Genomic DNA, 51,661 nt, shown 5'->3' with positions numbered 1-51,661 from the left:
TTGTTTTTTTGGACCGGTCTGTAATCACCTACCTATGTTGTACATTCTAAAGCCTGCACTGCTGGAACATATTTGTTTTAAATTCCTCTTTTATGCATTTGTTCATTCATCTTAAAAATAATCTTTTCATAAGATTCTTCGCAGTTCTGTGAAAACTAAGCACACCCTTACAGCTTCCACAGGAATTAAAAAGGTCAGTGGGAGCCAGGTGTTGCTAATCAAAACCACTTGATTAACTTATCATCAGCAAATGTTAGCAGCCCTATAAAAACAGACATTTTGGCAGGGTGCTGGCCTGGTGTGTTTGTTAGCACACCTAAATACCACAATCTTCCCAGGAGTGGACGTCCCAGCAAATACACTCCAGTGTCAGACGGTGCATTTCTCAGAGAAATTGCAAAAAAGCCAAAAGCTACATCTAAGACTCTACAGGCCTCAGCATGTTAAATGTTAAAGTTCATGACATCACAAATATTAAAAGACTGAACAAGTAAGGCTTGTTTGGAAGGAGTTCAAGGAGAAAATCTCCTTTGAAAGAGCCTTTAAGAACTCTTCTGAAAACAACAGGGTAGCAGGGCTTAGGTTTGCAAAGTTGCATCTGAACAAACTTCAAGACTTCTGGAACAGTTCCCATTGGAGACATCAAGACCAAAGTCGAGATGTGTGCCCATAATGCTCAGTGCTACATTTGAAGAAAACCATTCACAGAATAAGGACACAAACATCTTCTATCAACTATAAAGCATGGTGGTGGAGGGGCGATGATTTGGGCTTGTTTTGCAGCCACAGAATGTGGACACCATCAGCCATTAAGTGAAACATAAACTTGTCTTTATACCAAAGTATTCCAGAATCATATGTGAGGCCATCTGTCTGGCAGGTAAAGCTTGGCCCAAACTGGGAAGGAAAATGATCACAACTACAGCAGTAAAAGGAAAAATGACTTGACTACAGGCCTAGTCAAAGTCTACGTATCAACACAACTGTAATGCTGTGGTTGGACCATAACAGAGCTGTGGATAAATGAATGTTTGCAAAAAAAATTGAAGCAATGTTGTAAAGGGTAGTTTCCTAAAATTCTTCCACAAAGATATGAGAGACTGATAAAGCCAAACAAAAACCAATTACTTAAATTTATTGCTGCTAAAGGCAGTTCTGCAAGCTACTGAATCATGGGATGTACTTAGTTTTCCAGGTTAAGGTGGTTTGGATATGTGCAGAGGAGGGTTAGTGGATATACTGAGCAAATTATACTGAATATGGAGCTGCCAGGCACGAGGAAAAGAGGAAGACCACAGAGATGATTTATGGATGTAGTGATGGAGCACATACAGAGTGTTGGTGTGGCAGAAGAAGGATAAAATGAGATGGTGGCAGATGATATGCTGTGGTGACCTCTAAAAGCAGCAACCAAAATAGAGAGTGTAGAGTAAAAAATATATTTTTTACATACCTGTATACAGTTTCTTGCAGGTTATTCTCATTTTTTGTTTTCTCAGTAATAACAAGTTACCCTATTCCACAAAAGCCTCTCAAAGATAATCATTGTGCCTATAAAGGCCATGATTTCCATGCTGTGAACCATGGGTTTATATGAAAGCATTTAATTATTTGATTTCTTTAGCATTTGGTGGCTGTGTGGGAATATTTTTTGGCTTTGGATGATAGCGAGACTAAAGAATTATATCAAAACAACAAGTCAATTTGATGTTTTTGTTCTGTGTTTCTCTGTTCTTTTTCCACTTTCAGTATTTTATCCAATGTGCAGCTGTTTGGGTATTTATAGCCTCTGAAGTTTCCTTTCACTTGGGTCAGCGCAGTTCTCACAGGATCATTAGGGTCCAAAATAGTTCCTTCATAATAAAAATTACTTTCCCCCAATACAGCTGAATACAGGCTGTTGAGCTGAAGAGAATAATTTAACCTAATGGTTGTCTACCAGCTGTCACTACTTGATTCATTCATCCTTTTATTACAGAGGCTAATTGAACCCATGACTTGCACGCTACAAAAATAGAGCTCTAAAAACTCAGTTTATTGTCACTACAGTTTAATCCTCCATCAGTCCTTCTTAGCCTTTCAAAGCAGTCAAAGATAATAAAAAACGTATCATATCATTTGTAACAAACTATATCAAAGTGCCCCAGGTAGTTACGCTTTAAACAATAGAATAGATTAGAGTACAATAGAATAGTGCTTAACACAAAGCAGCACAGCAGAACTGGAGATTTAAGCCAAAACAGAAACCTGAGGGAACAGAGCAGTGATGAGGGATGGCTACCAGAGACACCCAGCAAGTCACATGGGTGTGTACAAGGCAACGCTAGTGCACTGGGGCCTTATGGAACACACATGGTTACACACACAGACACACATACAAGCAATGCTCAGTATGTATATGTATGTGCAGACCCAAGAACAATACGCTATAAGCACAGGTTTGTTTCAGAACACACTAAACACATAACTTCCTGATTATTGTCATGCATCTCTTCTTTGTTTCTATGTTTCTTTGCATTTCTTTTTGTCTATTGTTCTTCCTCAAGTAAATTCCAGAGATCCATCACATTCCATGTTTCCATCACAGGAGACAGCTCCATGGCCGTGCTGCTCTCCAGAAGTCCACCGCTCTGTCCAACACCCTCGTCTCACTCCAGAATCCTGTCATGGTCTATAATTTAGCTCTCTCCAGAACACTTTACTTTCCCTGTGACTGTCACTTCCCATACATCATCGTCATTCAGCTCATTTGTCGGGGGTCTAGGAAAAAGGGCTCTGGGTGACTGAGCCGATGTGTCATCAAAATCCTGTCTCAATTTTTCTTCATTGTTCCCACCAATTCTAACACATACACGGGCACACATCGGACCTGTGTTTGAATGGTGAAAGGCAGGTGGGCCTAAATGGAGTGAGAGGCTGAGGAGAGAAAGGGAGAAAGTGACAGAAGCAACAGAGAGAGTGTGAGTGAGGGGAGAGAGCATGAGAGAAAGAGGAAGAATGAGAAGAAAAGGGAGAATAAAACAACAGGCAAAGTGGGAGAGAAAAAGAGAGGGGAGAAATCCTCCGGAGTGCTTTTTTGCTCCAACGGGACAAAAGGTTACAGCATGACGGGGGTAGGTGTCAGGTGATGTGTGACAAGTCCAAATTAAAGATGACATAATGGCGGGGGCCCGGATGGGGTCCAAACTGGGGGCCGACTGAGAATGAGGGTGGGGGCAGATTGTGGCAACCAAGTGTAGCTGGGCCATGCTGGGCTGGGCTGGGCTGAGCCTGGGCAGCAGGGGGCTACCCTGCAGGCTACTCCATATGGATTGTGTTAGCCTAGCGAATGCTAATGAAATGCAGGCTGACGTCAGGCAGACACCCACCCATTGTTTTGCTGCTTAATTTGTTATAATATTTGTCTTACAAATGATGATTTTTTCCAGGACAAAGGCAGAATAAGACAATAATGAAAAGAAGGTGTGCAAAGGGTATTAGAGTAAGAGCTTAAAGGGGGCTTTAGCATTCACATTACAGTTTGGGAAAAGCTTGGGGTCTTAGCATAAGTGCTAACACAAGAAGGGCTAGGGCCTTAGCTGTCTAAGTGGGAGGTATAGTGACCGGAGGACTAGTATGGGTGGGTGCACTGGAAAGGGTGGGACTGCTGTAAGACTATGTGTTAATTGCATATGGAAGTTTTTAGCATAAACAAACATTTCTGCATTACTCACAACAATTAGTTTCTGGAATGCATCATTCATGCCTGCTTCAGCAGCTCCCTGCCTGTTTTATGCATCCTCATTTACACTCCTACCTTAAGTGTTCTTTTTTATAATTTGCACTCTCCTCCTCTCCTTTCTTGCCCATTCACTCTCTTTCCAACATACAGAGAAGTATTCCTAAAACAGACTCAATGGAGGAAGTTTAAGAATGTTTTTTTTTTTATCACTATTATTAATATTATTCCAAAAGCAGTTCTGCTGTAATTGCCCGCCACCTGGGCATCTGGAAGAAGTCACAGATAGCCAGAGTGAAGGCAATGCAGACAGGGAGGAAGGAACTGTGGATGGAAAGAATGAAAGAAATGACAAAACAAAGATGAACAAATGGAGACTGCGGAAAGACCAGAAAAGGAGAGAGATTAATGGTAAAAGAGGGCAGATGATGGAAAGTGTGTGCTATGCCCCCTCGCTCTTTCTTTTTCTCTCCGACTCTGACATGTCAATTTGAAGGTGCTTTATTGGCATGAGTAATGATGGGAGGTGTTGCCAGGGTAATTACATAGCACATTAAAGGGTTTCATAAACATTACAGTTCCTCCTCTGCCCAGTGGCAAGGCTAAAGAGGCAGGGAAAGGGAAAAAACAGAATGGGAGAAACGGACCCACTGAGCAGGAGCTGAAGCAGAACAAAGGAGAGCAGAGCAGAGGAGAAGGGAAGAGTAAAGGGCACTTACTGAAAACAAGGGGGAGGAAGAGAAAAGGGAGGAGTGTGGAAGACATGAACAGAAAAAGATGACAGGAGTGAAGGTTACCATGCTCATGGATTCCATCACTGAGCATCTGAACATGAAACGGGAAGAAAAAAAACAGCCACGCCACATCAGCGTCCAACACAAACCACAGCTGCAATTCACATCACAGTGAATGGGAAGCAGGAGAACTCTCTTACACACATTTCAGCCATGGAACGTACAACTTTATGCATACCCCTGTTGACACAGTCTTTTCATATAACCAGTAACCATTCACACTATAGCCACAAACCCCACGTGCTCAGCTGTGCACAGGCTGTCACTGAGGGTCATGGCACACTCCCTCAACCAAACACACACAACCACAAGGACCATAATTAAACAAACATCCACCCAGTCGCAGAGCATTGCATATTTATGTAAAACATCATTGGTCAAAAGCAATTAACTTGTACATCCTCGCAGAGCACACAAAACAGCCTCAGCTGTGTCACAGAGTGCAATGCCACTCCTGTCGTACATCTCTACATCTCGCTGTTTGATTTTTAGTAGTTTATCTTGTAGTTTTGTAGCATATATTGCTATTTTGGACATCAATGTCAGTTTAAATGTTCAGCTGTTCCTTGTTGTTGATGAAATTCATTTCAGCCTCCAGTTTAATTCTATTGGGATGGTCGAACGTTTTTGAATAGTTGGCCTCTGGTATGAGTTTCTGTCATGAGTTCCTTATGTTATTGATATATGATCCAGGTGCATAAAGATGGTGCCTTCCAAGTTTGATGTCTTTATGTATTTGTTTTGTTTTGTTTTGGTTTTTTATGTTTTTTTTTCACATACCACTTCATCAGTGCAAAATATCCAAACTTCAACAAGTGGTCTTGCCAGATGGCACAGAGGCAAAGATGAGACAGTCCCGCTGCTGGATTTGATATGTTTCTGGATATACTGTAGAGGCAGCGTTATGCTCTTTGTTAATCAAGGTACAGATGTTTTGTATTATTATGTACTTTGTCAGACCTCACTCAGAATAATGACAATAAACCACTAAATAACTTACATAATTAAAATTGTACTGCTGACCAGAATACAGGTGTTGTCTGAGAAACTCGACTACCTGAGCACAATTCACTCTGTAGGACTAGGACTTGGCCTAACACTGACAAGATAGATTGCGTGAATAATTACCCTGACATGAGTCCAAAGCAGCATCAAACCCTCCAACTTGAAAGTGTCAAAGTAAAGTTATTCCAGTGCCTCAGCTGGGCTATGTATAGAGACAACAGCTGCAATGGATTCCGAGATGGAGCAGAGTAAACGTTCATATTCACTGGATTAATCTTCCTAAGCAAGAGAAGGGAGCAGGCTGTGCACCACCAACATCGCTGCTAATAAAAACAATATTTTGCTCTTCTCTTCATCTCAGCCATGGCTCGCTATTGCTCTCCACTAATTAATTCCTGCTCTTGCTTAGTTGCAGCTGTCGATTCTCTCATCTTGCAGATGCAGACAAGTGGCGAACAGGTTCTCATTTCAAAGCCAGGCACACTGTACACATTCCTTGACTTTGCATGGGCCCCCTGTCATCAAAGGGCCTTTATTAAGTGTCTCATACATTTACACATTGGGGAACAGTTTAAACTTGGCCCATGATTAACAGAGTAGGGATATCTATACCAGAAACCAATGTTAGGCTGACATCTCAACATCTGATGTGAAGTTTAGGGTCCATGTCTGCAGGTATTAATCAAAGCCACAAGTCTTCTTCTCCCTTTGGAGGTCCCACATACACACAGACCTGATCCCTCTTCACATGCTAACATATACAGCCCATATCTTATAGACAAAGTTAATTGGACACAATCCACTGCACTTGACACATCTGAAATTTCCAAGTCTGCACAGTATGTCATCAGAATGATGGATTGCATTTATACTGTTCAAAGTTTTCAAAATGTCTAGCGCTTTGGAATAAACAGCAGGGGGACGATATTGCATGCCTGCCAACTTGTCTTTGCCTATATCTAAACCAAACTATTTGACTCCCTCTCCACACCTCCACACACGTATGCACAACTGCAATAATGAGTCAACAACTGGCCTGCGGCTCAGAACCCTCTGAGCTCTGCATTAGGTTGTACTCCAGTCACCCATAACATTGAATCCTGCATGATGACCTTGGGGTCAGGGCAGAATGCCCTCATATAATGAGAGTGCTGTTTGGGGATTTGTTGGACTGTGATAGAGAAAGGGCGAGCGCACGCAATGCACCCTGGGTCTTTGTCTGGGTGCTGACGGTATTGACGAGCGCTGATCGATGTTAATTGCTTGACAGAATGACCATATTGACCAGGCTCCCTGGAAGAAGCCTGCAGGCCCAGTCAAAGAGAAAGAGAAAAATACGAAGAGAGAGCTGGGCCCAGACCTACAGCAGCTACAGGGCCCCAGACTCACACCAACACAAACACACACGGGTCTCATTCACTTTAATGAGTCATGAGAGGAGCACAAAGGCATAACGTCCATCAATGCCAAGTCTATTCAACACAACAGAGGGTATATGCAAAAAATATCTGGTGTCCTGGTGAGTGCTGCTTTGGTTCTGTTTATGCACATGGGAGCGCAGGCACATGTACATGTATGAATAATGTGTGTGACAAAACTGGGCTGCAAAGTAAGATGGTTTTGGGGCTATTGGGAAATGGGAAGGGTACATCCATGTATCTGAGGATGTTTGTGCATACAAGTTTGTGTGTCTTAGTTAAGGATCAATAAGCAGGAGCTGCAGAGGCAAAGACATGGGCAATCAATATGCTGGCTGCAAACAGAGGGAGGGACAGAGCGAGCAGATAAAAAAAAAAAAAACAGCCAGAGAGATTAAAGACAGATAGGACAGGCAGAAAATGAATGGGCAAAGAAAGGTGACAGAAGGAGAGAAGAGCAAAGAAAAGGTCTGGTTGGCTTCATGTGACGTTTTCTTGAACTTTGTTATTTTAAAGGTTGTCAATGTAGTTTGGGGTTTTTTTTCAGCAGCATGCAGAGGTAACATACATGGATGTAACTGCTTATTGTGAAGACTGGCCTTATTTTTTTTATATTTTTAAAGTGCCTAACATACAGGAAGTTCCTAACAATATCAACATAGATTTAAGCCTATTGCGTGAAACACAATGTAAATAAAAGTGAAATTAAGACGATGCAAAGTTCTGGGGGACACCAAAGTGCTGATTTTGAGTAATGACTAAAATTGTCCTTTTATGTCAACATTTCTGATGTCAGAAGAGAGGGACAGGTCCAAAGTTTGGGAACATACAGACATACAGAGCTCCATCTCCCTTGGTCCCTGGCGTGAAAGGAAAACATGAAATCGTCCCAGTGAAAAGTATCAAACCTGAAAAACCTGGGGAACATACCCCAGATTTTCCTTCTACTGCCTTTTAGTTGTCTTTTGTTTTTCTCTTTGCACCCAGTTAGTACTGATGACCTAAGATACATTATTGCTCGTTTCCAATAGATCATTTGTGTAGAATAAATTTCATTTCACAATGAGAGCCTTTGGAAAAATCTGTTACTACAAAATACAAATCTCCTTCTACTGTTAAGCCAAAAGGCCTACTACGCTTAGGCTTTTTTTATACTGTAAATGAATAGATCTGAGCTACTCTGCCTGTTTTTTCTTACTTCAAGATGTGCTATAGTTCCTGCTCTGAACCCTTCCATCTGGGCTTAAGAGTACCAGACAGGCCCATACCTCATCACCAAAATGTGGTTCAAATCCCTCTTCACAACATTTACACTCGTGTCCCTTGCAGCATTGTGGTGAGTGGTGAAAAAGAGCCCAGACACAGGTGCAAAGACAGAGAGAGCCAGTAGTAGGAAAGAAGGCCAGAGGCTTGTCTATGGAGCATGACTGGAAAGGCATTCAACCACAGTCAACCCCTACCCAGCCCAGCTCAACTCTGTCCAGTTGCAGAAGTCTCTGCATGTGTGTGTGATTTGAAAGTAGCCTACAATGTTGAAAAGAATAAGCCTGCACTTGGAGCCAAGATAAGTGTCCCTGATGTATAAAGCCAACACCCACCAACCTCTGTTACACACACACAGATACAGACACACACAAGGATAAATTTACTCTGTCTCTCTATTATTTAACTGTGTGTGTGTGTGTGTGTGTGTGTGTGTGTGTGTGTGTGTGTGTGTGTGTGTGTGTGTGTGTGTGTGTGTGTGTGTGTGTGTGTGTGAAAGGTATGGCAGGAGTGTTGTGTTGGCTTGGCTGACCGTCTGCGGTTGTGCGGCGGTGAGAGGGAGTTTTGGGAGCGCAGAGCGGGCGTTGCTGCCGAAATCCCTGAGAAATGTTCGTTTTGGATCCGTGTCCGTGCTTACATACCGCCCTCCCGACTGTCTCTCATTCTCCGTTTCATTTTTCCTTCTTAAGGTTTAACTTAAAAGTTATGAAATTGAGAGTCAAAATACATCACTTAAAAGTGCGGCGACTCTGAAGGGTGTGTGAACGCGTGCGCGTGTTTGAGCGAGAATAATAGAGAGAGACAGAGAGACAGAGAGAGAGATATGGAGCTCTGCCCTCTCCACCTTACAACCTTTATCCAAAATCCGGGGCCACTGAGGCTACGGAGGTGATGTTATCTTTTGGAGAGATGACGGAGGGCAAGAAGTCTGCTTTGGTGATCAGAGATTTGTTCACCTGGCTAAGGCAGGTGTTTGTGTTGTGAGATTTCTTTTAAATGCACTTTTTTATTTTACATTCTCTTTGGCCAAAAATACTTTCACAAGCCCATTTGTTCTGAAAGGGACTTTTTTTTTTTTGAAAAGCGAATTACTCCCGGTACTGTGACATCATTCTAATTGTTTCCAATGCATTTTAGATTAGATAGAACTTTATTAATCCCTCGGGTGGGTTCCTCTGGGAAATTCGATTTCCAAAAAAGCACAGCACCGACAGAAGTTACAGAGTTAACAGAAGTTACAGAGTTAAGCTTGATTTAGCTTGATTCAAGAATTGCCACAAACAAATATTAGCTGTAACTGGACAGACAAAGTACAGAGGAAAAGTGCCCGATTCGATAAAATCATTGAAACAAAACGGTTTGTATTGTAAACAACTGAAATTATCTCACCTCATTACCAGATGTTTTCACATGGAACGGAGCACTTGTTAAAATGGATATTTGTGTAGTGTAAGTTTTGGTCGGCAGGGCAGAGCGACCAACTAATCCCATTTTGATCCAATAAGTAAGTGTGTGTGTGTGTGTGTGTGTGTGTGTGTGTGTGTGTGTGTGTGTGTGTGTGTGTGTGTGTGTGTGTGTGTGTGTGTGTGAAGGAGAGCAAGAAAGAGAGAGAGAGGCAGAGAGAGAGAGCGAGAGGGGTGGGAGGGAGGATTGATCCGCGTCTGTTAAAATCTTGTTCTGGTTTTTCTTGGAGTGAGGTCTGTGCCTGCCGACGCGCCTCTCCTGTGCAGCCCCCCTCAAGAAGAGCTTCTCTTTTTTTAAGAAAAGAAACCTTGGAATTTTTTGAAAGGGAGAAGAATCTACATAATACCAGTGAAGTGGATAAAAGCGCACGGCTGGATTCTTTTTGCGTTCCCTCCTTCGTTTCCTCCTCTGGTGCCTGAATGAAACAGGGAAACAGAAACAGATATATGGGAAAGAGGAGGTGTGCAGGTTTTGCACTGGGAGTCGATCTGTCAGTGAGATTTTGCGTAAACATGTTTCCTGCTAGCTCGCGTTAACTTTTAGTCCTTCTCAAACTGGTGAACTCGACTCCGTTCCTCTTCCACCGCGGAGTTGTTTTTTCTCGGAACGAAGAGACTTTGGTGTTTTCCCCCCTTCAGAGAAACTGCTTAAACTTTCTGCGTTTGAAAAAAATAAATAAATAAAAAGATCGGATTGCATTTTCCCCCTTCAAACATTTTGGAGGTGATGTCATCGTGCTGTGTTTTGGCAGGTATTGTGTCGAGAGGGCGCAGGGAGGACTACTGCAGCCAGGCGGTAACCAGCGGCTGAGGAAAGCGGGGAAGTCCGGAAAATCAGGTGCAAAGTGCGGCTGTCATTTCCTCGCCGTGTCGCGGGTGGCTGAGTCCGCCACCCAGTCACAGCTGTTCCCATCATCTCCAGCCACCCCTCCCTTCCTCATCTTTCTTTCCCCTTTATTTCCCCCTCCGATTCTCATTCAGCACTCTCCATATACCCCTCTGAGCTGGACCGCTCCGGGACCTTATCACCCACTTTGTCATACGCTGTTGGTCGGTGTCACCTGAGCCACAGACCAGTTGAGTCAGCGTGGGGACGCAGACATGACCGTGCCCGCCTTGCATTACCCTGGGCCCGCAGAGCAACCTTCTCCAGGTCGCAGTTTCGTCCACCAGCACGCCCAGGTACCCCACCTCCAACAGCAACTGACCCTGCTCTACTGGGACTAAACCTGCCTCCTGCTCCCGTCTGCGGCGTGGCAAACAACCCGTCTCATCCCAGCAACCACATAACTCATTTTGGTGTCCGGGAGCCTGCTGTTACGCTTAAACGTTACGCATTGGATTACACAAAAGATTACGCACGCGCCGCATCTGTTCACTCGGCCAAGCATCACTCTGAGGGTCAACAGGGTCGACTGGAATTGGCTATCTTTAAGGCGTGAGCGCGCTTTCACCTGTTCCTCTCCTTGTCGGGTACGCGCAGCGAGCGTTTAAAATTCTAACTCTTTGCTCCTCCGCCCATCCGTTCCTTCCCCGGTCTGGACAGCTGTTAGAGGTTGCCCGGCGGTCACAGTGGCACAGTTCACCCAGCTTCAGACCCCAACTTGCCCGTGCCCGCACATTTACTTACGCCGGGGCAACCGGGGCACAACGCCGCCGATGCCAACAGGAGTGTCCGCTCACTCTTTGACTCTGCACAACGTCCACCGGTTTCAAAACACAGAGGGGGACTCTGAGCCACTCTGTCGGACTGGCTCAAACCGAGCGAGGAGACTGTCTCTGGGACAAGTTCCATAGTGGAGGGGGGAAGCAATGTGGTCCCTTCTTTCCACGCTGACCGTCTTGTAAGTCACTTCTATCACTTTATCATCAAATATTATTGCTTCACTCCTCAGGTTCTATTGTGTTTCAGTTGTTTAAACTAGTTTCTGGGTAGGCGAGAAGACGATGGAGAGAAAGGTTGCAGAATCTAGCGATTACATCACTCCTAATCAGTCCCCATAGAAAACATGCCATAGAGCCCTGTTTTGATTGGCTGACAGTTCAGGGTCACTGGGTCAGAGTCAGGGCCGTGTAACTCATAAAACCTGCCATAAACATCTCCATCACCATCTGCATTTACTTCAGGGATGGCCAGGCTGGCTTAGAAAAGACCATTTTTCATCTCCAAGAAAATGTTTTTTCCTATTGAAAATATTTCAGAAGTCAAATAACACAAGCTTTATCTAGTGTGATAGGAAAATGATAAAGTGCCAAGAGCAAATCTAAGGGAGGAGGATATGGGCTCAAGGGGCTCGAGTTTGCCCATTGGAGGTGTGTCTTGTTAAAAGCCAGGGGTTTATTTTTCTTTCTTTGTGTCGGCGGTGTTCTCCCAGATGGCAGTCATCTCCAGATACTTCTCATTCCTCACACAACCTGGACAGGGTGTGTGCTCCTGCTGCTGCTGGTGTCTTCCTGACTTTCCTTCTCTTTGTGTGTCTCCCTCACCCTCTCTCCACCTACCCATCTAACTGCATACATCTGTCTTGCTTTCTTCCCTATAATGCTTTTTCCATAGATACTTGCTCAGTTAAAAAAAAAAGAAAAAAGAAAAAAGTATGAATTAATAACTGATGAATGATGACGCCCCTGGCAGTGTCTGAAGATGAGCAGACTCACTGTTTAGTCTGCTGGTTTTAGTTTAGGTCTCCCTGAGCCAATCATCTCTCCACTCATCTCTGCCTCACCTATCATTTTTACAACAGCTCCATTTATTCATCTACATACTGTTTAACCAACTTCATCATAATTCTTCAGCCAGTGAGAAAAACCAAGGGCCTTTAGCCACAACAACCTGTTACTGCTCTTCTGCTAAAGCCACAGAACAATGTCTAGGCCCTCTGGTTTTCTCACAAATGTTGCGCTGTAAGCCCTGTTACTGCCAATACCACTCACACACCCACTCGCTGAACCAGTATTCTTAAGGCCTGCCGCAGAACATCTGAAACTCTTTGCACTGTGCTGAAGCCCACTGCTCCAGCGTTGGCCTACCACGTTAACCACTGCTACACACAGCTGAAACCGCTGCTCTGTGCTAAGTCCCACCAGGTCGACCACTCTCACTCCACACCGGTGCCCAGTCCTCGATACTGAGGCCTGCTCGTCTAACCACAGACTCCATATGGTAGATCTGCTGGGACGCACATTTATGATGTCAGATCATTGCTTGCTTTGGCCACTGGCCAAGGTGTACCGGGCTTTCCCTCTCTCCATACCTCCTTCTGTCTTTACTCTCCCCAACTTTTACTCTCTCCTATTCTCATCCCTCCCCCACTCCTGGCTGATCCTGTCTCCCTCTTTCCTCTCTGCTTCTTTTTCTCTCTGTGGCTGGCATAATATGGAGTGTCTGTGGTTTTTGTGGGAGCGGGAGAATCCAGTGCTGAGGCACTTTTCCTACAGTGTCCTCGGCAGCAGTGCAGCCGTGGTGTTTTAACAGCTGAGAGTCCTCACAATGCACAGGCGCTCAGGTTTTTTCGCCTGCGCAGGCAAAATGTGAGGGCCAATGCTCTACTGCATTTCCCAGGATGTCTGCATCTATTAGAACGATTCAGAAGCCAACGCAAGGCAACGCTGAGAAAGAAGGAAAAGAGAAAGAAAACAAAAGGGTTGTGATGACGTTTTGTTTATACATGTGTGTGTGACAGGAGGCAGTAGCGTGTTACCATGGGCATGAACCGAACACCTCTTCTCTTTCCTGTTATTTATCTTTTTCTCTACTTCTCACATCAGTCTACACTGTGGTTAAACGTGTCTCTCAATTTTGAGATGCATAACCTTGTGTTGTGTTGGGTTTTTTTTTCCAGCGTGTCTCCTCCACCTCACATCTGCGCATTTGCCTGTTCTTTCTGATTTTATCTCCCACCTCTTTTATTCTCTGTCAGCCTTCTTTGACTTTGTCTCTCTTTCTCTTTTCTCAGTTCACCTTCCTCCCTTCCTCCCTTCCTCTGTCGTTGTACACTTCTCTCATCTCCTTGCTCTCTTCCTCTCTCAGCAGATTGTATTCCTTTTGCTTTAGCCCAGCTGTCAGCTGCCTGCTTCTCCTGTACACACACATGCACACATCTGCACATCTGTGTGCATGCCCATGACAGTGTGGAGGAGTCGCCTCGCTAACTCTAAACATAAAGGAAGATAGGAGGCAGGCATGGATAGGAATAGGTAGAGTTCGCAGAGAAACCATGAAGTTTGAAGAGAGATAGGGAGGAGAGAAAAAGAGTGGAGCAGAAAGAGAGAAGAGGCACACAGAGAGATAGCATAAGATGAGGTGGGGAAAGACAAAATTCGTAGAATTGCTTTTCAGCCCACACACTGGGTTCTGAACTTCATCAAATCTTCAGCCACTAATTTAGAACAGTTCAAGAACTGCCAAAGTAGGCTTTGCGCAACACAATCACTCCCTTACTGAGGCTGTAAATAACATTCAATATATCCAAGGTCAAGGTCCAGGCTTCAATTAAGCAATGTGATGAAGTGAGAAAAATTATAATTGTAACTGTAACTAAGTGTTTAAATCTAAACATTATTTAAATGTTTAGCTAGAGAGCGATAACAAATAAGAAATAACACGCAAAAGTATACTTTTACGTGTGCGGTATTTATTATTTCTGCCTGCTGCATCACCACCAGTCAATTCCTTCATAAATTATCTTTCCACGTGTTTCAGTAGCTCTTGCTCTCGTCTATTCATTTCTAAATTTAACCACAGTCCACAGCTCTTAAAAGCCACATCACAGTAGAATGTACACCTGTAGTCCAACTCAGCTGTCTACATATGCAGAGCAGCCAAATATGCCAGCCCGCTCCCTTAGATGTCCGAACCAAAACATGTTCTAGCTGTCTTGGCATGTTTGCCATTTTTTGCTATGCTCCAATCAGGTCATTTGCAGGCCAGATTTTGGTGTAGCAAAAGTCATAGACGGGTCAGAAATTGGGTTCGGGCAGAAGGCTGGTAGCGTTACAATAAACACTGCTCTGGGTGTTGTCTGTCTGCTGATCCTTGGACATCTGCCTGTCTTTATGTCAAGTTGCTGTGCCAGCAGCACACCCAGAACTGTGAGTAATGACCCAATAAGGAAATGAGATGTTGAACAGAAAGAACGGCAGAGAAGAAAGAGATGGAAATGATGGTGTCATGCTTAACTCTTCCAGCATTCAGTGTTGCTTACATTCTTCTAAGCTCATCTGTTTTATATTATTTCAGATGTATCCAGATGTTGCTGGTGATGTGCAATCCATTACAGGTGAGAAACAGCAGGCATGACAAAGAGTGATTGTGCGGCATGAAGTTGTATATTGATCTTTACTCATGGGTGGGTGTGGGTGTTCCAGCAGGTACTTGGTATGGATGGAGTCAACTTCAGTGTGCATGTGGAGAACCAGACACAGGTGCGAGACACTATGAGTCGGCGACACCACAGAGTATACCAGCTCTACAGCCGAACCAGCGGCAAGCACGTCCAGGTGCTGGGACGCAAAATCAGTGCCCGGGGTGAAGATGGAGACAAATATGGTAATACACACACACAAACATGTGGGTACGGTGCAAAGTGGACAAGTTTAAATGTTATGTGTGTATGCACGCTGAGAAAGATGCTTACTCGCACCAAAGTGCACACTCACACTATCTAACAGCTGCAAGTACAAAGACTTAAAGGTTGACCAAGTGCATGCATGAATGGAGACAGAATGCAACTGTGCAGCCACACTCACAAAAGCACACACACATCTCCCCAGGCTTTGGCAGAGGGGCAGTGGAGCTTGTCTTGGGAGTACAAAGACCTCATCGACTGGCTGCTGACTCAATGATTCACTAGAGAGGAAAAGAAAGTTAGAGAGAGAGAGAATGAAAGAGAGAGAGAATGAAAGAGAGAGAGAATGAAAGAGAGAGAGAGAAGTTGGTGTGTGAAATAAAGTGTGAGTTAGATGGAGAAGCCTGCCAGGTAGAGTGACTGGCTGAGTGTTAGAAACTCATCTCCTTCATCGATCCCTCCATTGATTTTGCATCCTCACTGTTATCTCCTCTGGATTTAAAACAGCAGGAACCCCCCCCACCCACCCCCCTTCTCCCATCCATCCTCTAACACTGTCCCTGTCCATCCCCCACTTCCTCCTCTGTCTGTAATGATGGCTAACCCATTCTTAACCCCCCTGAATCAATGGGAAGAAGAAAGCCAAGCCATAAAAGTGGAGTTCACATTTCTGCATGTGGCTCAGCAGCACATCCTTTGCATTGATAAGGGTGCCAGGTCACAAACACACCACGTCAAGCTAGGAACTAGACTCCAGATGCAAGAGATAGGGAGGATTTCTTTTTTGGACAAATACTACCTGAAAGACAGCAAATCCACCTAAATCCGACCAACTGTGGCAACAAGGCATTAGACATGGGAACCAAGTGCAGAGAGCGAAGATATAAAGCAAGTGCACGAAAGTCTAAAACATTAAGTGAAAGAACAGAAGGGAGATGAGAAGAGAGTTGGGGGAAGAGAGGCGAAGGGGGCAAGAGGGAGGGAGGTATTGATTTCTCTTGACCCCTTTGTTGACTAAGGTCATGTAGGAACCATTTTAGGGATTTTATTTTTAAATAGGCACAAACGCTCTGTAAAGATGTGTAGTTAGTGAAGCGCTGTTGCCTGGAAGGATGAAGGATAAACACACATGCACCTGCACACACTCAGAGGCAGAAGCGTACATGCACACATCTTAAAACAACAATATCACAGACATTCAGTCTGAGTGTTTTCCCGCTCCTCTCTGCTCACGGTGCTCCATCTAGTCTTGGCTCTTATCTTTTTTACAAGGCCCATTTCTGGTCAGCGGCCTCACATCCATGTGTGTGACCAGGCTTATCTGACAACCATCTGTCCAACCAGAGACATTTACATCTGTCTGTGATTTATCAGTGTGTTTAATAGCAACTATGAATCCTACAACTGTGATTCAGTATGAATGCCTTATCTGCTTTAAAGGGCTGGTTTAGATTTAACAGCAGTCAGTAATCTACGGTGCTCAAGAAAAGGTCTGTCAGTGTCAGTTTGAATGTTGTTCTTGGCTAGGCCGATATGCAAAACTAAACAAGCCCTAAATTTAGGACGCCGTTAACTTTCTGTCTTGTTATTTGTGGGGTGAAAGTCTTTAAATCTTGACTATATACAAGTACATAATGTGTCCACACTACCTATGGCTCTAATGTCTGTATGTCCCTTTGTATGTCCCTTCACAAGCCCAGCTCGTAGTGGAGGCTGATACCTTTGGTAGCCAGGTGAGAATCCGTGGCAAAGAAACCAATTTCTACCTGTGCATGAACCGCCGTGGGAAGCTGGTAGGAAAGGTGAGACTTCTTCTTTTAGACACATGTTAATCCAGAATATCTTCTTACTTCTTTCTGACCAGCCTTTTTTTCTCTCTCTCTCCCTCTGTGTGTGTGTGTGTGTGTGTGTGTATACCTGTGGTTTTTCTGCTCTCTCAGAAGGCCAGTAATCGAAGTGCAGACTGTGTCTTTGTGGAAAAGGTCCTAGAAAACCACTACACAGCTCTAATGTCAGCACGCTACACGGGCTGGTATGTTGGCTTTACTAAAAAAGGGCGTCCTCGCCGTGGTCCGCAGACGCTTCCCAACCAGCAGGATGTACACTTCATGAAACGCTTCCCACCGGGAGAGCAGCCTGACCTCACCACTCCATTTCGCTTCACCACCGTCAGCAAGCGGGGCAAGAGGGTGCGCGCTACTGGGCCCCGCTAGTTGTGGCTAACTCTAGCACCCACTGTCTTGTCATCCAAAGCCTTGACCTGAGCCTGCCAATAGCTAACCCTTTCATTCCTTCTGTCACACATGACTGAACACTTCCCTTTGTTGGGAAAAACATTGACCAGAATATTAATGAATCATTCATGGGGTTTAGCTCTACACCTGATTTGCCACTACAGCCTCTCTAGTTAATAATCATTCCTCTCAGTTTAAGTTCCCCTTACTGGACCAACGAGACCAATAATTGGTCCAATGCTGGAAGCTCTTTGGACCTGGTGTGCTTCCCTTCATTTTCTAGATACACTGACAGTGAACCTGAAGGGCAGCCAGAGTCCCTGGGGTCTACAAAGGCCTTTAGTTCACAACCACAAAAACCACAAGGCCTTTGTGTCTCCTGTTCTGTACCAGCTGGACAATGTCAAGTATGGGATTACAACTGGACCATGCAAAACGGACAAGGGTGAGAAAGACTGACTGAACAAGAGAGTGGGTGCTTAGCCTGCAGATAAAGGGAAAGAACGATGGAGAAGACATGAAAATGGTGGAATGGACAAAAGGGATATAGTGATCTGCTCAGATCAAATGGACCAGTAATGGACTGTTGACATGTGTCGCACTTATTTGTCTCACTGCTAAATTAGTGCCATCCTGTGAGGCTATTGGATGAATGGCAGGGTGAATGAGGGAATGTTCGAATGAGTGGCTTACTGAATAATTGCATGTTTGCAAGAAGTCAATGAGAAAATGTATGTTAGAGTGTGTGTGTCAGAGTGAGCGAGTGCAACAACCATGAGTGAAGCTGGATCACGGGGGACTCTGGAAAGGGACCATGTAGTCCCTGCATGAACCTGTGACAACTCACCGCAGGGACTGAAGCTTTAGGAACTGGAATGTATAAGAATAAAAATACACACACAAAAAAAAACAAACAAGCTGCACCAAAAACAGCCAGCAAAATCACAGCAAAACCAAACTAACAACCTGACCAAAGACAACTGGAAGACAACCTTCTTCATGAATCCTCCCCCCCAACAGGACATGACATCCTCAGCCTTTAGGCACAGAGGATGATGAGTGCCGGGGCCGAGCCCGCCGGGGAGGGTGCCTTTTCTTTTAGCATCGCTATGGAAACGACCCAGGGGATGATGCTCCTGTGCGATACCGTGGATACAGAGTGCTGCTACCAGGACATTCAGTGGAACAAACCAAAGTCTCATGCATAAACACAGGAGAAAAAAATATTAAAGGGAACAATTTATTGAAAGTTCTATATATATATTATATATATAAAAGAAGACAGAAACCCTAAATAAGCAATCTTACTATGATGGTTACTATAATTATTATGATAAAATTATTTCATTTATTTATTTCAGCTCTGTGTGCAGCAGTCTTTCTCGACTCAGTAAACCTTACAGAAACATTTTCTTTGTCTCCCGTCCTCATTCAACTTCTTCACCTGCCCCGTTCTGTTTAAAGGGCCACTTTCACAGACACACCTCATCTGACCTTCTAGTGATTAATACGTTGTTCGAAAACCTATCACTTGGCAGCCTTTTTGTTTTAATTTAAAAATTAAATATCTAAGTAATTTATTTGGCCAAATATTAAAAGTTTTGTAAGTTCTAGCTACTGTAATACAATGGGTCGATAGCTTTCTGTGTTTTATATCATTTAGAACTTGTTTTTTCAGGTTCAGGCTCACCTCTACGTAGATTTGGTCTGCATTAAGGGTCCTCACATACAGATATTCTGAACAAGCAGACAAAAGATAAGCTAAATACAACACACTGAGAAAGATAAATTATAATAGAACTTATGCAGCATCATGTAGGATTGCAAAATTGTGACTTCTGAGTGGTAGCTGCTGGAATAAAGCTGTTTTTTGTTGTTCTACGCTTTGGCATTAGAAGCCTTTCTACAAGAGGAAGAGAAACTCACTATGCAAACTGGTTAAGTAACACCAGTACCTAGCTAACCGCTGTAACAGTCTAGGCCATATCTACAGATATCTGGGTTCAACTGTGGGTCACCAATCAGCCTCTGAGACAATTTAACAATTTGAGTAAGAGCTCTGTTCTTTACAGATGAATACACACACACACACACACACACACACAAAATAACAGATTCATCACTGTTGGGTTTTCGGACTGATTGAAAAAACGAAATCTCAAGACATCACCTTTGATTGAAAAGCTTTCGAAGGCATTAGGTTTGAGTTCCATAAGCTATGATCAGGTCAATCCTTATGCTTGTTTTTTATGTAAGATGCCCTGCTTTTTGCAACCCTCAAGGGATTTGTGTGTCCTACCAGAATCAAACCAGCTATCTTTAATTTATTAGGCAAATGTGTAAACCACTAGTAAACGCAGGTTTAATCTCTTTTTTATGTTTGTGGGAGAATTCGTGATCTAATGCTGTAAATCTGAGACAAGCAGGGTTTGCAGTATTTAACTTAATATTTTAAGCATGCAGGAGATAAATATCACAGTAACAGTATCGAGTATTTTGATATAAACTTATAACTTACAACAACCAATTTTGCCCATTTGTATGAGGCTTACTTTTTGCATTTATAACAAGATACTGGCTGCAAATTAAAATTTGTTGATAGCACATTATTTTATTCATTTTTTTTGTTAAACTGTTAAAAAGTTTTGAAACGGTTTCTGAGCAAATACCACAGGAATGCTGAGTAATGGCAAAAACCTGCCTCTTTTTCACCAGCCAGGTTTGGGAGGTACTGTGAAGTTGAAATGGAAGTTGAAATACAGCAACAAAAATACATCGTCCAAACTAGAAGTTCTTTTACCAGCAGATGTCTAACAGAGTCAAGGTGCAGGGGACCTCGGCAGAACAGGTTCTCAAGTTTTCATAGTCAGTATGGGCTGAATTAGTCACTGTAGCTCAGACATTAAAATGCATGGAAAATACATCTCTAAGATTTACCAGCCTAACACAGGAACCATTTGAAAATACTTAAAAAAATACTGAGCATTAGTTGCTGTGCAAAAACCAGCAGTCACTTCCCCGCTGTAAAGCTTTGCAGTCAATTTCCATCATGGAGGATCAGACAACAAGCAGTAGTGAGATACAGTTTAATAGTTGCTTCTTTGCTCATCTTATCCCCCATCCCTCCCCTTCCTTCCCTATCCTAGCAGGAGGTCAGTGAAAAGATGTCACTGCCAAATGACCCAATCATGTCTGCAGACACAAACAGCTGACTCAGGGGGGGGGGGGGGGGGGGGAGGGTTGTACCAGAGGATTCCTGTTGCAAAGCAGCAGGAATCTGTAGGGGGGGGTTGTACAAGGAGGAGACAGTGAGGTGGGAGGGATAGGATAAAGACAAGTGAGTAGGGGGTGGTGGCGGTGGGGCGAGCTGTTCATTTTTGGAACGTTGCTCCAGTTCCACTCGGGAATGATGGAAATATTCCGCATAGCCAAACCCGGAGTGGAAGGTGTATGGTAATCATGTCGAGGAAGGAATGCCAAATATGTGCGTGAGAACGGAGCTGTGACCTGAGAGCTGCAGGAATTATGGGCCAAAATCCCACAGACCCAGAGGAAGCACACACACCCATATCCAACACATACACACATCATATATTAATGGTGCTCCACCAAGCACAAATCCATCCCACATAACTTATTCCCAGAATTTGAAACATTCTACTATACTGAACTAAACCCAGAAATGAAGAAAACCAACCCCCTCAGCAGGCCACCTCCCCTCCTTCTCTTCCTCCTAGAGAAAACACACTGCACAATAACAAATGTATTATAGATCTCAAATACACTACCCAGAGCTTTGCTAGAAGTCCTCCACTGTAAGCTTTTTAAAGTATACATCCCTCCTTCACAGTTAGTGTTTACAACAGTGGGCATGTGATCTGCTGTAACAGGTTGTTTAGACTCCAAACCTTGCTACCCAACAGTCACAGAGGCACAGACTCATAAACAGATCGGCCTGTAGGAGAAAGCTGAGTTTATACCCCCACCTGGTGGCTGCATTCAATACTTGAACAGTAGCAACAGGGAATACAACCTCACTAGCATGCATTCCTTTTTAGTTGACTATTGAGGCCAAGATGCAAACTGGCTTCCGTTAAATTCAAACTCTCAGCCACTGGCACTCATTTTCTGAACGTCTTCATTAATCGGAGACTGAAATTGATGATCACTAGCAGGGAGAATTGATAATTTCCCCATGGATTTTATGTTAAACATTTTTGTACTCAAATTTTGTGCAGTACCTAATGTACATGTTCCGAACGAGGTGTGCGCTTATAATGCGTGCCATCCTTTTTAATTTTTTAAAATAATAGGAAAAAACCCCCAAAAAACACCATTTCTATTTAGAAAACGCAATAGGGTAAAAGATAAGTACCTATCAAAGGGCTATGTTCCATGTTGACAGACGGCATTTACATGCAGCATTCTTTCAGATTTGCGTGTACTCCAAACAATGTGTCTGCAAGCAATCTGATAGAATACATTAAGTGTCATTGTGTGTAAGGGTATTTTCGGTCCAACGGTTTTCTTGTAGGTAACAACAGCTACTTCCTTCCCATCTAGCCTGCTTACAATATACTTCAGATAAAGGCCTAATGAACTTTCAGTCAGATGGAGAGGCAGTGCAACACACACATACACCACACGTACCATCCACACAGACGAGAACAGATAGACAACTAGACACTCATCCATGTTACAGTTGGCTCAACACTCCACCACTGTCAAGTACTTTATTCACAATAAGGTCATTTTCTTCTTTAAAAAATCATTTTTAATATACAACACAATTTTTGACAAGACAACTCCGTTTACAGCTAAATTTGAGCTCTTGAATTCCAGCTTCTCTCATAACCAAAGCAAGCACGATGATGATGATGATGTAAGGAGAGAAAGATGGTGTGAAAGGGACAGATGGACAAGAGGTCAAGATTAGAAGAAAGAATGAGGAAGAAGACAGAGAAAGAGCAAGAGGGTGGGAAGAAAGGACTACGCTTAGTATGATTTTTTCTTTGTACTAAGAACCAAAAATACTCAAATAAAATTAGAAAATAACAGTAATAAAAAAACGAAAAGAGTTTAAGAAAAAAAAAAAAAAAAAAGAGCAGAGGTGTACCAGGATGCTGTATCCAAGGCACCCTCACATGCATGTCTGTGACGCTTCTGCTCCGTTCTGCCATTTCACAAGTCCACATACACACACACACTCTTGCAAACTTTGAGTGTGTATGTGCGCGCACCCCCATATTCCAAACGAGTGTGCATCTCTGGAGGTTGGGGAGAGGGAGCGTAGGAAGGGTGGGGTGGGTGGAGAGAAAGAGAGAGACAGGGAGACATAAGAGAGAGTGAAAGGGAGGAAGGGATGCAATCCCAAACACTTCTCCCTCCATCCCTCCTTCACTCCCTCCAGCTCCCATCCTTCCCTTCTTTCCTAGAGCTGAGTAAAGAGTCTCTGTCTCCCGCATCACAGCTCCGGTCATCCTCTGTCCAACTGTGCCACTGTGCGTGTACATATGTGTGTCTGTGTGTGCGCGCGCGCGTGTGTCTATGTAATATATATTTATAAATATATATCTATAAGCGATTCCATATCAGTGGAAACCAGTTTTGGCTGGGACTGAAAACTGAGGAGAAGCAGCTGCTTTAAGTTTGTATCAAGGGGACAAAAAAAAAAAAAAAAAAAAAAAAAGGGGGGGGGGGGGGGCTTGTGACTTATATAGGGTCTAAGTTAATACTGTCATTAGTGTACTTTACAAAACATAAATTAGTAGTAGAAGGTGAGCTTCTTGGGAGCGCTGCATTGGTTTTGTAGTAGGGAATCCTCAACAGTGTTGACCTGTGTGTGTGTGTGTATATATATATATGTCGCTTTACTGGGCAGGCAATGGGCACAAGCTTAGAGTCTGTCAGAACTGGCAGAGAGGAGGAGGTGGTGGGGTCTGAGTGGGAGATGGACAGAGAGATGACAAGGAGGAACGAGAAGAGATGGGCTCCTTTCCATGACGGATGCACCGATCAACCAATCAGCCCTGGGTTCCTCCAAGAAAGGGTACGGTTGATGGTGACACCTGGGAGAGAAAGCCAGAGTGTCACACAGGTGGGTCTGCACCACAAGGGTAAACACAGAATGCTGGATTTTTATAGAAAGGTTTTACAGTGCCAGGTGTCGCTAGGTACCTGCTATCTAGAAATATACGTGTAGGTACGCGAAGGAGACCGTCCCTCTGACTGGCCGTTGGTTGAGACGTTCAGGAAGTCCCATATCAGAATGGTGTCGTCGTGAGAACTGCTGATGATCTGAAACTCATCAAACTGCAGACGGAACACGCGACCAGAGTGCTCCTGAAAACACAACAAATTAGGAAATAATTTTTACATAATTAGCACACAGAGCTAGATTATTAAAAGAACTACTGTTCTCCATAAATTAAAGAGGCCCGACTAGAAGTTCAAGCAATGGGTTTTCCACCAGAGTCACACAGTTAATTTGTAATGAATCATCCATGCCCAGTGCTCCACACACACACACACACACACAATAAAGAGCAATAAGATTTAGTGGAGAGTATTTTCAAGAGCATTCATAATGTTTTTTGTTTGTTTTAGGTGAATGTACAAACTAATATCTGGATGGTGACTACGTTGAATATCAACAAATACGCACATTAAATGTAGTGACATTTACTGGTAGTTAAAATTATCCAAATTAAAAATTTCCTTGTATTTTTAGTATAAAAAAGGCAAACATCTACATTTTTCCCCTCCCCCAGAGGTGCTGCACTCACATCATTAGTCAGACACTTGGGGATGCTAAATCGCTGTTACTCACCACTAGAGTGCGCAGACATAATGTGCTGGCTGGGGCTCGTGGGTCCAGGGCTGCCTGCAGGTCCCATACCTTAATTTTGCTGCACGGTACATCAAAATGTCACAAAACAAACCCAAAACAAAAGTCTGTGCACAAAACGGTGTATTTACATGACTTACCCGTCGTAGGCGCCGCTGACAATCCTTTTGTTGTCAAAGCGAATGCAGCGCACCAACTCCTCGTGACCTTCCAACACTCGTAAGCATGCCCCGCACTCTATGTCCCATAACCTGCAGAAAGAGAAGCCTTTGTAAACAAACACCAAGATCCAGACCCTGCAGTTTTTACACAGCAATCATTCCAAACACTGACAAGTCAAACTGGGACTTTTAAACTTTCAGCTCACTTGTTGAGAGAAAAAGAAATTGCTAATGCTTGTAAATAAAGTGTTCATGTTAAATTCAGCTAAAATATTACAACCTTTGAAACTGACAGACTTCAAACAGACAACTAACAGTTGTGCATAACTCCTTATGTTTAAGTCAGTCACGAAGCCACAATCTAGTTGCCAAATAAAGTGACTGCTAAGACCAAAGACTCAATATTTATCCATTTGCCCTAACGTGTTTGCTGATTGTGTATTATGCTGATGCAATCACAATTCCTTTCGCTGTGCCTTCACATAAAAATCTCACCTGTGAAAACTGCAAGTTAAGAAATAGAAATGCAACACATTATTGACATTGAGCTTTGGAACCAAATTCTACTGTACATCAAAAATCCATCAAAATAACAGAACAAAGCTTCAAAGATTTCTCAACTGCAATCAGTTTGTAGTACTGCAGGGATTCAAATAAGACACAGCGACTAGGACTGAGCTGTTAGGTGACAGATTGCAGGTAAGAGTCAGGTGATTGGGGGCACATCTCCAAGAGGTACCTAAGATTTCCACTTATGTACACCACAAAAATAATAATGCTGATGGCTGCTCACAGAATGACGCCACACCTAAGTATTTAACAAATATGTCTGTTGCCAAAACTGAGCATAAACAAGCCAACTCTGGGATCTTCATTACACTGGCTGCCCTCTACACTCATGCTGTCATTTGATGGTGAATACAAATAAAAGAAGATGTAAACATAACTGAACAAACATATCAGACATTCTTTTTTGCATACTCAATCATAAACTCAGCTACTGTAATCTTGCCCCATCAGGAGACTGAACACGTTAGCCAGACATTTAATTTATGTAAGAGGTGTTTAATGGTGAAACATTGACAGGTATTCTACATAATCCCAAATTACTTTGCTTCTTTGCTTGCCTGTATTACTTAGCATGACTTTATCTGCTAACAAAGGCCGTGGTTTTAACTGACTACCGGATTTTAAATTAGAGGACATATGTTTGCTAGTTTAGCCATGAATTTCACACACACACACACATACCGAATTGTGTTGTCAGATGAGCCACTAACCACCAAACGATCTCTGTATTGTAGACAGGCAATTCCCCGCTTGTGACCATTTAGAGTACGAACAAACTCACAGGTGCTGGTGCTCCATACCTACACAGGGGGACAACACAAAGTTTACAATATTTAAGGAAAATTTTAGTTGGAGGGTTTTTAATCATGTACATCTGTTCTACTGATAAATAAAACTAAAAAACTCTGACATCAAATTAATCCAAATTTTATCAGATGGATAATATTTCTGTAAAAGAAAAAGAAAGATGAAATGATTTGTAAAGGAACATTTCTCTAACTGTCGTCACCTTAATAGTGCGGTCCCCTGAGGCAGACACAATGTATTTGTCGTCAAAGTCAACCACATTGACGGCAGCCCGATGTCCCACCAGGACGCGGCGTAGACTGATGTCAGTAGGCGAGGCCATATCCCAGACTGCAATTGAACGGTCCTTGGAGCAGGTGACCATCAACCCATTTGCAAAACGCAGATGAAGAACTGCCTCATTGTGGTGGATCAGTGTGTTCAGCACCTCACCCGTCGTTACCTCCCACACCCTGTAGAGTGGAGGGAGACGTCAGCAGGGTCGAATGTTAAAGGCAAAGGTGACAGAAAGAGGAAGAAAACAGAACATGGCAAGAAGGAAAAACAGACATGTCAAGGGACGGGGTGTAAAAACAAAGAAAGAAGAAATGACACAGTGGAAAATGATTGAAGGAAAGAAAAATGAGATGGGGGCAACAGGAAGAGAGGTCAAAAAGGAGATGGAAAGGACATGGAAGAAAAACAAAGGAAAATGAAAAACAATAGAGACACACGAGATTTTAGGTTTTTTTTCTAGATTTGTAATAGAGAGTATTTCACACTTCAGACATGTACATACAGTGAGCTGTACTAAGGCGCCAAGAGTCAAACGCACAACACTCTGGAAAAGCTGACAACCAATCCCACAAACAAAGTGCCTGTCAAACTGTTGCTAAGGAAGTGAAGTCACATTTTCCTTGGATACTGCCCAGTGAGTACGCCTGAAGTGTGAAGTAATAAGAGAAATAATGTTGCGCTTCTGTGTGCAGTAGCCAAGCAAGTGTCAACCTATACACAACAAGCCAAGACGTTCAATATCTGCAATGAAATGCATCCAACTATCTCCAATAAAAACAGTAAAACGAATTTATTTTGATAGGATATATGCTAAAGTTTTTATATTCAATTTCTTAGATGCACAACACCAGCTGTAGTCATGACCGGCTGTGAAACAAGCACACATTAGGATTCCTCAATACATGCAGAAAGTATTTTGAGCATTCTAAGCTTTTACAAGACGGATGGGATGCTGTTAGAAAAGCACATTTACCAAACATATTACTAAATGATGTCAAATTAACATAAAAAAAAGAAAAAATACATAAGACTACTAAAAATCTCCAGGAGCTCTCATTTTCTCTTGCAGTCCAAAGACATGCAAGTTATGTTAGCTGGGAATATTAACCTGGCTGTAAGTGTGGACATGAGACAAGGATTTCAAGCTCATAGCATAAACTGCTGCTGTGTAGATGGGAGAACAGTGTAAAGGATTCTGAGTGGTTGCTTTTTCTTTCTAATCCAATTGGAGCTCTTTGCTGGAAAAAAGTCCAGGTTCTAGGTCATGTTCTTACGCTGAATTTTATGTTTTACTTTGGATGCATCAGTAACCAATCTAAGAGATCTAAAAGAAAATGCAGAGAAAAAACAAAACAAAAACAAACAAACAAAAAAAAAAAAAAAACAAAACAAACCCTGTACCACATAGGATCTATCGCACATGTGTCAAAGTCAAGGCCCACGGGCCACATCTGGCCTGGCGTACATTTATATCCGGCCCGCGAGATTATTTTATATAGATGTACTATGTACCATGTTATGCATGGCCCGGCGATATGAGGCACTAATAATATACAAACTACAGATCCCATAATGCAGCGCTGCAGCCTCCTTGCTGAACGCTAGGCTAACTGGGAACATTCCCGCGTCAATCAAGTCCAACTTCTGTTACTGCGAAGCTAGCCGCTCACAATGGTGGAGAGAAAAGTTGATTCTGAAAGCAGAGCCTTTCAGCACCAGTGGGTGACTGAATATGTGTTTACAGACATTGCTGGTAAACCCATGTGTCTTATTAGTGGAACTAATGTGGCTGTAATTAAGGAATTTAATTTAAGACTGCACTACGAGACAAAACGTCAGGATAAGCTGAAAAACCTAAATGCAGAAACTACAGAAAGTAGAAGAGCTAAAGAAGAATCTGACATTTCAGCAGACATTTTTCACCAGAGCAAAATCGCAAAGTGAAGCTGTTGTGAAAGCAAGTTTTATTGTAGCAGATGAGCCAAATCAGCCTGCATGATGAAGGTGTGTGACGTCTTGTGTCCAGACAAAACGCAGATTTTGGCAAATGTGAGCCCGAGGAGAAATACAATTGCTGATCGGGTTTGTGAGATGGCCACTGATTTAACTCATTCACTGCCATTGACGTCTATAGACGTCAATTACGTTTTTCAATGGGAGGGGCTAGAATACAACCTCGGGCAGCTTGTCAGTGAAAACTGAAGCCCACCAGCAGTAAAAGTAGACCTGCAAGGAGGTGCAGGGTTTGCGCACGTAAGGGATTGCGCAGTGAGACAAAAATGTGGTGCAAGTCTTGTTGTGTGCCCTTGCATCCCGGAAAGTGTTATAATGATTACCACACAAAAGTGAATTATTCATTGTGAATAAATGTTTCACTATGTACATTTTATTTTTCCATATATTTGTAAATAAATTGTTTTGATAAAACAAAACCTTTCTCAGTGTTATTTCTGTTTTATAGAAGTGAAAAACTATTTTATATGTTAGAGGTGTCACAAAGCAAGAAATATTAGTGTCAAAGGCACTTTTCTGCTTGAAATGTATTTTTCACAAAAAGCTCGTTTTCTCCCTTTTTTTGGTCAAAACAGGCATTTTTGGTGGAACCCACCTCTCCTCTACAGCTGATTACTAAAGAATGGAAAATGGTAGAAACAAGCTTTTTTTTTTTGGATGAAAGAAGAGAGTCTGTTCTTCATTTTGGTAGGTTCAGCGTTTATATGATCATAACACACAGTTTTCTGTGGCTCTTCATAAATGAGTAAAAATGCTCAAAAACCCTGGCAGTGGGGAGTTACCTGATTTGAAAATGGCTGGCAGTGAATGAGTTAAGAACACAGTTGTGTGAAAGAAGCAAAAACTTCATTGCATACTCTCTTGCTATGGATGAGAGTATAGACATGCATTGCACAGCTGACCATCTTCATCCATGGAGAGGAAATATTGAACATTAAATCGATGCACGGGACAACGACAGGAGAAGCCTTTTTTTTTTTTTTTTTTTTTTTAACGTATATCAAAGTGTAACCGACATGAAACTGCCCTGGGACAAACTTGTTGGACTTACAACAGATGGAGCGCCGGTGTTGTGCGGTGAAAAAAAGCGGACTAGTCGGCAGGATGCGAGTAAAGATGTAAGAGGAGAAATGTACTGGTGAGTTAACAGCATATCACTGCATCATACACCAGGAAACGTTGTGTGGTAAAGTCCTAAAAATGGAGCATGTAATGATCACCGTAACACAATCGTGGGATGTGTGGGAAATAGATTCAGAGTTTGCCGACATTCCTTATCATACAGAGGTCCGTTGGCTGAGTTGGGGAAAAGTTCTCAATAGAGTTTTTGAGCTCAGCAAGGAAATCTGTCAGTTCATGGACATGGCATGTATGATGCAGTGAAGGCATTTCAAGTGAAGCTGTCACAAATGCACTAGTGCAACCTGCCTCACTTTCCCTGTTGCAAAGTAATGTTGAACCAAGTCAGCGCACTTTGCTGAACTGCACCTGTGCAGATTCAGATGGAGCTGCAGTGTAATGATACACTCAAGGCAAAGTACGACAATGAATGGCCCGCACAGTTTATTAGTTCCATTCCTGAAGCAATGTCCCAGCTCCGTCTACATGCGGCTCCAACCTTGTGTATGCTTTCATTTATTTTTTCTGGGGTTTCTGGCAGCATGTTCATATTTCTAACTTGCATAATTTTGACAGGATATATTTTTATGAAGAGCAAAATATTTAAAGTTAAAGTTCATTTTTTTAAGTTTATTTAATCTGGAATAATATTCCTGTCTGTTTTTATTCATATTTATTTTTAAAATACATTGTTTTAGTGTGTTCAATAAATCTTTATCTTGTTTGGCCAGCGACCTAAAGTGTGCCTTGAGTTTTGGCCCCCTGTGCAATTGAGTTTGACAGCCCTGTCCTATGGCTTTAAACCAACTTCCAATTATCTACATAGATATCCATGCCATGGGATTGTAAAAAAAGAAAAAAGAAAAAAGAAAAAAAAAGGTTTATAAAAAAAAGAAGAAGGTTATTTTCAGATATTTGCCTGCCTTTTGAGACCGTTTTTAAAATGTTAAAGTTATGAGTGTTGAAACTGAAACTGTAGCACAAGCAGAAGTAAATATAGAGATACGATGTATTCATACTGAGTGGTATCCTCTGCTTTATTCAGACTTCCACAACTTTCTCTTCTGTAACTTGAACCATTTGTTCAGCTTGCTGACATAGCTTTGACCTACTCCAAAAAACACCCTGTGTTATTTCTGGAAAAAGATGCGCTGTACCTGACAGTTGAGTCAGAAGACCCGGTCACAATGACTCTCTCATCATACTGGAGACACAATACTGAGCCTGTGTGACCGGTCAGTATCTTCAGACACTCCAGAGTCTGTTTATCCCAGATCTAAAAGGAGCACAAAAAAAAAAACAAAAAAACAAAACAAAAAAAAAAAAATGGAAGATATGAGTGAAGCACAGGAAGATTTAGACAAAGAAAGAATTTTTTTTTTTTTTTTTAAAAGAATGCAGATTTGGGTCATGCTAAGAATGGCCCAGTCTCACAGCAGCATTCATGCCCCATTTCCCTACTGCTGCACTGATGTGCATAAGAGCCATTCAGCTGTTCCCTTGCTGTGCGTCAGCCTCCTACATAACAATAAGATGACAAATCTGCTCTTCTCCTCCCCTATCCACCCCTTCTCTTCATCCTCATCTTCTTGCAGGCCCCTCACAGGCAGACAGATAAGTGGAACACACAGCATGCCTGGAGTTGAGACTTTCTTTCCTATAATTCACTTGTTCTCTGTCTCACTCTGCTGGTCCAGACCAACACCACACACAGTAAGATGGTAAGCCATAAAGAGAAAAAACACAAGAATAATATGTTTTATTTATAACCAAGTCTCGGTTACCTTGATTGAATTGTCCCTAAGGCCACTGATGATCTTGTCGTCATCGTACTGGAGACAATAAACCCCTTTACTGTTTTCTGAGCGACACTGAATCCTCTGCAAGTTGTGTCTGCCACATCGCCAATTAGCCTCAATAGTCTAGATGGAAAGAGAAACAAAGAGGTCTGTAACAGATGCAACATCTACCACGCTACAAAATGGTTTCAGCATTATTGTGATGATAATTTAACACGAAAACAATAAATCATCTTTTCATTTATTACTCATAATCAAGAAGTATTTGTACAAGTGTAGCAAAATGTGAACGTGAAAATAAAACTTTAGACATTAATCATTCGAGGATAATTACATTCACATTGCTCTTTGCTGAATCCAAAATAATAATCCATGTAAAGCTCAGTAACTAATTGTTATTTTCAAACTTATACAGTTATGCCTATAAATGGTTTGCTTACTTAAGTCCATTTTTTTAAAATCATGATGACAAATAATATCTGGTGCAATAATACAAACTGATAAAAAAAAAAAAAAAAAAAAAAAAAAAAAATCGAAGGTCATAAAAATAATGAGAATGTAATCACGTTAGGCGTTATGACTTACCTCTATATCTTGAATGATCTTGGGATAGAGGGAGTGATAGTAGGAGTTGGGTGGGATTTCTGAGGTGCGGTTCTTGAACAGATATTTCTCCCTGGGGGGGAAGAGAGAGAGAGAATGACACTCTCCTTTGTGCACTGGGAATTTCTGCATGTGAAGCACACACTAAAGCCCAACCAAGGATAACCTTTCCACTTTATCCTCAGGCTTTCCTGTATGTAAAATTAACCTTTTACATTTTTTTTACCCATATTTTAAACAGATTTCTTTCAATACACATTACAATATCATTTTCATTTTCTTATTAACCTGCATCTGGGAGTGCCTGCATTCGGTCTTACCACTGGTGTCTCTCGGACAGGCCTTTCCAGAGCGGATCAGTTCGGACCATGCGTTCAATGAGCTTCTTCCACAGCATACCCTCAGAGATGACCCTCTGCCACTCCTTACATACCAGCTCTGCTGCACACAGCGAGCGTGCATCCAGGAAAGACAGGATGTTCTCCGCTATGTGATCCAAGCCTTGGGCTAGACAGAGGGGGAAAAGAGATGACCAAGTGCAAGCAGTGACATTACCTCACCTCGTTAGTTTATCTGTCCCCAGAGCTCATTTATTCTGAATTGTTCAAAGACAATCAATAAATCAAGTTGCGTTTATTCCTTTAAAATGCTTCTAAAAGGTTAAAAAGGGTTTTATGTTTCTGTTTACCTTTTAAAATAAAAAAAATAAAATTTATACACACATATATACACACAGTTGGGTGGTCAAAGACTTTTTGACCACCCAACTTTGTTGAGCTACGATGCCGTTAGGGAAGATGCACGTCATGCAAAACCTGTGGGTAACAAACATCCACCAATCTCTGTTGGTACCTGGCAGCGCAGTAATGAAATCCCTCTGCAGCATTGGTTTGAGGTAGGAATTGATGTGGCCGTGCTGGTAGTGGCACATACGGGAAATCAGGCGCTCAACAAACTCCACCTGCTCGGCCTCCGACCACTGGTCAAACAGGGCGATGCAATGCTCCTTCTCCTTCTCATAGTTCCCCTCTGACGGGCGTTTACGAGATCCCACAACAGGACCGTTACTAAGCTGTAAATATCAGGAGCACATGAAGATTAAATGTCTAGTTGTGTTAGACTGAGAAGATGTTGATAAATAGTCACATAATGCAAATCCAGTCAGTTAAATCTTTCAGGCTCCTGCTGTGACACAGGAAATCATTTCAACTGTATACCAAACTTTGAGCAGCAGCTCATTTTTGTATGAAGAGAAAATGCTGACTGGGAGTGTCACCTGTGGATTGGTGAACTTACTTGAAGTTCTTCAGTGCATAGTTTCCCAGCTAACACCATGGCATTAAAAAAAATTTGAACTCAAATGTAGTTTTTCAAGTAATGCAATCTAATGTTACTAAATGATTTTATTTTTCCCGTCTAGAAAGCTTTCTAAATAAAAATAAATACATTGAGGCAAAAAAGGTGGGGGAGACACCGAAGCTCAAAGTTGCTGTGCTTATTGAAGCCCATGTATAGGCGTGAATGAAGGGGATTAATGCTGCCCAAAGTTCAAAATAAATTTTTACTGCCACGCAATAAAGCTCCAGACACACAGTAGAGAGAAAGAGAGAGAGACTGATTAGTGGTGTTTTCATTTGAACTGCAGCAAGAGACAACAAAACCTTTCATGTAAATATCAAAGGTTACTGTATTTTAAGAATCCAAAAAGGTCCAAATCGTAATAGTTTTAAAGTCAGCTGAAGCTTTAACAAAAGTTAAAACAATTCTTAAATAATAAACCATACCAATGTTGTATGTACATTTGAAATAGTGTAATAAAGCACACCTTGAGAACTGTATTCTTCTTTGGCGACAGATCGTCCACAAGGTTCTGTGACTCCATCCCTGATGTGTTCTGTGGATAAAGAACAAAACAAAGACGTGCCCCAGGTTAGTGTTTCATTCTCACTCAGTCTGTGTTTAAAGGCACTTTCAGAGCTGGGACAGCAGTGTGGATAGCGTTTGGCGCAAGAATGCAACAAACACAGCCAAGGAGGGGGTAACCATCAAGTTTCTGAGACGTGCCCGCACAAACAGCCTTGCGCGCACGCACACACGCACGCGCACACACGCACACAAAGTGAGGAAAGAAAAGAAAATAAGAAAAGAGAAAAAGCGCTGCAACAAAGAATCTATCCTCTTGCTTGTCTGTGATGTGGGTCAAATAGTCTGGACAGGAAATTAAAAGGCAAAATCTTGGGTATGTCACTGGCACTCAGCTCAGGTATAACTGTAATAAAAGAGATATTGGTCTTTGAGAAACAAATGATAGAAAGAAAATAAGATTAAGCTATTTCTAGCATCCTTTGTAAATTGACTGCAAACATGCTATAGAAACTTTAATACTAACATTGTTATCCACAGCTCATGTACTGACATGTTCTGTACATTCAACTAAAACTATTAGACTCCTTAGAGTATGTATATTTGTTTGGAAGCCAAAGGCAGACAGCAATTGTTATTCCTAATTAGACCCATCCAGCAAAAATCTCAGACCAACTGTACTCTTGGGGGCTCCTGGTTTATCATTTAGAGTTGTTAAAAATACGAACTGCTGATGTTATGAGGCTTGTTTCTACTCTGTAAGATTAACAGTTTAATAAAAAAATTTAAAAAAAAAAAAAAAAAAAAAAGCATATTCCTGAGCTAACAGGCCTTCACAACAAACTGTACACTCAGCAAAAATAAAAAAGCAAAAACCATCTAAATCATATCTACATTTGAAACACACCAATTCATCGATGTAATTTATAGGTTTACTGCTATACTTAATGTTTACATTTTTGTATCCCCAGGTTCCCAAACAGGAAGAGGTGTACCTCAGAGAGGGTCAGAGCTATTGTATACATGTGTGGGTGATGAATGACCCATAGGTATCATCTGAAAACAGTAATGTCAGGGGGGTAAAACAAATCTACAGTGTGTACCTGTTGGTCCATACATTATAAAAGCCCATCTGTTAAAGCTTTTTTCAGGAGCTGAAAAGTTTTCTTTGCAGTATAAACAAGCTCTATCCTGAAAGCTGCTTGCACGGTCATGTAGACACTGTTGTTTATTTTACTTTTTTTATACTTCAAGTGTGAGCTGTTGCAAGTTTGCTCAGTGCAGATAACCATCTTTTGGTGATGCTGCTACAGGAAGAGCTTGAGCAAAATCAACAGAACTGAGTGGCTGCAATCAGTACAACCACACAAACAAAAAGATCCAAATACCAAGACTTTGTACTTGGATTTTTTTCAAGTTCCAAGTCAAATGGGATAAGAAGCCATAATGGTCTTCTCAATTACCAAAGCAGACAGGATAAGAAGCGATGGTGGTCTTACTAGTGTTAATGATCATGCATAGAAGAAAAGAAAAAGCAAAAAGAAATAAAATTCACACACACAAAAAAGACATCAGGTTTAGCTAGGCAGGCAAGCAAGCAAACATGTAGCCTCTCAGAGCTTGAAGGAGGACCCCCACCTCGTCCCTCACACCTCCAGGTAGAAGGAGAGAAAACAATACTCCTCAGTGCATGGTTATTCTCTGGTACCCTTGCATCCCTTCTCTTACCATACCAAAGTACTGAGGAAATAGTTTACTATTCAAACTTGGCATATCCAGATTATTTAATTTTTTTGGTTAAACAAGACAAAGCACTGGCAACTTTATCGTTTTCACTGTTCTGTTTCAAAAGATCTGAAAGTAGTATGTTATACTTTGTATAAATAAAATTACTTTTAAGCAGAGTGTTTGAGGAGGCACCAAAGAAGAACCCAAGAGCAGAGTGCTTCGAACAGGGAGGACAGGACAACGGAAGGTGAGGAGGTAGGAGGGTGAGGGGGTGAGTGGGTGCTGTGTGCACCAAGGTGGTATGAGGAGTTGTGTGGGGTGGGCAAAGAAAAAGTAAAGGGTGAGGAGATGGCAAGGGAGGAGGGGAAAGGAGGAGGAGCAGCAGAATTAAGAGGAGAGAGGCAGAACCTGGTTGTGAGCCCGGGTGGAGGGGATGCTCTGCAGGCACCTGAGTGCACACAAACTCTCAGCCACCGAGGAGCAGCCCAGCCAGAGAGAGCGAGGCACAGAGCACTGTGTGAAAGAGAGAGAGGAAGGGAGGAGGAGAACGAAGTGGACAGGGTGAGGGAGGAAGAGAAAGGGAAGAGCAAGAGAGACGTGGGAAGTAAAGGAGGGGGGGGGGGATGTTGGGAAGTGGAAACCAAAAAGGGTGAGTGAATAGATGGATCAATGAATGGATAGATGGATGGAAGTGGTGGGGAGTGAGAAGCAGGACAAGTGAAGTGTAAATGTGTGTAACGGGACAAAAAGAATGGATAAATAAATACGGTTTGGTTTGAAATTCAGAGGACGTGAGCGTGTAACCATCAAAGGTGGAGAGAGAGGAGGAAGAGAGGTGGGGGATAGTGAGGGGGAAAAACCAGTATTAGAGCTACACACATTGGCACGGTGAGCGCAGGAACACACACCCCGTCACACACAGATACAGACTGATAAACATACACACGGAAGCATTATTAGACATGAACTGGGTGGGGATAGGTAGAGGAGAGGGAGGGGCAATGGTATTAATCGTCAATTAATGTCACTCTCGCTTTGACATGAGCCCCACCCACTGTTCTGCCATCCCCACTCTCATGAGAGGTTAGTGAATAACACTGGGACAAATAAATAAATTAAATTAAACACATGAACACAACCCAGACAAAATTCTCAATTTTCTGTGTAGGTAAACAATTTATGCTCCACTTTGTCTTATTCTTTAGTGTAATTTAATGACTTTAGTCACATGTTAAGCTTTTTTTTCCTTGGTCAAGAAAATTATGACCAAGCGTTGAATTGAAAACCATGGGCTGAATAGATGATAAATAGCTTTTATCACTAGACACATATTCTAAGGCTGTTCAAGCACTTAAATTCAGTTTTAAGTTTTACCATTTACTTCAACTAAAAGGCCAAATTACTACACAAATCATACAAAAAGGTCACTTTATCTACCCACATTGCAATTTAAACCTCCAATTTTTCCAGATAAACTTTTAAGCCCCTTTGTGATGTATGGTGAGATTACCAATTTAAGACAACTTGCTCTTAATTACTGAGGAATGATTTAGGTCATTGATAGATGTTGTACCAAAAAGTGATTATTTGTCAAAGGAAAAAAAAAATATTGCGGATTCTCAAACTGTTGTGAATGGCGTGTTAAAATATAGTTTATCATTCATGAAATATTTTTGACATCAATTTTGTGATTTTTATCCCTCCTTTAAAAAGTCTAATTGAGATTAACAGCATGTTTTTAAGACATCTGGATAAGAAAGCAACAGATATTACAACAAACAACATACCAGCTCTAGAAATGTTTTAAGTGGAAAAAAAGAACTGGCTTGACTATATTTAGAAAGAAGAGCAGGTACAATACTGTAGAGTTATATACTTACAATACACATAATTTCTTTATTTTATAATAGCCCCTTCGTAAATCTTATTGATTACATTTAGCAAGTATATTAGACATAAAAACGAATGCAAACATCTGGGGAATCACTATTTGGCAGACAGCGGCTATAGACACCTGTAATGCTTAAGCAAATGACTCTTTAGTACAAGTACATATTAGGTGCTCTTTTACGAAACTTTTTTTCCAATTTAACAGGACTACATCTTATTATCTACTACGGAATATAAGACATTATTTACTAGGCCCGGCTTTCAACCTTTAATTTGTACAGTACCACTGTATTTCTTGCACAAACCGATAGATCTTCCAAACACGTGTAAACTGAAATTCTTTTAAAGGTCAGTTTCGCTGACATAACAAATCAGATCCTCGTATTAATTGACGTCTTCCTTACGACCACTTTGACCCCACAGAGTAAATGTTAGCGGCTGGTAGGCTACAGTTAGCCTAGCTGGCTAGTTTATCGAGGCAGAAAATCAATATACAATAAACCCAATAGTTTTTGGCAAAATTTAATTGACTAAAAATGAAAATAATACCGTCGTCTTAATTTATGTTTGTGGCTACAAAAATAGTTTTTCTAGACATAGTCAGCAGTTTGTTTTTAAATGTAGAAGTTGGTGTCAAGCAGCGTATTTAGCAAGCTTGCTATTAAGCTAATTGCTAATGCTCGCTAGTGGAGGTAACGCTGTGTGAATGAAAAAGCAATACACTTCCTTCTACGCACTTTAAAAAAATATAAACACACAAGCAACGCATTGTTATGATTTTATCTATGTTCACATAAAGTATAAAAATGTGACTGACACATCATTTATCGAGTAAGTCGTCTTACCCTAAAACTACATGATATAACATCGCGTTGCCCGTAAATTTACGTACTTCACGACATTCTAGTCAGTGTTAGCATGGCGGCTAGCTAAGAATCAGGCAGGGCCCAGTTAAAGTGGCGCAGCGTCACCGCAGTAAACGCTACCCCAAGAATTCTCGTCTGCCTTCGACCGACGATTGCACATCAACCTCTTAATTTTTCCCATTATGTACAAACTGTACCCAAACCAACACAGGTTTTAAATTTATCAGAGAGAGATGTCTAAGACTTGTTAATCAATCCAACCAGTATGCGGAGCATTCGTAGCAAAATGTATCGATAATTTCAGGCCCTCCCTCTGATTTCTGGTTCCCCCTCCTTTTTCCTCCACCTCTCCCGACAAGTCGCTTCAGCCCGTTCCTGGCGTCGAATCGAGCCTCGGCGATTTCCTCAATAAAACACTGACAGCGATCAATTCGGTTGTTCATAATGCCGTATAGAAAAAGATCTTACCACCAGTTCCACCGTTTTGTCCTCCATCTCCTGCTCCATGTTGACGATCCCCCCCGAAACTCGCTATGAAAATGGAAACCCAGCCCTGCGTCGGCGGCCCGCAAATTCAGAGACGTCATCCACTTCGCTCAGCCACACAGCTTTGGTAGGGCAGTGTCAAAAAGGTGGGTGGGGGATGGTAACGCCCATGGACTTTAATAACACGCCGATTGGATAGATTTTGGCTAAGTGGGCGTGGTTTCACCTCTTTGCCTTTTATTGATTGGCCTGCCGTGCTACCAAGGCTTCCCCGGTGACTCCCCCAAACAAAAAGGCAAACTGATGAAGATGCTGTTGCTATCCTGAAGAGGAATACACCAAGGCAAAATCAATCATCCGCATAGCTTTTCTCTGAGATGCTGCAGGATGTTGGCTATTTTAAATATGTGGCATGACAGAAACAGATACTTTATGACGCTTAATTTAAAGTTCTCAAATACACACTTTAGCAAACTCAGGATTATGCATGGGTAAAACAAATTCAACGAAGTAGTGACAGATAATCAAAACTGGTAACAAGAACAACTAACAACCAGAAACCAGTTCAATAGATGAATTAACATTGCAGCTTAAAACCTGAAACTCCATCAATACAGACGCAGGAAAGCCTGGTCCAGATTTTTTGTTTCGTCTTTTAAGCCGAGCAATCCAGACAAGGCAATAAACCAGGATCTTTGGGATAACTTCACCTTAGCTGAACTGTTGTTGCTTTCCTGCGAATCCCTGCGAAGTGTATGGGTTTGAATTACTCACATCCCCAACCCTCCGGTCTATTACGCCATCATTGGTTTAATACCATAATAAGCAGGTCAGTTTGTTTGCCTTCTCAGCAACTGGAGCCAGAAAACTCATCATTCACCAGTGTAGGTTTACTTCCTCAGCTTGCTATATTTATAATCTAAGGCATGATTTACCAAGGTCATTCTCTACAAATCTTAAGGGAACACGTCTTCACGAATTCTGCTCTTTGCATTATGAATGAGAACCTGGTCATTTGCTCTTACCTTTGCTCCCCTATTCGACACGCAAATGTCAAAACCAACTTTCTAGACCAACACATCCTATAAAAACTGTCGGCAGGAATGCAATGACAAATTGAGATTTTTAATTAATTTAGATTTATAAAAGTGGTCAGATAAATGTACAAATGCAATCCAATGTGTACACGGGATATTTCATTTAAGGGAAGTTCATTTAAAGAGATGACTGCATGTAAAGGCCAAGATTTATAATGAATAGCTGTATTAAAGATGTGATTTTACTGCCTTTTGAAATTTAAAATGTAGAAAATTTCAACATTATGTGGCAAGTCTGACGATTGAATAAGATGACTAAACTGTCTAAAAGTCATGCACGCGTCACTCACAAAACATATCAATTTTGTTGTCAGGAAAAGGTCAGCCTTTTAAGTAAATGAGATGGCACAGGAGTGAGACCACAGCAGATGAGGAGGTAGCAATGGTTTTCAGCAGTTGAAATTTAATACTTTGTCCCCCTTTCTCTACAGAAACCCAGGTAAAAAAAATCCCCCACTCTCATAAAATACAACAGCAGCAGTTACCAGTAAAAAAATGAAATGCAAAAAAGAAAAAGAAAAAAGAGAGAGAGAAAGCATAGAAGGAAGGGAGAGGGGATAGGGACATGACGATGCATTAAAGGAAAATATATTTTCTGTATGTCAGGAGTGAATCCAAAGTTCATCTTAGGACCGGGGACAGCGGCAACGAGGAATCTGGGAACTTGCTGTTGTGTTCATTCAAAATCGAGGGGAGGAAGAAAAAAAAAAAAAAAAAAAAAAAAAGAACAAAAATGAGTCAAGTCCAATCCAACTAGGGGAAGGAACCAGCACTCTAAGGCAGGGATTTATTCAGGAAGGGCTTTCTCCCTCTCTGGATGAAAGAAAATCTCACTCCTCTTCGGCCTGTGTGATGCATTTTGTTGTGTAAGTATGTGCAAGTTTGTGTATGCAACAGGTGAACTGGAAGGTGTGTCTGTCATATATATAGGTCAACACAGTTGCACCTCTCGCTTGCTGCAAGAGAGGTGGCATTTTCATTTCCTTATTTCTTCATTCATTTTTTTCCTCCCAATATCAGTCCAAGACTACCTAGTAGTCATCCAAATCAAAGAACTCATCGTCCTCTCCTTGGTACTCCATGCCCTGGAAATCCACCCTGTACCGCAAGATACCTGAGGAATACAAAAGATGAGAGATTAAGTAGTGTGATATGATGGCAACTTGTTTTGGCTAAACAGTGGCAGGGGAAAACATGAATTCTGAAAGTATTAGACTTTAGTATTAGAAGTGCCAAGGGGGTCATTTTAGGGTTATCAAACAAACAAAACTCTGAAGACAAAAAAGATTTCATGACTAACTAAAAATGGATTCACTCATCATTTAGGAGTGTGTGGAATAAAAAGATATACTTACCACATGTCACTTTGACCCCACAGAAATTAATGTAAAATCCACTCACCCTGCCCAGTTGCCTAGCAACATGTATCATTTACACTCATTTTGATATGAAGACTGCATAAGCCAGAGCTGGCTAGATAACATTGATAAATATACAGGGGACTGTAGTTGGATAGAAGACGAGGAATGTCTGCCAGGCTGAACAGGTCATGGATGGGATATGGAGCCGGAGAAGTGTGGAATGTGGAGAACCAGACGGGTTGCTGAACTGAGCAGAGAACCCTGAGTGTGGCGATCTACTCAGGCCTAATAAAAAGCAAAGTCCAAAGCAGAATACCTAAAATGAATGAGTCCAAGGCCTGCTGAGCTACAAACTGAGGTGGAACAGTGTGGATGATGGATAAGACAGGTGTAGGTGCATTGCGATAAAACTTCACAATAATTAATGAAATTGTGTTTGTTTTATTTCAGCCAACTGTGACGTCAGTCAAATTCAAATAGTTTCACAATAGTGCTCTTTTCCTAATAAATGCTTTTGTTTTAGCATAACGACCATAACCTGTTACGCAAAATTCCTTCAACTTGTCCATAACAGTTTTCTTCTATAATAATTCAATTATTTAGATGTGTTGGGTATTATAGTTTTGTACCATTTGTTTATTACTGAATTCTAAAATATATTTTGTTTATTACCTATAATTAAATAACCTAAATCATTTGCATAACTAATAAAACCCCTAATAGTTAAATGCTTCCTTTGTCTAAAATTACTTCTAATTTAAAATATTAGGTGAAAATTAACAATTTAACTACTACTTCTTCAAAAAAAAAAAACAACAGTGCTTTTAGGGGTCCTGGAATGATGGTGTTTCTATTGTGAAAAGCACAAAGTCCTGAAATCCTTTTAGGATCCTCATTAAAATGTATTACACCACTAAACCAATTTAAATTGCCACAAGTATCTCTACTTTTTATACAACTAACAATTCAACAGTGCCTCTGCCCCAATTCTCCTATTTTACATGGTGAAGCCCTCTATAATACAAATTTCTACTGTACAACAATGTCTATATGAGGCCTTACCTGTACCAAGATGAAGCATGAATCAGAATAAGCAGAAGAGGAACTGTTTATCTTCTCTACTGCTACTATCTTCAAGTGCATAATACATGAATTATACTCGAGTACAATTACTAGATCATCATAACAACCCAATGACGAAATCATCACTGAACCACATATATCAAATATATTCCTAACTTCATTTTGATCAAACATTCAACTGTTATTAAACAACAGTGTGCTCACCCCCAATGCCTCCAAAGCCCTTGACAAACTGGGACCCCTCCTGACTCTTGTCTGTTACTATCTCCAACGTGGCTCCAAATTTCTTGTAGTTGTTCGCAAACCACTCCAGTAGTGGCATGCTCTCGATCAGCTCATGTTCCTGCCCCGTCTAGAAACGCAACCAGCGTTAGTAAGGTATAACATCACAGGCAATGGGTCCAACTTAACTCCCAGAGATCAGTTCCTCTTCCGCAGCACTTACCTCCTTGTCCGTGAAGTGAGACTTGTCTTTCTCCTGCTCTGGCGTTAGGTACAAAGTCTTCTCATCTGAAGAACAAAGAAGAAACTTTTGAATTGTAGGATCACAATTAGAATTCATTTACTGCTTTTTGTCTCAGCTACTGCAGATAACACTGTAGTTGTTTGTTTACCATTCTCTGCTCCATTGCTCTCTGCCCCATGCACACGAAGAACATAACGCATGGTGTCTAAGTTCTCATAGACTATGAGAATCTCCACAGCTCCCATTTCAAGGGCTTTCAGTGTATCCTCTACACCAAAGCAGTATTTCCCTGTATCCTGACTGATCTCATCAAAGTACCGCCCTGTAAATACAGAAGAATCATCAGGAAAAAGTTTGAAGATTTTACCTTTAACAAAAAAAAGAAAACCACACACACACACACTCACCTATGAGCTTCTTTTCTTGGATGAACTTCACATTCGACAGGACCTCTGCTGAAAGCTCAATAGCCTGGTTGAAACCATTCTCTCCTCCATAGGAGATGTCCACTAGCTTCAGAACCTTTGCCTGTAACCTCTGTAGAAATCAAAGAGTTGTTAGTAACGTTTACAGACAAAGTAGGAACCAAACAAAGTTGCTGACAAGATAAAGAAAATAGAGAAAGCTACCACAATAAATATGCTGACAATAATGATAGACTATGCTGCTGGTTATATTCCCCAAAGCCTTGGAAAATCCCTCAAACTCATTAACTGCTAACCAAAGCTTGCAGTGAAGTGTGGGATATGCAGATTTTCATATCTGTCTCTTTCTTTGTTTGTGCAACCACATTCCATTATTGGTTGTAAAGACATAAGAGTTAGCTATATCAGTGGCTTACTGGCAAATTAAAGAAGGCACTTTCCATTTACAGTATGGCTGCACACATCATGTGCCAAGTTTAAAATAAACTTGCTATGTCACTATTTCATCACTACTACCAAATACCAGTGTTTATTTCTTACAATAGTAGATAGTTATTAAATATACCTATTTATACAACTCAGAGAAAACACTTAAAAGATCACCAGCCTTCTTTTGGACATCTATTCACTGCAGTGAGAAATTTGTGGGAAAAAAAAGTTGTTTCATTACATCATACTTACTGGATCAAACATGTCAGACTGGCTGAGTTCAGTCTTGAAATCAGCAGAGCCAGCCAAGACCATTCCTGCCACATTAACTTTGTCATTGGACACAAAGAGCTGGACAGCTGTCTCAGCTACTTTTCTCACATAGTTGTGTCTCTTCTCCATTCTCAGTCGAGCAAAACGCAGAGCAGACTGTCCTCCTCTGCCTGAAAGAGCAAAGCAAAGATTAAAAAAAACCCAACAACAAATAAACAAAAACAAAACAAACAACGTAAAATGTATTTTCTAAACATTCCAGTTCAGTACCGTGCTTCTTGGGTAGGTCCACAGTGAACTTGTGCAGCACCTCCCTGGTGTTGCCCTGCAGTGTGCCAAAGAGTGCCCCACTACCGTCGATCACAATAAAGCCAAACTTACTGTCATCAGACAGCAGGGCTGTCAATGCCTGTGTTGGGACATTAGTGAGGGAAGAACGGATCATAAGAATGCGGAAGACAGAAAGAATAATAAAAAGACCAAGGCGATGTTTACATACCACAGAGTTTCTCTAAAAAAATATTTTGCATGTGCATCAAAATACTAAGGAAATTCTCTCACCTCGGTGTGGAACTTGTTGTCACAGAGGTACAGGGAGGTGTTGATTGGTTTAAAAGGCTCAAAGTCAATATTGACTTTCTTCTCCTTGCCTTCCTCTGTCACAATTGTGCCACAATACACAACCAAGCCATTGGGTGGCACTGGGAAGGGAAGAAAAAAGCCAGAGACCATGAATATTCAAAGGAGGACTGGAGCTGAATGTTTTGAAAGTAAATACATCCTATGTTTTAAGTTGTCTCTTTTTTCAAAAACCCCCTTGGAACAATTATAGCTGAAAATATTACAATAATACAATGATATGCCAATATGAATTTCTTTTGTTGCCCCCAAGAACCACTACCATTTCCCAAAAGAAAATAGGCATTCTTTTACATGCATACCCTTGTTGTAGAGTTTTAGTCTTTGCTGTACAGAGGTGATGGCCCCGAGAACAGAGAGCCTGTTGACGCGACTCTTAATGTTGGAAGCAGTGCCAAACTCATCAGCCAACATCTTGGCCACTCTTGATATCTGGTCCTTTGGAGGGATGATCAGAGAGATCATGCTGGTGCCATTACTATAGAGAAAGTGAGGATGTAATGTTAGTGCATATAACAGCATTTGTACACAGCCAAGAAGCCATAGAAGTGATGGAATAGACTGAATAACTGACAATTATGCCACTCCTAGGTATGCCATAGTGAAACTGGCATCTAATATCAAGGCCATATAATAATCAACTTTGATTATGCCAAACCAGTTGAGCCATGTTTATTACCAGTTGATTACCTCCAAGATAGCGTAATTGTTTGCTCTAATTTAGTTTTGTAAATACACAACGCTTCTTGGCAAAATATCACCTTGACAAGGTCTGGCAGGTTGAGGGACAAATGGTATGGGCTTTCAGTTACACAGTACACAATCTTTGTCCTTGAAACAAGGACTAAGTCTTGCTACTTTGCATTGTTGTCCTTTCATTTACAACCAATCAACAGATGAATCACAGCAGTACAGGCTGACACGCACACAGCCAGGTAGAAGAGGCTGGATAAATGTAGGGCAAACAGTCAACTGAGTGTGTGACATGGCAGGCAGGGGAGCACAGGACAGCAAATTCTGCGCAACACTAGACGTCAAACTGTCGCAGAGCAAGCTACAAGCCAGTGAAGTAACACCCACATTCACATGCCTTGTTTGATAATTCAAGAGGCCCACAATGTCCCAGTCGGCCAACAACTGATCTCGAATTCTTTTTGACCTGACCAGTTTGAAACTAGTAACGCTGTAATGAACTGGCAAGCAGTTCGGCTGCCATGAGGTGACTAACTTAGTGGACTCTAGAGGAAATTAAGAGGCTCTGTCGTATGATTTGCGTGTAAAAAGAGCAGACGAACGTCATTTGGACTGTGAAACTGTAACTACAAGCTTGCCGGCCTTCCCTTTTTCGTCAACGTTCTGCTTTTTTTGTTTAAGACACCCATGCCGGCCTCTTTCCAAAGATGACGTCTATTAGCGGTTCTCATTAGCAACAAAACTAGCATCAACCTTACTAGCTTGAACTGAATAAAAATCTTCGGAATGCCAGCTACAAAATATAAACACTGACAAAAAAATGTGTTTTGTCCAAAATAAACCATGTTTTCAACTTCCAGGGAGATTAAATGCGACATCCGTTAGCGCCTAGCAATTGGCTAACTAGCGACAAGCAAAAGCAACGATTAGCTAAGTTAGCTATGCTAAGCTAACCACTCCCAAATTCGGCCCCATTTATACCATTTCCAGCTGCTGCGGCGGTATACATTGACACAATCACCCGAACCCTTAAACTCAAGTACTGCCGACCAGACAATTACCTCGAAATGTGACAAAAATGTATTACTTACCCACGGGCAGCTTCTAAACTTTTGATCAGCTTCTTGATTTTCCATATCTCCACGTTCCTATCCGCCGCGCTGGGGTCGTCCGCCATCTTTCTGCTGTGATCGCTTCAGCACCTGAAAGACGTGGAAAAAGAAGAGCTAAACATCTGCGCTGCACCCGCCAGTTAACAAACTGACTATCGTTTACAGTGTTATCGGATAAATTAATTTATCTATCGCTGAACCGTGTACCTCTCCAAACTAGTGGCGCGGTGTCCGTTAAGGCACCTTGCCAGTGCTGGCAGCTGGACTGACCGTAAAGGAAAGACTCAAACCGGGATGTGTTGCTCAATGCAGAGCGCGGGGGAAACAGGCCTACAGTCTACCAGGCCCTAGTGTCCACCCTGTTCTTATCTAATACGACCTACTTTCCTCGTGTTCCCCTGGAAACAATATGGAAACCAACTGCCAGCTTTTTAGACCCTATGAATATTGGCATATACTGGATGGTACTTTACCTGCCTCGGACAACGCGGCTCCGCTCCGCTCTCTGTCTGCTGCGCTACGTCAAGTCGGTGGTCCGATGAATGACGTTGCTTTCCGACCGGTTTCTCTCTCCTCTACACGCTGCGCGTGGTGCTAACGACGGGGGCTCACATGTGGGAGGTGGTTAGATCGGTGGCGTTCACTTCCTGGAAACCACTTAGAAACCAATGACATGCCTTAGCTGCCGTGTCAATTGTAGAATCTCAATAACAATTGGACGGAACCTAAAGAATATCGCCAAAGCTGGTAATAGGTGGATTATGGGGCTTGTAGTCAAAGTCAAACTTGCAAAACAAGTTACCTGATTTTGCAAAACTAATATGTCCATACATGACTCTTGTTGTTTAGAAGTTCTAACCATTTGTTATACACTGCCCTCTTTTTCCAGGGGCTTAAAAGTAAATGAACATGACATAATTTTAAATATAAGGATAGTTTTGAATAACTGGATGAACCTATGGACATCACCAAAATGCTTTATTTCGTGCCAAGCCTTTAATCCAGTTTCTTTTAATTGCTGCTTGTTTGTGGGTCTATCTTCCTTTAGTTTTGTCTTCAGTAACTCTTGTTTTCCTCTATTCAAAGATTTTTATTATTTATTTATTTATTTTCAGGACTGTGCAGCTTCTTTTAGATGGGAGAAACAGTTCATTACTCACCCAAGTGACTTCACTCAGACACTGAATACTGTGACGTTTATCTCATGTTAATTGAGGCTGAGTTTATGATATGCAGTGCATTTCACTGTGTTTATCTAGGCTACGTCGGCTCTTCCACTTTGAGTAAGTACACTATAGGTGTGGGTAATGGCAGACACTATTGTCCTTTAGTATTCACTGTCATTCCCATACGATCCAAAGCTTCAGTTCATTTAATGTTTAGTTTCAATGCACTTGGTTAATTTCTTCTAGATTTCATGAGAAATGTTAGAAAGTTCAGTATGTAAGGATGTAGATTTCTTCCTTCATAACAAACCATTAGCATGATAATATGGGTTCCATTTTGTATTTGTTGTTGTATTTGTGACCTTGACACAGATAAGCAGAGGAGAGTGGATGGATTTTTTTAAAACCAAATTTGCCTTCTTTGTTCGTTGATTAATGGTGAACACAACTGATGGAAACCAGACAGCTATAGGTAAACTAAGTAACAAAAGAAGCAAAGATGTTTGCTGGTGCCTGTGTAATAAATTCTGGCAAGACTGACCAGGCGAGCGGAGGCACGTCTCCTCTGCTCATTATTTCTCTAGTTTTACAGGACTGTAATCCGTCTTCACGCTCACAACAACAGGGCCTGTTACAGAAGCACTCCTGCTGTATTTCTACCTAGTGGAGGAGGGGAGTGAAATTAAATTTATTTGGGTACTGGCACATTTCGGTATTAGGGGAAATCAGACGGCAGCTGCTTTGGCCAAGGAGTAACTTAAATGAGATCGGGTGGAGGTGGCATTTTGTAAACTGGAAGTAAATGCACTAATATTATTAAAAAGAAATGGCAGCACAGGTGGGAAACAGGGACAAAAAGTATTCAGGAAAAAATGATAAATTCAAGACAATAAGGAGAAAAGGAAGGGAAGGAATCATATTTTCTGGGTTAACAATGGGTCATAGGATTAAACTCAACTATTTAGCTTGTAGGAAAACATAATACAGGGCAGTATAGAAAATGGCAAGGCAGGGGAAACATGTTTTATTGCAATATATTGGCTACAGAGGAGTTGTTATACTAAGGTACAAAGCAAGAGAGTGTAAGAGGTTTTTCAATCAAAAGTAAATGTTATGCTTAAAATATCTCTACCTTGTGATACATAAGTCAAGGATAGATTTTCTCATCTTCTCAGCCAAATGCAAATGGTGATCGTCAAGCCACTCAGACTAAAGGTTCATTGTGGGACTTTACTTTACCAGCTAATGGTTGATGTATTGATGGCTAGCTCTATGCCATATGCACACTGGTGCGAAACAACAGTGACCCCCTTGTCCGGTAAAGTAGTCTAAATCATTAGATTTTACCAGTCAGAAAATTACATAACAACATACCACTTAACCTACATTTATCTCTCCGACTGGGGTGTTTAAAGGATAGGATAGATTTTCAACTAAAACCTTATAATCAAATGTTTCCTTTTGCTAAGCACACGCCTTCTGATGACTTTAGTTTGAAGAATTGTATTTGGAGTTAACAAAAAAGAAGAGATGTACTCAAAATGTACTCAGTTGGGCTTTTTTATCCTGAAACTCTTACTATATACTGCCACTGTATTCTACTTACAGCAGTCCTTTGACTTATAAATGCATTTTACACTCGAAAAGGAACAAAAGCAACACCGCATATACTCCATAAAAAGACTGTCCACACATGCTGTTTATCAGTGTTTAAGTAAGTCACTTTGGTAAGTACATAGGTAATACAGTTAATGAAGTCTTTTCATTGTCTTCAGTCCTAGTGTTGATACTCATCAACCAGATATTACGTTTAACTGCCACTTTGGCTTAAGATGGCTCCCTCAGCAATTTTGCAGCAATGCTGTCCCATATGGATAATGACCCATATAGTAAATGACACCCATTGCATGCACTAGAGAGAGATTGGCTTTCAGTTGGCGTGAGTGATAGTACAGAAGTGTTTTTCCAAATAATATCATTTAAAAAATGGTGTGTCAAGTCAGTCACCTGATCTGTTTCTGCCGTTTCGGTTGATGACGCAGGTGTAAGCTACTGGATGAGCTGTTTCAGCCTAAAATTGTAGTGTGAATGCAGAGTAACCATTGTGTGGTTAGGTCAAGTCACTGATTAATCACTGAGCCAGCAGGTTCATATTGCATGTGTCTGTGTGTTAAAATATGTTCTACAACAAATTCTATAATCAATGTATTGCATATAATCTAGTACAGCCGTCCCCAACCCCCGGACCGGTAACGGTCCGTGAGTTGTTTGGTACCGGGCCGCGAGAGTTGAGGTTCAGGTGTGAAATGTATAGTTTTCAGGGTTTTTAATCGGTTTTCAGCGTTATTTTGTTATCGTTTTTATCGTTTACTCGGTTTTCCTTGGTCTTTTCACCTGTGTTATGAATAAATTTTCTTTTTTTCGGTACCGGTACTAGTTTTATTTTGTTGTATTTATCCGCGACACCTTAAAGGACGGTCCATGAAAATATTGACGGGCATAAACCGGTCCGTGGCGCAAAAAAGGTTGGGGACCGCTGATCTAGTAGTAATCCAATCTGTATAGTCCAGTAGAAGAAATGAGATATGATGTGTCACCGTGACATCATCACTATTGTTCTAAAAAGACCATGTATTTACAAACAATATATATGAAAACTGAGCGGCAATAAAAGTCTCAAAGAAATCCTAAATGACACTTATATAAATACATTAATGGATGCAGGATAGTTAATCTGAGGTTTTTCCTTCTACACAGAAAAAAAAAACATAAATAGAAGTTAAGGAATACTCAAGCCTTTAGATTTAGACCACTAGATGACAGCATTGGTTAATACATAAATAAATGGCTTCCTCACCGTCTTACTTATTCCTTTTAACTGGTGAACTACATGAGATCATTAGAGCTTCTGTTTCTTTGCATTACTCAGCGGGATGAGGTCAGGTGTTGTTGTGTGTTTGTATTATCAATGTGGCATGCAATTTGTTAGATGTTATTAGGCTGCCATATGGTGGATGTTATTCAGCGTCTTTAGTGAATTGTGACTGTTTCTATCCAATCAAACATCTGTTTGTGCTTCAAATAACAAGCTCAAGGATGATCCCTTCAGTATTACTCTCTCGGGAGCTTGGAGAGTGGGAGGAGGTTTGTGGTGTTTCCGACATCATTTGGCACCCACTGGATGGCAACATCATGGAGAAAGTGTGATAAAGCAGTTTGCGCAACTGACTGCCTCTAAAATTGTCCAGCTCCGGTATCAGTGCCAATTCATCACCATCTGTCGACCATCAGAGCTGTAATGATCTGTCACTTGGAAATGGATGGTGCTTGCTGTGCTGTGAATGGGAGCTCTCCTGGCCAGGCAAGCTAGTCCTTATTTCACCTGGTCATCACATATGAGCATTATGAGGAGATAAAATGAGGACAAAAGGCTGACAGGTTGTTGATTCCCTATATTTTAGCTAAATTGTTTAAAAATTAGATTTTTAAAATCATGATAATAGTGGCAAATTCATGTTTTAAAACCTTTTTTATCCCCTGTGATTCTACTTTTCAGGGTTTATAATTGGGTTTTACCAGTCAGAAAGTTACATCATGACACATGCTCTAATGTTTTAATGATTCTAATTCTGTTACATATTTTTAAATCATAAGTTTGTATTTCTGATTTTCAGGGATGTGGGAAGCACCATACTCACTAAAAGTAAACAAGAAAATTTCAAAAACATGTTGTTTGAAATAATTTTAATTATTTCATAATTCAGTGAAATCATTAAAGGATAAATCAACACCCAACAACATATCATGGTATGGATCAATTAATTTTACTTGGTTTTCTGTGTATTTCATAAAAGAGCATAAGCACAGTTATGTCGAGAATAACCTACTGTATGAAAGCAATGTGAAAAATATTATTTTATAAAAATGCCTATTCCTTCTTCATCACTCCTGTTCCCTTCACCTACATGTCGATTGGAGACTCTGTTGATTAGCTAACTTACTTCAAAATTCCTTTTTTTTCTAACTTATATCCAACTTGTGGGTCAAGCATACTGACAACATTCAACATCATGCCTTTGATTTCCAGACTCCATTTATGTAGGCTTGGGAATGGCACCAGGAGTCCACTGGCTTGTGTTCCCCTCCTGTGGCTGGGTTGTACAGTGCACTAAACAAAATAATATGATCAAGAATTATGCTAATTTTCACAGTGTTAAATATTAAGCATAATACATTTTGGGGAAAATTTTTTTTTTTTTTACTGTATTACTTCATTTACTATAAGTATAAGGAAAAATTAACAATTTTCTTTACTGTCTTTTCTGACATTTTATCAGGTTTAAAATCCGAATTCTGAATGAAGAATTTATTCTCTCTTAAATAAATCAGTAGCCTTAATGTTATAAATTAAAACCAAGTTGACACTT

The 51,661-nt window shown here is 41.4% G+C and overlaps 3 protein-coding genes across 8 annotated transcripts; 1 reads left to right on the top strand and 2 right to left on the bottom strand.

Moving 5' to 3' along the window:
* The first annotated feature begins 9,852 nt into the window (after positions 1-9,852).
* On the top strand, positions 9,853-18,872 carry fgf18a (fibroblast growth factor 18a). 3 transcript variants are annotated; one of them, XM_082550290.1, is made up of 5 exons: positions 9,853-11,505; positions 14,901-14,940; positions 15,032-15,209; positions 16,924-17,030; positions 17,169-18,872. In XM_082550290.1, exons 1-5 carry the CDS (start codon positions 11,474-11,476, stop codon positions 17,439-17,441), a joined length of 630 nt encoding a protein of 209 aa, XP_082406416.1. In that variant the 5' UTR covers positions 9,853-11,473; the 3' UTR covers positions 17,442-18,872. The 3 variants fall into 3 exon arrangements, with proteins under 3 accessions (XP_082406416.1, XP_082406417.1, XP_082406415.1); XM_082550291.1 differs by having other exon boundaries at positions 15,029-15,209; positions 17,172-18,872; XM_082550289.1 differs by having other exon boundaries at positions 15,029-15,209.
* Positions 18,873-22,154: 3,282 nt separating this feature from the next.
* Positions 22,155-38,638, bottom strand: fbxw11a (F-box and WD repeat domain containing 11a). Of its 2 annotated transcripts, none has more exons than XM_082549877.1 (13): positions 38,473-38,638; positions 33,483-33,551; positions 32,510-32,729; positions 31,978-32,164; positions 31,640-31,730; positions 31,040-31,177; positions 30,413-30,531; positions 26,050-26,299; positions 25,722-25,840; positions 24,450-24,560; positions 24,292-24,370; positions 23,640-23,804; positions 22,155-23,530 (listed from the first exon to the last, which is right to left on the bottom strand). In XM_082549877.1, the coding sequence occupies exons 1-12, from the start codon at positions 38,509-38,511 to the stop codon at positions 23,643-23,645; spliced, it is 1,584 nt and encodes a 527-aa protein (XP_082406003.1). In that variant the 5' UTR covers positions 38,512-38,638; the 3' UTR covers positions 22,155-23,530; positions 23,640-23,642. The 2 variants fall into 2 exon arrangements, with proteins under 2 accessions (XP_082406003.1, XP_082406004.1); XM_082549878.1 differs by lacking the exon at positions 38,473-38,638 and adding an exon at positions 37,984-38,315.
* A 1,332-nt stretch (positions 38,639-39,970) lies between these two features.
* On the bottom strand, positions 39,971-46,681 carry etf1a (eukaryotic translation termination factor 1a). 3 transcript variants are annotated; one of them, XM_082549895.1, is made up of 11 exons: positions 46,546-46,681; positions 46,048-46,158; positions 44,566-44,741; positions 44,186-44,325; positions 43,895-44,033; positions 43,604-43,794; positions 42,905-43,034; positions 42,646-42,819; positions 42,477-42,541; positions 42,236-42,383; positions 39,971-40,701 (listed from the first exon to the last, which is right to left on the bottom strand). In XM_082549895.1, exons 2-11 carry the CDS (start codon positions 46,131-46,133, stop codon positions 40,619-40,621), a joined length of 1,332 nt encoding a protein of 443 aa, XP_082406021.1. In that variant the 5' UTR covers positions 46,134-46,158; positions 46,546-46,681; the 3' UTR covers positions 39,971-40,618. The 3 variants fall into 3 exon arrangements, with proteins under 3 accessions (XP_082406021.1, XP_082406019.1, XP_082406020.1); XM_082549893.1 differs by having other exon boundaries at positions 46,542-46,680; XM_082549894.1 differs by lacking the exon at positions 46,546-46,681 and adding an exon at positions 46,276-46,395.
* Positions 46,682-51,661: the final 4,980 nt, after the last annotated feature.

Source organism: Aulonocara stuartgranti, assembly GCF_965226115.1.
Source record: "Aulonocara stuartgranti genome assembly, chromosome: 2".
Taxonomy (NCBI): domain Eukaryota; kingdom Metazoa; phylum Chordata; class Actinopteri; order Cichliformes; family Cichlidae; genus Aulonocara; species Aulonocara stuartgranti.
This window is presented reverse-complemented; position numbering and strand designations above follow the sequence as displayed.

What these genes read in the sequence shown, in the direction of transcription:
- etf1a (XM_082549895.1), bottom strand. Translation starts at nt 46,133, where the DNA reads ATGGCGGACGACCCCAGCGCGGCGGATAGGAACGTGGAGATATGGAAA. An exon ending in CTCACTTCACGGACAAGGAG is followed by an intron (nt 42,384 to 42,476) that starts GTAAGTGCTGCG and finishes TTGCGTTTCTAG; the next exon opens with ACGGGGCAGGAACATGAGCT. An exon ending in GGGCTTTGGAGGCATTGGGG is followed by an intron (nt 40,702 to 42,235) that starts GTGAGCACACTG and finishes TGTATTCCTCAG; the next exon opens with GTATCTTGCGGTACAGGGTG.
- fgf18a (XM_082550289.1), top strand. Translation starts at nt 11,474, where the DNA reads ATGTGGTCCCTTCTTTCCACGCTGACCGTCTT. An exon ending in CTTTCCACGCTGACCGTCTT is followed by an intron (nt 11,506 to 14,900) that starts GTAAGTCACTTC and finishes ATATTATTTCAG; the next exon opens with ATGTATCCAGATGTTGCTGG. An exon ending in GTGGGAAGCTGGTAGGAAAG is followed by an intron (nt 17,031 to 17,168) that starts GTGAGACTTCTT and finishes CTGCTCTCTCAG; the next exon opens with AAGGCCAGTAATCGAAGTGC.
- fbxw11a (XM_082549877.1), bottom strand. Translation starts at nt 38,511, where the DNA reads ATGGAGCAGGAGATGGAGGACAAAACGGTGGAACTGGTG. An exon ending in ACAAAACGGTGGAACTGGTG is followed by an intron (nt 33,552 to 38,472) that starts GTAAGATCTTTT and finishes CTTTATCCACAG; the next exon opens with AACACATCAGGGATGGAGTC. An exon ending in TTAGGGACAATTCAATCAAG is followed by an intron (nt 30,532 to 31,039) that starts GTAACCGAGACT and finishes TGCTCCTTTTAG; the next exon opens with ATCTGGGATAAACAGACTCT.